Source organism: Lampris incognitus, chromosome 1 (assembly GCF_029633865.1).
Source record: "Lampris incognitus isolate fLamInc1 chromosome 1, fLamInc1.hap2, whole genome shotgun sequence".
Classification (NCBI taxonomy): Eukaryota; Metazoa; Chordata; class Actinopteri; order Lampriformes; family Lampridae; genus Lampris; species Lampris incognitus.
In genome coordinates this window covers 111934154-112005748 of record NC_079211.1, presented here as the reverse complement: position 1 = coordinate 112005748, position 71595 = coordinate 111934154, and the positions used below count along the sequence as shown (strand labels likewise).

General features: G+C 47.4%; 3 protein-coding genes across 4 annotated transcripts; all 3 read right to left on the bottom strand.

Annotated features, from left to right (window-relative positions):
- Window positions 1-7305: 7305 nt before the first annotated feature.
- ccn1l2 (cellular communication network factor 1, like 2) lies at window positions 7306-10925 on the bottom strand. Of its 2 annotated transcripts, none has more exons than XM_056285552.1 (5): window positions 10494-10925; window positions 9796-10009; window positions 9170-9532; window positions 8864-9066; window positions 7306-8767 (listed from the first exon to the last, which is right to left on the bottom strand). In XM_056285552.1, the coding sequence occupies exons 1-5, from the start codon at window positions 10560-10562 to the stop codon at window positions 8465-8467; spliced, it is 1152 nt and encodes a 383-aa protein (XP_056141527.1). In that variant the 5' UTR covers window positions 10563-10925; the 3' UTR covers window positions 7306-8464. The 2 variants fall into 2 exon arrangements, with proteins under 2 accessions (XP_056141527.1, XP_056141529.1); XM_056285554.1 differs by having other exon boundaries at window positions 9796-10005; window positions 10399-10529.
- A 28517-nt stretch (window positions 10926-39442) lies between these two features.
- fkbp15b (FKBP prolyl isomerase family member 15b) lies at window positions 39443-64308 on the bottom strand. Its single transcript, XM_056280178.1, has 29 exons — window positions 64145-64308; window positions 62155-62258; window positions 61995-62073; window positions 61536-61605; window positions 61374-61448; window positions 59425-59523; window positions 58447-58596; window positions 58261-58329; window positions 57992-58135; window positions 57580-57734; window positions 57441-57489; window positions 57228-57344; window positions 56623-56707; window positions 56429-56532; window positions 55030-55117; window positions 54733-54842; window positions 53933-54031; window positions 53641-53735; window positions 52983-53085; window positions 51900-52071; window positions 50106-50242; window positions 49282-49437; window positions 48637-48789; window positions 47765-47857; window positions 47376-47486; window positions 46058-46165; window positions 43750-44441; window positions 43157-43265; window positions 39443-40094 (listed from the first exon to the last, which is right to left on the bottom strand). The coding sequence occupies exons 1-29, from the start codon at window positions 64192-64194 to the stop codon at window positions 40014-40016; spliced, it is 3657 nt and encodes a 1218-aa protein (XP_056136153.1). The 5' UTR covers window positions 64195-64308; the 3' UTR covers window positions 39443-40013.
- Window positions 64309-65573: 1265 nt separating this feature from the next.
- Window positions 65574-69762, bottom strand: fgf17 (fibroblast growth factor 17). Its single transcript, XM_056280292.1, has 5 exons — window positions 69638-69762; window positions 69475-69511; window positions 67996-68173; window positions 67064-67170; window positions 65574-65993 (listed from the first exon to the last, which is right to left on the bottom strand). Exons 1-5 carry the CDS (start codon window positions 69667-69669, stop codon window positions 65703-65705), a joined length of 645 nt encoding a protein of 214 aa, XP_056136267.1. The 5' UTR covers window positions 69670-69762; the 3' UTR covers window positions 65574-65702.
- Between the last annotated feature and the right edge of the window lie 1833 nt (window positions 69763-71595).

The window sequence follows — 71595 nt, the reverse complement described above, 5'->3', positions numbered from 1 at the left end:
TGGCACGTGGGTTTTGCACAGTGGTCCCAGCTGCTCTCCGTGCACGTGTTTTGAATACGGCGCATGAAGGCCACCTGGGCATTGTGAAACTGAAACAGTGCTGCCGAGACCTGGTGTGGTGGCCGGGGATAGACAGAGATATTGAGGCTCTGGTGAAGGACTGTTCTGCCTGCCTTGTGAGTGGCAAGACTGGCCACCAGGCTCCCCCACCCCTGCAACCTCTCGCCTGGCCCTCTCAGCCCTGGGAACACCTGCAGTTGGACATTTGTGGTGAGATCCATGGAGTTCCCCACCACCAACGCTTCATGGTGGTCGCCTACGATCTACACTCAAAATGGCCTGAACTCACCACTTCCGGCACTGTGACCTCACAGATCATCATCGACTTCCTGGACTCTCTTTTCTCTCGCTGGGGCCTCCCAAAGGCCATCACCACTGACAACGGCCCTCAGCTGGTCTCTGCTGAGTTCACTGCTTATCTCGAAAGCAAGGGCATCCGTCATATACGCACTGCGTACTACCATCCCCAGGCCAATGGCGGCGTTGAACGTTTTCACCAGTCACTGAAGAACGGCCTCAGAGCACACATGGCCCAAGGGTGCTCTTTCACGCAGGCCATCCGTCACACTCTGCTGCACTATCGGGCCACACAGCACTCGACCACAGGCGTCTCCCCAGCCTCTCTCATGCTAGGCCGGGAACTGTGCATGCCCCTTGACAGGCTCCGCCCCTCCACACCTCAGGCACCTCCCTCTGGGGTCAGAGCCTCAGTCACTCGTCAGCAGACGCGGATGAAGCAACGGTTTGACCAGTCAAAACGAACCAGGGTGCCAGACATCAATGTGTCAGACTGGGTCAGGGTCCGCAGGCCCCACAGGGACAATAAAATGGCTTCATACTGGTCCTCTCCTCTCCAAGTCACCCGTCAGCTGGGCCCAGCCACTTACCTCCTCAGCGATGGCACTCGGTGGCACTCCAGTCGTCTACGGAAGGTGTCAGCTCCGCCACACACAGCTGGTGACACAACCATAGCCATTCCCTCAGCATGGCGAGACGCCCCGGGGCTTCATGCAGCTCCTACACGGGCCCCAGACATTTCTGGGCCTCAGCTTCCCCTGCCATCTCCCTCCCCACCTCGGCCTGCCCAGCCTCAGGCCGCCCCGCGACCTGTTCGCACACGTTTACGCCCTGGCCACCTAGAGGACTTTGTGTCAACCTTTCATGTTTGAAATCCTGCCGGGGGGGGGGGGGATGTTATGTCTGCACACATCGACAGTGCTGCATTTGATTTGGTGCTGTTCTATTGTGCTGGGATCGATTGGTGATGCCTGCGGGCTCTGGGTTGTTTGATCGGGTCTCCCTTTGATGCTGTGTCAGTCTAAATAAAGAATGCCACGGAGAGGTTGTGTCGAGCGACAGCGCTGTGTCCTGACGTGATTTAAAAATACAATAGTGCTACCGTTTCCTCCCACAGCGCAAAGACGTAGTCCGTGACTCTAAATCGTCCATTGCTAAAGTTTTTGTTTTTCATGAACTGGCAACTCATGTGATGGCCTGGCGGCCTGTCCAGGGTGTCTCCCCGCCTGCTGCCGGGATGGGCTCCAGCATCCCCGCCACCCTGAGGGCAGGATAAGTGGTTTGGATAATGGATGGATGGCAACTCGTGTTCAGCGTTTCCTTCCTTCAACCAAGTGCATGCTGCCATGAGCTCCAGCCACTCTTGGCTGTGACTTTGACATGCAAGAGTTAGCCCTCAATAAATAGTGAAGCAGAGCAAAATTTAAAAAACAACAACTGTAAAAACATTGTCCTTGGTGGAAATTGTGCCATATGTTCATCGATACATTTCACTTACCAGTTTAGGCACGATACATATGTCACCCAAGACGAATGTGCTTTGTCTTTACATTTTCTATTCTTTTGTAGCAGGGGAATCGCACACATCTAATTCTGCATGAGGCACAAACCAGGAAGAAGAGCCAAGGCCCCGGTGGTCTCGCCTTGGCCGTGGTCTTACTGCAGATGGAGGAAGTGAGGGGGACTACATTTGATCTCGATATAATGACAGGCAGTTCTACAGTGGGTGCAAGGCATGAAAGAGAGACAGTCAATAAAAATGCAAACAATGTCGGCTGAAATTCACTTAAACAGTAAGCCGTGAACACCGGGGTGGGCAGGACTCTGGTGGAGAGCAGTTAACAGCACATAAATCTAGATCTAGGGGGGAAAAATCTAGGGGTTTGAGTTGCATCTTTGAGTCCCAATAACGTCAACCAAGCTTTAACATTACAATGTTCATATGGTTTACCAGTTGACGCTGGTCTGCTCTGAATATCGGCCAGCATGGGGGCGAGTCAGGGCCAGTGTGCTGATTTAGGCAGGCACCCTGCTCTGCAGCTGGGTCACATGGAAGATACACTGGATGAGACAAATTCACATGCAGGTTGCCATACAAATGTACAGTACACAAACAAAATGATTACGCTGACAGTTGTAATAACAGGTTTTTACAGGTTTTTATTTATTTCATTTTATTTATTTATATTTACATATTATACAGCATATATTATTTGTATATTTATTTATTTGCTTGCTTATTTTATCGTTGTAATAACAGGTATTTATTCATTCATTCTTACTATTTGTTTTTATTTTATTTATTTTCTATTTATTTTATTTATTTATATGTTTATATATTTATTTCTATTTTACTTTATCTATTTTTATTTATTTATATATTACTTATTTATTTCTGTTTTATTTATTTTTATTCATTAATCTTATTTTGTTATGTATTTATCATTTTAGTTTTCTCCTTGAGCGTCCAGTGCCAGACTCTATCAGCGCTTCCTCAGGCCTTGTTTCCCACGCCAGGTCCGCATGCGGACACGTCATGTGTTATTACCAACACATGTTGTGTTGTGAGGACACCGTTTGGGCGGTAGATGTGTTGGGGTTGGGGCACATCCTTTTATGAAGAGCGCACACTTCCTATGCAGCCGCCGCAGAGTTACACACGCCAGGCCTCCCTCCGGTCGCCAGGCTCTGAGGCCTGCTGCTTTCCCACACACTTCCTGTTCCTCTGTCAAGGCCGCGCTGAAAGTCGCAGCTCTCCGCGAGGCCGGACGAAAACTGTAACTTCCGGTCCGTGTTCCTCTGCCAGTACACAGTATAGCGCTCTGCAGCGCCACCGTGTGGCGGGTAGCAGAAACACATTTCATCACTGTGGTGTGCGGGGGTGCTACACATGACGCTCCTCTTGGTCTTTCTTATAAGTAGATTCTTTTAAGAAACCCTTTAAGTCTTGGAGCTTGATGACAAATTCACATGATGACCAACCTGGCTGTCTGTTACTGGGCCGTAGCTGTCAAACCTTTAAAAGCAGCAGGTCTATGACTGCAAAGTAGCAGCTTCAGATACCTGATAGTAAAATCAAGGCCTTGAGGTGTGGACTCGAGTCACATGGGACTCAAGTCACAAATCTGATGACCTTAGACTTGACCAAATGGAAAAATGCTTGCAAACTGACTTTGACTTTAACACCATTGACCCATGACTTCACTCAGACTTGGGCCTTTTGACCTGAAAGACTTGATAACCTTCTCCAAGCCCGAAGATAAAATGCTTTTAAAAAGGGTGCAGCCAATCAGCTCTTCATCTCCATAATTACAGATCCACTTTGAAGCAAGCAGTAATAAATGCATATTTTAAAAAGCATCCATCTATCCATCCATTGTCCTAACCGCTTGTCCTGCTCTCAGGGTCGCGGGAATGCTGGAGCCTATTCCAGCAGTGTTTGGGTGGCAGGCGGGGAGACACCCTGGACAGGCCGCGTATCGTTTTGAAATTGTTCTGACTCAAGCGGATGGCAGAGTCCACACCACAACTATGATGACAGCGTAAACTGAGTATATCAACCCTCACTCTGCTGTTGAAACGGCTTTAAACCTGATAAAGAACGCTTAATGACTTAAGACTTGAAACAAAGTTTGGGTTTTGGGACTTGAGTGCCGAGACTCGAGACTTGCTTGTGACTTGGAAAACAGTGACTTGCTCTAATATTGGACTACACAACCAAAACTGACTTGGCTTGACTTGACCTCTGGCACTTAGTAGACGTCCATCGAAGCGCAGCGGCCAACAACACTACATGGTAGTGGGGATGTTGGGCAGCTCCTGGCTGTGAGTTATTGTGAATAAATAAGCCTAGAGTCGAATGTAGCTTAAAAAGAGCTTGAAAGTCTCTTGGTAAACAAAGACTGAAAACAAATGAGGGGGAACTCACCTCATCTTAAACCTGCACCTGCAACCAGCGGACGCTTTGTGGCTGTAGGCTGAATGTGTGCCAGAAGGCCTCGATCATAACTCAGGCAAGTGAAACAGAACTGTAAAGCCCCTGATATATCTGCACCTCCTGCTCTCATTTTGCCAGTGGCTTTCACTGACATTCCTGGAGGCGTCTTACACAGACGGGTGTCACACGTTGTCACGGGACACCGGCTTCAGCGTACAATAACTCTGGAGGAATCACTCGCCCTTAATTTACACCACAACAGCCCAAACAGACAAACACCGTCACTTCGGGTAAAGCCCAGCAGTTTTGGGTCAGATGAGAACCAGTGGCGCCTTCGGTGACGACGATGGCAGGCCGTAGGGACGTCTCCATGGAGAAGATGGCATGTCGTGTGTGCTTTTGGCTCTCGTCCGTCAGTCGGCAGGGGGAAAGAATTCAGTCACGTTGAAAGGGGCACGCAAGGATTTGTACTAGTATTTGTCCTGTGGCCAGTTTTATTTACAACATAAATCTCAATTTGCCCTTCGCTCCAAACTACGCTAACCTCTTACCCATACCCGTCCAAGAGGCCTTAAACGTATTTCACACCTGGGTGCAACATTACGCGGAAATAAGACCTGGAATTTATTTTACCATGTTTGAGGTACCAAACCGATCACATCAATACAACCAATGCACTGATGCAACGCAGTGATTGTGGAAACTTTCTGGCTCTCGTGTGTTGTCTGTATGTGGCAAAATCCACCGCCATTATGGCCCTCGATGCAAATCACTAGCCAGCAAGAGCTGAATTAAATGTGATCTCACTGCATTTCGCTTGAACCCTGATGTCTTTACATCCCCTCCAACTGTAAATGAAGAGTGGGGAGTGGGCTCAGATGAAGCCCGGCTCAGTCGTTCTTCCTGGGACATCTCTAGTATTTCCGTCTCAACTCCACAAGTAGCGCTAGGCTGAGAGGAGTGGGGGCCAAGGGCGAGGGTGAGGAATTTAAGAGTCACTCGTAATGTTTGTGCTCCAGAGACGGCCTGCGTCGTCGTGTACGGCCACGAGGAGGACGTCAGCCTGCAGCTATGGCTCCTCAGCCTGGAGGACGTGGCTCTGGGTGAGCCATGCCGGCCCCTGGTTGGCATAGCTGAGGTGGAAGACGGAGTTTGGACGTAGAGACGTTTTGGGTGTGTTGGTGGCTCGGGAACAAATTGTAACACCCGAGGCTTTGAATCTGGCTGGACCTGCTGTGTTGCATGTCAGCATAAACCTGTCACGCTTCCCTCAAACCTCTAATTAAAATGCAAGACTTGAGCAAAAAGAAAAAAAATGAGAAAAGCTTTTTAACAAAGGGATGTGCTGAAAAGAGTTGCCCTGTGTATAACCGTTTAAATGCTGGGCTTCCTTCCCAATTAATGAAGCAATTCATGGGGGCAGTAAGTTTTGAGGGTTCACAATGTCAACCGTCTTGCCTTCGACAAGCCACATAATAATAATTAATAATAATGTATAATAATAATAATAAGAAGACAAAGAAGAAGAAGAAGAAGAAGAAGAAGGAGGAGGAGGAGGAGGAGGAGGAGGAGGGTGGTGGTGCAAATTCACGTTTGCAGCAGCCTCACCTAGTACCGTCCATGCAGTGTCTTCGGCCATACCTGCATCTGGATTTGTCTTCGTTTGATGGCCGGGAGAGCTTGGTCTGCTGCATCCTGTGGGCCCAAAGACCACGGCCCTGACTGGAGCTGTGCCCGAAGAGGAAACACCGAGGGCGGTCAGACAGGATGTGGAAGCGCGGCAGGCTGAGCTAACTGCTAGCCCATGCAGACCGGCAGTTCCGACAGTCATCCTGGCTGGCCTTTGATCTCCTGGACAGAGATTTTTTTTTCTTGTTCAAATATATGTGTGTGTTAGATTGGGAAATTGTGTTAGCTTGGATATATGTGTTAGTTTGGATATATGTGTTAGTTTGGATGTGTGCGTTAGTTTGGATGTGTGTGTTAGTTTGGATGTGTGTGTTAGTTTAGATATATGTGTTAGTTTGGATGTGTGTGTTAGTTTGGATGTGTGTGTTAGTTTGGGAAATTGTGTTAGTTTGGATATACGCGTTAGTTTGGATATATGTGTTAGTTTGGATGTGTGTGTTAGTTTGGATGTGTGCGTTAGTTTGGGAAATTGTTTTAGCTTGGATATATGTGTTAGTTTGGATATATGCGTTAGTTTGGATATATGCGTTAATTTGGATGTGTGCGTTAGTTTGGATTTTTGTGTTAGTTTGGATGTATGTGTTAGTTTGGATATATGTGTTAGTTTGGATATATGCGTTAGTTTGGATGTGTGCGTTAGTTTGGATGCGTGCGTTAGTTTGGGAAATTGTGTTAGCTTGGATATATGTGTTAGTTTGGATATATGCGTTAGTTTGGATATATGCGTTAGTTTGGATGTGTGTGTTAGGTTGGATGTGTTTGTTAGTTTGGATATATGTGTTAGTTTGGATGTGTGCGTTAGTTTGGATGTGTGTGTCAGTTTGGATGTGTGTGTTAGATTGGATATATGTGTTAGTTTGGATGTGTTTGTTAGTTTGGATATATGTGTTAGTTTGGATATATGTGTTAGTTTGGATGTGTGTGTTAGTTTGGATATATGTGTTAGTTTGGATATATGTGTTAGTTTGGATGTGTGTGTTAGTTTGGATGTGTGCGTTAGTTTGGATATACGTATGTGGTCTTGTAGTTCTCGTAGTTGTGTTTCTGTCTTTGTGTGTCCCTGCTGTGGGCTGGGAAACGATGTCTTGTTTGACGTGCGCAAGTGCATGAACTGAAACGACAAATGAAGCGCTTCTGATTCTAATGACAGCTGACACTTGGAGCGCCCGAAGCCCAAATCGCCCCCGTGGCGCTACTACCTCACGTCTGATAAGAGTCCACGTGGTCGCACCGGAAGACTTAGGAGGGGTGACAGACTGACAGTAAGTCTGTGAAACGAGGTGCTGCTAAAATAAAGAGCATTCATGCGTAGCAAAGCTGCCCTGCATTGACAGTAGCGTCTGCAGTTTTATTTTGCTGAGACAGTAATAACATAACAATAACATAATAATAACATAATAATAATAATAATAATAATAATAATAATAATAATGAATCAAAACAACGTGCAGTATGAAATGCAACAAGACGAGCTGGTTATTTTATTTGGTGAAGACAGCGACTGAGAGTCAAAAACAAAGCAATCCACTGAAGGGGCGTCACACCGTCTCTCAAATATCAAGGGTTGAATCTTTCCTCCGTGTGAAAGCACACACCTACACTGTGAGGGATACGGACGGTCACACCCCGAAATACGAGGCAATCTCCAAAATTCACCACTCCACAGCCGAGAGTGAAGTCAAGACAACACACCATGCAGTAATGCAACGTACACACACACACACACACACACACACACACAGTCACAATGACTACCACCACTGATGGCTGACAGACAGCGTGTCCCTCGGTGTGTATTTTCCTCACAGTGTTTCAGTTCACCGGCCTCGCGCTCTCTCTGCGATGACAACGCGCCATCTCTCCGCTATATTAAACGAATAAACCCCCTCGCTTCCTTCCCTTCAGTGTCTGAGGAGACGAGCAGAAGAAACCAATAAATAGAATAAGAGTCAGTAAAAAACAATAACTCCTGCCGACTGTCCAGGGCCTCCGCACACCGAAGTGTGCCGTCCTCGGTGACGTCCTCCCGCAGAAAAGGTAACGGTTTGCCGTTGAATGGAGTGACGCACACACACGCACACACACACACACACACACACACACACACACACACACACACACACACACACACACACACACACACACACACACACACACACACACACACACACACACACACCCGTGTGTGGGTAAACTGATGTCATTGTGGCAGGAAACGTAAAGTGCAAGCGGGTGTATTGCCTGTTTTCTTGTTTTTCTTTAGGTGGGTGGGGGTATGGGGGCGGGGGTATGGGGGGGCGGCAGAGCTTCTTTGTGCTGTAAAGTCTGAGGCATGAATGAGTAGCACCCCCCACCTCCACTGACAGGCAGGGCTGTCCCTGTCACATCAGTGATGGGGGGGGAGGGGTGGAGGTTTGACGGGCGGAGGTGGGTAGAGGGTCCTTTGCCCGCCGCACCGGGTCAAACGCCGCCGGTTGGGCCTCAGCGCCTGAAGGTGTGGATGTCGTTGTAGAGGCTCACCGAGGGGCCGGAGGCCGGCACGCGACTGCGGCAGCTGTTGGTGCAGCTGCAGCGCTGAATCCACATGAGGTCCCGGGCGAAGCTCTCCCCATCCAGGCAGTGAAAGCGCAGGCGGACGGTGCGTGACAGCGAGGGCGTGCAGCAGCGACCGTCGCCGCAGGCGCCGCAGGTACGTGGGCGGTACCGCTGAGCCGTGGAGCAACCGGCGAAGGTGATCCTGATGGATTCCCTGGGGCGAACTGTTCTCTGGCACCTCTTACCCCTCTGAAGAACATAAACAGGGACAGCGTTAAAAAAACACCAACCAAACCTTGTGAAGACCTCCCATCTGGGACCACTACTGAGGGTGTGGTACTGCACCTTGCTGGGTGGAGGACGCTGCAGGTCACACCGCTGGACCTCGCACAGCCTAGTTTCTCTGATCAAATGACAGCCTGGATTGTTATTGGTCACGCGGCTCGAAATGCCCATCCCACATGTGCTGGAACATTGGGTCCAGTTGGTGGTCTGGGGAAAACAGCCGGCGTCCAGCAGCACCTCAGACCTGGGGAGCGACACCGCCTCTGGTGGGAGGGAAAGCACAAAAAAAACAAATTGTTGAGGCTCCATCAACAGATCGCAGAGCCAGGGGGGGGGGGTCGTATGGGAGACAGACTTGACCCTCACCTCTGAAGCTGACCACCGTGCTGGCCTGGGTGCGGGACTGCGTGTGCTGGGTCTGCAGCTTGGTGCTGATGTGGTTGGGGAGGAGCTGTGCGTGCGGTATGGACGCGGGCGTAGGCTCTCCCGGCTCCTCGCTGATGCGGTTGTCGTCGTCGCACACCCACACCTCGCAGCAGTGACCCTGGGGCCTGGCCAGGCGGGGCCGGGAGCAGTGCCAGTCAGGCAGGGGCACCTGGTGGGGGCAGAGGGGCATACAGCCGATCACCCCATCGATGCAACTGCACTGGTGCTGGCAGCTGAGCTGGAAGTCCTCGCCGTGCTGGTACACGTGTCCACCAAACTCACAGGGTAAGCCCTGGGCTTTGGCTGTCACCCCCCCCCCACACACACACACACACACACACACACATGCACACACACACATATACAAAAGGACAGAAACAAACTGTGGACTTAAACTTAAAATCCATAGTAAACAGGATGTACAACATCTGAAAAACTGAACCCACAATGAAATTAACACACAAGTATTAATGAAACGTAACTCGGGGTGGGGGTGGGAGGATTCTTTTAGGAGGACTGATGTCCACATCAGGATATCAAAAAATAGGATGCTGTGTGGCTCTCACCTCGACACAGGCCTCTCAGAGGATCTCCTCCGGCCCCTAGATGGCAGTGTAGCCCCTTTATGTAGTCGCAGGGCTCGCCGTCGCTGCAGTCCTGGTTGAACTGCTTGGCACACACCTTGCAGCAGCCACACTTGTGTGTCACCAGGCTGACCCCAGGTGGGCACGCCGGGGAGGAGGAGGTGCAGGGACACTCAGCCGGGCAGTCTCGCTCTGCCTGGGGAGGAAGGTTCCAGATGAGGCCGCGATCTGAGTTATCATGCAAGACATCTCTAACAAGTTCTGATGTGGCTCCATTTGAAACCTTTTTTTGTTTTTATTTAATGCAATACTGGAATAAAGCCAAACATACCATATGTTGCAACATGATAAGTTAAATGCAACATTATGGGTTAAATGCAACATATAATCCATAATGTTGCATTTAACCCATTGTGTTGCATTGGGTTAAATGCAACATTATGGGTTACATGCAACATTTAATCCATAATGTTGCATTTAACCCAATGCAACACAATGGGTTAAATGCAACATTATGGGTTAAATGCAACATATACCCATATGTGTACTAGTTATAATAAAATGATGCTGATTTTCACATTTCACTTGCCATTTTGCTAAAACAGTCGACAGGGCATGCACGAGAGCAGGATGATGGAAAACAGCGTCAGTGCAGGAGGGCACCCATCATAGCAACTCACCATCGCCGCTGCACACAGGAGCATGAACAGGGTGGACACTATCTGCCACAAGCCGGTGAGGTAAAACATCCCCTACGAAAATGGACTATGATAGATAGACAGAAAGGGCTAAAAAGGTCAAAATCATCGACGAGCTCGGGGACTGGACGAGGAAGGAGGCGTGGGGGGCCCTTCGAGACGCTGCACCCAGCATCCAGTCTCCTCTGTCAGTCGTGGGATGAAGAGGTATTCACACTCGGTGTTTTCCGCGTAACCCAGAGGCACACCAGTCTGGTCTCCTTTGCTCTCGCTCGCTCTCTCTCTCTCTCTCTCTCTCTCTCTCTCTCTCTCTCTCTCTCTCTCTCTCTCTCTCTCTCTCTCTCTCTCTCTCTCTCTCTCTCTCTCTCTCTCTCTCTCTCGGTGTGCGGGAGTGAGTGCAGGTCAGCACAGCTCCACGGCGCTGCACAGAAAGGTTCCCCTCTCCTGACAGCGGCCTGTACTTATAGACACACATGGTCCGCCCCCCCCACCCCTCCACCCCTCCACCAGTTACACCATCAGCTCTCTCCTTAAGAGGGCAGGGAAGTGTGCGGGACGTTTGCTGGTGTGAAGTACAGACTCCTGTGAGAAACAAAACTAAAATAACAGCACAATCCCTCGAGCGTTGTGACGGAGAATTGTTACGGCGGGGCGTGAAGCAGATCCCAAAATGCACCATTCTCACCCAGTCCACAGTCCTCAGTGTGTCAGGTCTTTTACGGTGGTAATGAATGGACCGGAATATTCCTGAATCCTCATCATAGGAAAATAATGTTTTTAGATCAGCGCAGCAGAATCTAAGTGCGGGGTACGAGGTAGAGACTGGTGCTGGGATCTCACGGGCTTTGGACCGTCCATGTCTCAGGCAAAGACAGGGTAGCTCACATTAAACAGATGTTTTCAAAAGACAGAGAGAGAGAGAGACAGACAGAAAGAGAGAGAGAAGACAGACAGAGAGAGAGAGAGAAAAACAAAAACAAGTTCAGGACAGGTGTAATGGAAAACGTGAGTGGGGGAAGGCCGCTCCATCATGGCGGAGGGGAGGTTGCTCCCGCCAGCGGGCCGGAGAGCCCCGCTCCAGCTTGCTCCGGGACACAGTGCTCAGGACATCCTGTGTTTCATCCATCTCTTTTTTTTTCCTAATGGGCTGCTTTCCAGGAAATAAAGGCCTGTCCACAGGTTCCCATGACTGGCTGGAAAACCTCCCCCCCCTCCCCCATTGTCATCCCAGGGGCAGGTCAGCATGTTTTGCTGGGGAGCAGGAAGGTGCTCGCATCAGGCTTTGGCTCTTGCACCGCTATGAAACATGGGAAATGTAATTCAGCTGACTGGGTAAGGTCTGATGGGAGCCGGACGGCGGTGCAAATGTGGTTACAGAATAAATAAAAAACTGGACGAGGCAACGAATCCGGACTTACAGCAACGTGAACCCGGAATCAAAGAGACCGCCGACTTAAAGCAGAGCTACGTTTCACTCCCGGGCTCCGACATGTGACTTTTCTCCAGGGTGGCAAACAATGAGCGAGCACGGCAGGGGTGGGGTGTGTTTTTTTGGGATTAAACGTGGCGAGCTGGTCTCCACCAGCACCATCACGGGTCCCCTGAAGCCACCGAAAAGCAGGTGCCGCAGATCCAGACCAGTGATGTGGGAGAGACAAGCACTTTGGCAGAGGAGCCGCTGTTTACATCCAGGGGGAGAGAGAGAGAGAGAGAGAGAGAGAGAGAGAGAGAGAGAGAGAGAGAGAGAGAGAGAGAGAGAGAGAGAGAGAGAGAGAGAGAGAGAGAGACCTCAAACCACAGTGCTGAGACTTAGACACCCGGGCCGTAAAAGCCACCGGGACGCTGGGAGGATGTTTGAGAGCACCTTGTTGGCCAGGAGCGGGAGGAGGAGGGCAGCCGTCTAGATTCCTGGCATTCCTGGCCCACAAAGGCAGGATGTGTGTGTGTGTGTGTGTGTGTGTGTGTGTGTGAGAGTGTTTGAGTGTGTGTGCGTGTGTGTGCTGGCTATGGTGCATCGGAGACTGATGGAAAGGGAGCAGAGAGAAGAGGGGACGGGGGGTGGGGTATAGCCTGTTTGGCAGTCTCCTTCCGGGCTCGGTGCCAGCCATTGTTTGTCAGCCAAACATTTCCAAAACAATATGGAGGTCACAAGTGCTCAGCGATTCATCAAAGCATCGCCCCCCGCCCCCCGCCCCCCCGGCATTTGCTCTGCTCGCGCTATAGATCTCCAACAACACACACCGCCAGCGCTCTTCCCACACCCACCCACACACACACACACACACACACACACACACTTTAACCCACCAGACGCCTAACCTACGCCTTATTAATTGCAGGCCCAACTCGATCTCCACCGCCAGTGGGACGTAACACGCCAGGCCTCCATTTCCCTTTCCCACGTTTACAGGGATGGGTCGAGTCGCCCGGGCGGGAAACAGGCACAGAAACCCGGGCGGCTCGGCACGCTCCGGCACCGCGGCCCGCTGGAGGATCAGCAGGAGAGGTGAGCCGCAGACGGAGGGAGGCGCCGTAATGTGGCTGTGTCAACCGCGCGGCTATATAAGAAGACACAACGGGAACCCGGACGGGCCCAAACAGCTGTGAGGGAATGTGAGGAGGCCAACGCTGGGCACGACCCACAGCTTGTTGTGTAACACGCCAGCCGGCTCTGACAAGCTAACACGCGGCAAGCGCCAGACCCTACTCCCGGGGGGGGATGTCGGCACTGGGTGAGCCCAACAGGGATGTCTCCAAACTCGACTGGAACATCAAGTCATAACTTAGTGGCTGGTAACATTTAAGCTAACCCCCCCCCCAAAAAAAGGGTATTTGTGTACACATGTGTGTCCTGTGTGGAGTCAGCGACGCTCGGGGTCCAGACGCCGGCCTCCGCAGGTTAGGGCTCCACAACATTCCTCATAGCGGTGTCCTTAAAAATCTCCTGGAACACCACCGTCATCAGTCACTCCAAGAACAAGTCCAACCCCCCCGTCCCCCGTCCACACACTGTCCAGGAATGTGAAGACTCCTGCAGTTGTGATGAACTGCAGGTTCTGATAACTGGCTGTCTGCTGTATTTAGTGGATTAATGTGAGCGTTTGTGTGTGATGGTGAGGAGACGGACGTGAGGAGACGGACGTGAGGAGACTGATGGGAGAAGACTGATGGGAGCCGTTACGCATCTGGATCTGCATACTGACGTCGGGCAGCAGGCAGTGATGCATGATGGGGTACAGAAGTCTTTACTGAGTGACGGGGACGACTAGCCGGGGCTGTGCTGACCCCGGGGGTGTGCTGACCCCGGGGCTGGGCTGACCCCGGGTGTGTGTAAAACTTCATGATACTGTCAAAAATGACTTTATAAGACAAAACACGAAGGAATGAAACAACAAAAATGTCTTAATGTCACAGGATTAAGAACGTTTTTACAGGGACAGGGGTGTCCGGGTGGCGTGGTGGTCTACTCTGTTGCCTACCAACACGGGGATCGCCGGCTCGAATCCCTGTGTTGCCTCCGGCTTGGTCGGGCATCCCCACAGACACAATCGGCTGTGGTGCGGGTGGAAAGCCAGATGTGGGTATGTGTCCTGGTCGCTGCACCAGCGCCTCCTCTGGTCGGTCGGGGCGCCTGTTCAGGGGGGAGGGGGAACTGTGGGGGTGAGATAGCATGATCCTCCCACACGCTACGTCCCTGTGGCAACACTCCTCACTGTCAGGTGAAAAGAAGCGGCTGGCGACTCCACATGTATGGGAGGAGGCGTGTGGTAGTCTGCAGCCCTCCCCGGGTCGGCAGAGGGGGTGGAGCAGCGACCGGGACGGCTCAGAAGAGTGGGGTAATTGGCCACGTGCAACTGAGGAGAAAAAGGGGGGGACATTTTCCAAAAAAGAAAGTTTTTAGACGTCTTCGTTAGTGTTCAGTGTTCAGAGTGACAGCCGCAGGGCGATGTGACGTAAATTAGCCGCATCACTGTTCTCCGGTCAGGGATTCTTCTTCTCAACAGATCACATGACATCTCAGTGGATCGCCCCCAAAATTTCATGTGGGTTTGGGGACTGGGTATCAATATTTCAAATAATTTTCTTTTTTTTTTCTTGCCATTTTCCGCCTTTATTTGATAGCGCTAGACAAGAGGGTGACAGGAAAGGCAGGGGAGGGAGAGGGAACGACATGCGGCAAAGGGCCCGGGCCAGACTCAAGCCCGGGCTGCTGGCGGTAAGGACTCCGGCCTTATGTGGTACCACACTACCAGGTGAGCCACCGGCACGCCCCCTTCAAATAATTTTGTATTTCTAAACAATATCTAATCTTAAAACATGGTGTAACGACCACAGATGACCAGACTCGCTAGCCCTTGGCTAACAGGTCGGACCCTTTAGTCGACTGGTTAGCGCAGTCGCCCGTGGTGCAGGCGATCCGGGTTCGAGTCCCGGCTGCCCCCTGAACTCGCTTCAAGTGGAATGAGTGAAGACATTTTCCAGCATTCCATCTAATCTTATTGGACATTAACAGGAACACTGATGGAAATAAAGTGAGCTCACGGGTAGAAGGGACTATTTGTTCGGGTGCCCAGGCTCAACAACAGCCTGTCTGATGGGAGAGAGGACAGCAGGGGTCATTGAACAGACTCCATCCGCTAGTGTTAAGCCATAATACCTGGCAACAAGCTGGCCCCTGTGAGGCCGGGCGTGAGCAGGTGTAACACAGGTTGTTCTCTAGACGCTCCCCACTGAGAGACGGAGGTGTGCACGGCAAAGACAACCTCAGCGACGTGACCACGTGTCGCATGTCTCCCACGCGAGCCAGAACCTCTGCTGAATCACCTTCACATCTGACCAATACCCGGCCCAGCCCGTGTCACGGCACGGGGATTCTCACGTGGCCCCGGACGTCACAACACAAAGGAGAGGGAGGCAAACTCCAGTCATAATTCGGATAACCAGACGGTGAGTCGTCAACGCCGAGTCATCGCACAAAGTGCTGAGGACAATATTGGCAAAAGACAGAGGCGCTCCTGTTCTCGCTCGCTCAGACCCACGGCTCTCAGCCATCACACAGATGTTGCCTTTCCCTGCAGCCAATCTGAGTTTTCTTAGGCTGCACGCTGCATATTAAGTACACTAGAATAAACAAACTGGCATTTCAAAGGGACTTTAGTGTGGGAGCTGCCGGTGCAGCCTGCTGACAGAGTGGGTCCTGTTAGCGGGCCGGGGACGGGGGGCCGGGCCCGGCGGCACCACTACACAGCCCCGCCTGTGATCCGAAGGGGAAAATGTTATCACAGCGAGCCGTAAACAGAAAACCTTCCAGGGCTCCTCTGTGGGAGCGGGGACACAAACACATAAAGCTCACTGTGCCGGGGGCCGCAGGAGAACCACACTATAGAGAGAAATTAGGTTACGACTCATCAAGAAACGAAGGCCCCTCGATTATCTTATGTGTAAGTCAGCGAGAGTGCCACGGACGCTAACAAGCATGGCATGGCTAATGGAGCTCAAGTTCTTCAGCGAGGTTTGCTCAGGAGCCGGCAGCGTGGACTAATGCCCCGTGACAAATATTCAGTGTTGCACCGTCTAAATTAGTCCAGCTTGTTTGCCTGGATATTAAACTGGCTTGAAGTCGTTTATTCAAAGGCCTCTTTGAAGCCGGACTGAGGTTTGAGGCGGGAAGCTTCCCGGCAGAACCCGAAAGGTATGAACGTTAAAGTAATGGACGGTCCTACTGGATGGGAGTTGGGGTTTTTTTCAGGCCCCCACCGGTTGACAAACTCAGGGCCAGAGTGAAGTTCTGAGAAGCAGCTGGTGGAGAAGCAGGAAACCTCCCCTGGCTGGCCGCCGACTCTGGAGACGGGCACTGAAGGCAGCACCTCACCGCTCAGATCCCGACAAGTGTCTTCACCCTTTCTCTTACACGACCGTCAGACGTGTCCTGGAGACAGCATGGGGACAGAGCAGAGGTATAGAACTACATATATATGTATATATATATGTGTGTATATATATATATATCGAGTGTCGAGGGTGTCTCCCCGCCTGCTGCCCAATTACTGCTGGGATAGCCTCCAGCATATATATATATATATATATATATATATATATATATATATATATATATATATATATATATATATATATATATATATATATATATATATATATGCTGGAGGCTATCCCAGCAGTAATTGGGCAGCAGGCGGGGAGACACCCTCGACAGGCCATCATGGGGCCGACACACACACACATTCACACCTAGGGACAATTTAGTACGGCTGAGTCACCTGACCTACATGTCTTTGGACTGTGGGAGGAAACCGCAGCACCCGGAGGAAACCCACACAGACACGGGGAGAGCATGCAAACGCCACACAGAGGACGACCTGGGCTCGAACCCAGGACCTTCTGGCTGTGAGGCGACCACGCTAACCACTGCACCACTGCGCTGCCGCCCCCTTTCAATTCAACAGTGACTTAATATTTGTTTAAAATTTCAACAATCATTTATTAACAATACTATACTCACAGTTTTAGTTCCCAGTTGATATACTTTTATACTTCATATACTTAAAGTCCCTAGTGTACTGTGGGGGTTTAGTCAAGGCATTCAGTAATGAACTGCCCCCCCCCCCCACACACACACACACGTCTGACCAGACTGGTACACCTTCTCTTTCTCTTGAGTTTAAAAGAACAAGCTCGCGGTGGTGATGCTGATGAAAGGAAATTGTGATATGACGGGAAATCCGGCCAGGATTCCCACGCCGCTCTTCTCAGGGAATGGTTATGAGGACTTTTCATGGACATTTTCCAGAACTTTCTGCTTTGATAAAGTTGCCAGGCGTCGATCGCAGCAGGTCATATTATTATTATTATACAGCGTTAACTATAAGAGGAAACCTCCCAGTCTCGGGATGGACCGCGTGACTTATACCCAGTCACTACACACACACTGCCCCGACACACACTGCCCCGACACACACTACCCAGACACACAATGCCCACACACACTGCCCAGACACACACACTGCCCCGACACACACTGCCCACACACACACTGCCCAGACACACACTGCCCAGACACACACTGCCCAAACACGTACTGCCCAGACACACACTGCCCACACACACACTGCCCAGACACACACTGCCCACACACACACTGCCCGAACACACTGCCCAAACACAAACTGCCCATACACACACTACCCAAACACACACTGCCCAGACACACAATGCCCACACACACACTGCCCACACACACACTGCCCAAACACACACTGCCCGAACACACTGCCCGAACACACTGCCCACACACACACTGCCCAAACACGCACTGCCCAGACACAAACTGCCCGAACACACTGCCCGAACACACACTGCCCACACACACACTGCCCAAACACGCACTGCCCACACACACACTGCCCAAACACGCACTGCCCAGACACAAACTGCCCGAACACACTGCCCGAACACACTGCCCACACACACACTGCCCAAACACGCACTGCCCAGACACAAACTGCCCATACACACACTACCCAAACACACACTGCCCAAACACACTGCCCAGACACACTGCCCAAACACACACTGCCCAGACACACACTGCCCACACACACACTGCCCACACACACACTGCCCAGACACACACTGCCCAGACACACACTGCCCAAACACACACTGCCCAGACACACACTGCCTAGACACACACTGCCCAAACACACACTGCCCAGACACACACTGCCCAGACACACACTGCTCTGACACACACTGCCCAGACACACACACTGCCCAGACACACACTGCCCGAACACACTGCCCAAACACGCACTGCCCACACACACACTGCCCGAACACACTGCCCAAACACACACTGCCCAAACACAAACTGCCCATACACACACTACCCAAACACACACTGCCCAAACACACACTGCCCAGACATACACTGCCCAAACACACACTGCCCAGACACACACTGCCCAGACACACACTGCCCAAACACACACTGCCCAGACACACACACTGCCCACACACACACACTGCCCAAACACACACTGCCCAAACACACACTGCCCGAACACACTGCCCAAACACGCACTGCCCAGACACACACAGCCCACACACACACTGCCCGAACACACTGCCCAAACACACACTCCCCATACACACACTACCCAAACACACACTGCCCAGACACACACTGCCCAGATACACACTGCCCAGACACACACTGCCCAAACACACACTGCCCAGACACACACTGCCCAAACACACACTGCCCACACACACACTGCCCAAACACACACTGCCCACACACACACTGCCCAAACACACACTGCCCAGACACAAACTGCCCATACACACACTGCCCAGACACACACTGCCCAGACACACAATGCCCACACACACTGCCCAGACACACACTGCCCAGACACACTGCCCAAACACACACTGCCCAGACACACACTGCCCACACAAACACTGCCCAAACACACACTGCCCAAACACACAATGCCCACACACACACTGCCCACACAGACACTGCCCAAACACACACTGCCCAGACACACACTGCCCAAATACACACTGCCCAAATACACACTGCCCAGACACACACACTGCCCAAACACACACTGCCCAAACACACACTGCCCAGACACACACTGCCCACACACACACTGCCCACACACACACACACACTGCCCACACACACTGCCCAAACACACACTGCCCAGACACACACTGCCCAAACACACACTGCCCACACACACACTGCCCGAACACACTGCCCAAACACACTGCCCAGACACACACTGCCCAAACACACACTGCCCAGACACACACTGCCCAAACACACACTGCCCACACACACACTGCCCAGACACACACTGCCCACACACACTGCCCAGACACACACTGCCCAGACACACACACTGCCCAGACACACACTGCCCAGACACACACACTGCCCGAACACACTGCCCAAACACACACTGCCCAAACACACACTGCCCAGACACACACTGCCCAAACACACTGCCCAGACACACACTGCCCAAACACACTGCCCAGACACACACTGCCCAAACACACTGCCCAGACACACACTGCCCGAACACACTGCCCAAACACACACTGCCCGAACACACTGCCCAGACACACACTGCCCAAATACACACTGCCCAGACACACACACTGCCCAGACACACACACTGCCCAGACACACACTGCCCAGACACACACTGCCCAAACACACACTGCCCAGACACACACACTGCCCAAACACACACTGCCCAGACACACACTGCCCAAACACACACTGCCCAGACACACACTGCCCACACACACACTGCCCACACACACACTGCCCAGACACACACTGCCCACACACACACTGCCCAAACACACACTGCCCGAACACACTGCCCAGACACACACTGGCCAAATACACACTGCCCAGACACACACACTGCCCAGACACAGACACTGCCCAGACACACACGCTGCCCGAACACACTGCCCAAACACACACTGCCCAGACACACACTGCCCAAACACATACTGCCCAAACACACTGCCCAGACACACACTGCCCGAACACACTGCCCAAACACACTGCCCAGACACACACTGCCCAAATACACACTGCCCAGACACACACACTGCCCAGACACACACTGCCCAAATACACACTGCCCAAATACACACTGCCCAAACACACACTGCCCAGACACACACTGCCCACACACACACTGCCCGAACATACTGCCCAAACACACTGCCCAGACACACACTGCCCAAACACACTGCCCAGACACACACTGCCCGAACACACTGCCCAGACACACACACTGCCCAGACACACACACTGCCCAGACACACACTGCCCAGACATATACTGCCCAGACACACACTGCCCCGACACATACTGCCCAGACACACACTGCCCAAATACACACTGCCCAAACACACACTGCCCAGACACACACTGCCCAGACACACACTGCCCAGACACACACTGCCCGAACACCACACCGATGTACAGCAGCAGCTAGAGATGTGGGTAAAAATACACAATTTCATCTGAAAAATCACACAAACAATATGCCAACTCGGTGGGCAAAAGCACAATTTTATAACCTAACTTTACAATTTTCAGTGATCTCAATGTTATTTGTAGGGCGTGTGATAAAAAAAGATTATTTTTATTTTTTCAGGTGTTTTCCATGACTGGAAAACTAGTCTATGAATTTCCAGGTTTTCCATAATATCCAGGATGCATGGGAGCGCTGTCTGCTTGTGTACAAAATAGCAGTCACAACAGGAATGACAAAAATCGTTTAAATTTATAAATCACTTTTCAGAACAAATATAAAAAAAAACCCTCAAATTTGTCAAAATCAAGGCCCATTTCAATGGTTTTAGTCCGGATTCATTGTGGTGGAAAAGCCATCTGGGATTGATCACACGATAGTACAAATACACGGCGGACTCCCGTCTCAGAGACGGTAAGCTCTTATTAAACTTAAGGCTCAGGTGGCGCCCCCGCTGGAGTACTTGATAACTGTTGTTGTTGTTGTTTTGGTGAACGGTGGCCTTTCTCGGTTTCAAATGGTGGCGATGTCTCGTGTCTCGTCTGACAGCAACGCTTCACTTCCCCTCACGTGCTCCTAAATGACTCTACAGTGACACCTGCTGCTCTAAAGGAAAACAACATTCAATCACAACGCCTGAAACCGAAGCACTAGCTGATGATGAAGAACCACCGCGGGAGCCACTTCATCATTTCCCCAATTTTTTTTTCTTTCATCAAAACAAACGTACCGCACTGCATGATGAAAAATGCTTGCCTACTAAACACCGCCCCTCTTCTTCATAGATGGCAGCAGTGAGGTTAGGATGAGCAGAGAGGGAGGTCTGTCCCCACCTCTAACGAGCCTCTCAGGTGTGGCCGGCCTCACACCGCTCTCACCTGTCCCTGCTGTGAGATGGAATCACAGTGATATTCCCTCCATCCATCCATCCATCCATTACCCATCATCCATCCATCCATTATCCAAACCGCTTATCCTGCTCTCAGGGTCACAGGGATGCTGGAGCCTATCCCAGCAGCCACTGGGCGGCAGGCGCGGAGACACCCTGGACAGGCCGCCAGGTCATCACAGGGCAATAATAAAATAAATAAATAAAATAACATAATAATAAAAGAACTAGTTTTTATTGAATTGTTACAAGTAAAAGACAATAGTGACTAGTCATAATTACTAACTAGTGCTTATTCTAATAGAGCTAGAGTCTAATTTTTAGCAACTAGAGGTCCTACTTAATTTAGCTGATTAAGCTGATTTATTAACTATTATAACCGAACATATTTCCGCCCTCTGCGGGATTCGATCATGGGTGATATTCTGCACTGTAAATGGATGGATGGATGACCGATCCAAGGAAATCCAGAAACAACTACATCATCTCACAGGATGCATGTGCTGCAGTATTTAATATGGTGGTGTAATTCATGTGCACTGCAGAACATATTTATAATGTTTTCGGGCTGTGTACTGAACTTATCCATAACCTTATATGTAAATGAAACCTGCCTTCAATGATTTTATCAAAAATAGTCAACGTTAGTTCACAGGAGCTTAGGTTTGGATTTGGGTGGAGCTCTATACACGATAGCCATCAAATGTATCATGTGACAGATCACGAGAGATTGAATTCCCCTCCGGACTCTCAAAAGTAATGAATTTGGACTTAGCTTTGAGGCATAAGTTACACAGGGTCTGCTGATGGTGGTCCACTCTGCAGACTGTGAAGAAATACTTCCTAAAAGAAGTTAGAAGTCAGACATGGCCACGGCTCAGTAACATCCATCGTTCATTCAACACATACAACGTGTACAGGAACATTATGTGAAAACTAATGTGCTGGCTTATGCCTCTCGCTTTTGGATATACTGCAATTGCTTTGATTTTTTTTAAATCAAATAAAATTAATAAAAAGATTGATATATATCTCAAAGCTAACCCAATATGTTGTGTTTTACTCTAGCCCAGTGTGGGGGCACTCTGGAGTTTTAAGCACACCCCACATTTCCCTAAGGATAGAAGACTTTTGGGTTGCGTGTGGGGTTGCCTTTGGGATGAGCTGGAAGATGAGGGCAGCGGCCTGTGCTTCCTCCTCAAGTGTGTCTGTCTCTTCAGGTCGCCCCAGTCAATCCCATCTTCTCCGCTCTGTGTCCAGACTCTCGACATTAATGGCAACATGGATTTTTGTGCAAGCTTTGTCATGGACTTAAAATCTGATAAACCCAGATAGCAAAATTGCTGTAGCCCGGACCTGCCCCACATATCACGTGGAATGATGGCACTTGGCGGTCTGCTCCTGTTTGCCAAATCTGGGCCAGAACCAAGCCATAGCAATGCCACATGTGCCATATATTTGCCAAAGGTGGCCCATATTTGTTTTGTGATATTTGGGCCATTTCACCATTTACCACACGAGCCACTTCAGGGTCACATCCAGACTACATGTTGCCGAGAGCACCGCATCTTTGCCAAAAAAGGCCCACATTTGATTTGGCATATTTGGGCCATATTTGCTATAATACACTTCAGGTTCACATCCATTTTGCCAGGGCCAGAAGAAGGCCATCAGTGCCGCATCATTGCCTGAAGTGGCCCACATCCGGATACTATCTGGGAAGAGTCATAACATTCCTTTCACTTAACTCTGATGGTTGGACAATAGTAGTTTATGAAACCACAGCCTACAACGCGCTGAAAGAACTCTCAGCGTACAGTATCATGAAATGAACGGCTGAGATGAAATTCACTATTCTTCCTGTGACGAGGAATCAGGCGAGTGAGTAAGTGACAAGTTACTGGGCTCGACCTGAGATGTTGAAAGCAGTGAATGAACAAAGGAGCTGTGAACCCTGCAGGAAACTTGTGTAAAGCAGCTGTCAAGACTAGCATCTTCCAAAACAAATGCCCATTCTCATTTCTTACGGGTGTTTAGTTGGCCAAAGGGTTTTCCCGTATAAACTCGAAAACAGTCTGCAGTTACCTTAAGCAACAGTAACATGAGCTTGTGGGAGAGACAGTTTCTTAGAGTTAATTTTATTCCAAGTGTCCTCCACGTCACTGAGCAGATTCAGATTAACTGGGCTCTGGGCTATTCTAACAGAGGTATTGTTACATAAGCCTCAAGAGTCATTCTTCATGGAGGATGATGATAACGCATGGCTGTATTGCTAAAACATGCACCAAGGCGCAGCTCATTGAGTTTTTTGGATCGTGCTGGTTAGTGTTTTGGACCATTTAAACCAAGGGTGGGCAATCTTATCATGGATTTGTGGGAGAGAAAGGTTCAGTATGGGTGAAGGTTTTTGTTTCAACCAAGCAGTTACACACCTGATCCCACTAATCAACCAGTAGAGTCTTTGCTGAGGAACTTGATAAGGGGACACAGGTGTGTAATTGCTTGGTTGGAACAAAACCCTTCACCCACATTGGCCCTTTCTGGGTAGGATTGCCCACTCCTGACACTTTTTTGGAGGTGAGCCCCCCCCCCCCAGTTTCTGTCTTAGACATGTGGAAAAAGTACACCGTAAGTTTTATAAAGATTAATTACCCTTGTGTCCAAAATGTGAGTGTAGGCAGGGTGGTCCTTCTGTTCCTTATCCTCTCCCTTGTAGTGTGGACGGCAATGCCAGCTGTTTCCGGTTTACGCCTTTGTGAGATTCGGCTTCGTGAGATCGATAACTGCTGTCTATTTAAAAAAAACCTGCTGTCTTTTCTCTTATCCTCCTCTATAGTCTGCCCCAACCTCTTCATTTGCCTTACTGATTTCGCTATTTTCTATGCTTAGTTCACTTCGGCTAGATTCTCCAGTGTTCTTTCTCAGACTACTCTTGTGTTAATGGGCAGGCAGTCTTTCGGTTCCTAGTAACCGAGCATATTTTCCGCTCGGTGCGGGATTCGATCAGCTGTGAACTGCAACACAAGGCGACATCGTTAGTCGCTCGATTAAGGGGGCTGACCCCCTGGCGAACGGCCAGTGAGTTAAACCCGCGCTCCGAAATATGAGGATCTGCATGCTTCCGGATCCCACCGACGCCGCCAATGTAACCGAGCATATTTTTTTCCGCCCGGTGCAGGATTCGGCCCAAGGTACACTGCACCACAAGGCGACGTCGCTAACCACTCGACTAAGAGGGGCCGACCCCCTAGCATTCGGTCAGTGAGTCTTTTTGTAGGTTACATTAGTTTTTTTGTTAGCTTCGAGCTTAGTCTAGCTCAGCAGGTAGTCCTATTGCATTTGCAGTCGAAGCAGCCTCGTTAAAACGATGGTGTGTGGTGGCTGTTCCGCAGATAAGATAGGTTTTCTCTATCAGAGAGGCGCCTGCGTGAGTTAGAGCAGCTTCTTTCGGCCAGGATTACGTTAGATATGACCAGGGGTGTAGCACAAATTTATGGGCCCTACACATAAACAGTCTCTGAGGGCCCCCTTCCTCTTTTGTCTCTCACGCGTCACTTTTTTTTAGTTCTAGCATACTGTATGTTATTTACAATCACAGTACATTAATCTATTTTAACCTAACTTTACTATGTTGACATGACTCTGCTTGTATCAGCAGTCACTCGCGACAGGACTAGATGAGCCGCATTGAGAGACGCTCGTGAGGAGCGAACTAAACCATTTTGCACCTTTTGTAAGGGGTAAGAGGGGCCTCAGAGCCTCCATTATTTTCTTTAATCCAAAGGAGTTGAATCAAGTGCAACTGGACTTGGTATATATCCGTGAAGACGTTTCGCCTCTCGAAACGTCTTCACGGATATATACCAAGTCCAGTTGCACTTGATTCAACTCCTTTGGATAACCATGACCTGGATGAATGAGAACATTCACACACATATTTTCTATAAGTTTTCTATAATGTATTGAGCCAATTAAAGTGAAGTTATGACACTAATCAGTTAGAAATAAAAATTTGCAAACCATAACAAACTTAATTCCTGGCTTCCCGAGGGCCTCCCTCCCTTCTGCCCCCCCCCCCCATTACGACGCCGTTGGATATGACGGGCACTCCAGATAGCCTTAGCTCCGGACCTGGCAGCAGACCTGCTGTTGTTAGCGCTAGCTCAGGCTCGTTGGCGGATGCGGCGGAGTTTGTCTCTGTTTACCGGCGTGGGAAGGCTCGCAAGAGCAAGCCAAACCAGTTTTCGCCCATCGCCAGCCCTGTTGGTAGTCCTACCGGCCAGTGTGCCTCTCCCGCTCCTGTCGGTGTGACAAGTTAAAACAGTGATACACTAATGGTCTGCTAAGGTTAAAAAGATCGTACAGCCATGGGAAACATTTTATAGGATGTGCTTAAAAAGGGTTTAAAATCCAGTAAGAACTCATTCTGTTTTTTTAAAAAGTAGTTAATATGCTTAAAAAGCCTTTAATTCATTCACTGTTTATTCCATTCTCCATTGTTAAACGTCGTTGTTAAAAGACAAACTATAATTACACCATTAGTGATCTGCAACGTAACCATAATCAGCTAACCTGAGATCGATTACTCACGCCTGCCTTTGTGCACTAGGGGGGGCGCTCGCGCCATTTTCGCCACCCGTGATAAAGCATTCATTGGAGAACCACTACGCCGGGTCGTTGTCTTTCTCTTCCCCCCTTCAGGTATGTTTTGCCGTTAATGAGGTTCTAAAAATAGTTGCAGACCTTTTGTGTGCATGTTGTCATCAAATAGGGGTAACTTGAGTGTTTTTATGGTGCTTCTGTCGAGTTGTTGACCTTTGTAAACGGAGAGAGAAAGCTACTGCTTCTGCGCTTTGTTAACGCAGTAAGGTTAGACAGGTGAGGCACGCAACCTGCTAGCTTACAATGGCGCTTTATATTTATGGTTATTGCTTCCAAACTGAAACAAAATGTAAACATATTAGGAATGGAATATGTCTCCAAGATATTGAAAATATGGAAAAATGTATTGTTTATTAATATATGACTCGTGAGCATTCAGTGGAGAAACACTACGCCGAGTCACGGTCCTTCTCTTCCCCCTCTCTTCAGGGGTACATCGACAGAATAAAGCAACGCACGCTGGTGATGGGAGACTCCATTACCCGCAGTATCAAATTAGCTTCACCGGCCTTGGTTCACTGTTCACCCGGGGCCAGAGTCTCCGACATCTTAGGGTGCTGGCATCACGAAGGGAGAGTCAGTGAACCCAGGTACACAGCACCACTACTTTCAGCAAACATTGTTATTCATGTCGGCACCAATAATGCTAAGATGAAGCAATCAGAGATCACAAAAGCCAGCCTAGTCAGGACGCTTGAGTTAGCCAGAAAGATGTGTTGGCATTGATTAATTGTCTCTGGTCCCTTACCCGTTAGGAGTAATGATGAGATGTGCAATAGACTCACTTCAATGAACCGCTTGCTGGTTCGTTACTGTTATGAGCAGGGATTCAGCTTTGTTGATAACTGGCCTTCTTTTTAAGGCCGCCCTTACCTGCTGAAAGTGGACAGCATTCACCCTACTGGGGACATTGCCGCTCTGTTGTCTAGCAATATAGATAGTTGCTTACGTTTAGTTTGACACTAGGGACTTATCATTCAGCAGGTTGCAGGTGATTAGAGAGCCTGCTAGGTTTAAAACTAGTCTGAATGAGGAGTCAACTAGTTTAGTCAATATGTTTAGTAAGGTAAGTTTTTTTTTTTAAAGTTTGCGGATGACATTGTGATCTGTGGTGAGAGTAGGGTGCAGGTTGAGCGCCTGGAGAGGTGAAGGTATGCACTGGTGAGAAGAGGAATGAAAGTCAGTAGGCACAAGACGGAATACATATGCATGAATGAGAGGGAGGGCAGTGGAACGGTGAGGATGCAAGGAGTAGAGGTGAAGAAGGCATATGAGTTTAAATACTTGGGGTCAACTGTCCAAAGTAACAGGGAATGCAGAAGAGAGGTGAAGAAGAGAGTGCAGGCAGGGTGGAGCAGGTGGAGAAGAGAGTCAGGAGTGATTTGTGACAGAAGGGTACCAGCAAGAGTTAGAGAAGGTTTACAAGATGGTTGTGAGACCAGCTATGTTATATGGTTTGGAGACAGTGGCACTGATGAAAAGACAGGAGGTGGAGCTGGAGGTGGCAGAGTTGAAGATGCTAAGATTTTCATTGGGCGTGATGAAGAAGGACAGAATTAGGAACGAGTATATTAGAACTACAAAAACACCTTGTTCCAACCCCCCACCCATCCCAAATTCTCAGAAAACAAGAAGGAAGAAAAAAATAATGCACATAGAGAACTGAATAAGTAAATAAGACACGCCTGTACACACACACACACACACACACACACACACACACACACACACACACACACACATACAGAGAGTTGATAAAAGTAAAATAAAATAGGGAGGTCAGTGCAATAAACAGGGTGCTCAGGTTGCTCACCCCAAGGAATGGATTTATTGATAATCAGTTGGGGTCCAGAGAGGTAAGAGAATTTATATATGAGATAATAGGCTGCCATTTTTTGTAGAACTTAGCAGTTGAGCCTCTTAAGGAATACTGCAGCTTCTCTAATGGGAGAAATTACATTAAATCCTTTAACTAGGAGGTAGTGGAAAGTGGATTTGGGCTTTTCCACTGTAACAGAATGTGTCTATGGGCAATGAGTAAGGTGAAGGCAACAACATCAGAATTTTTCTTGGTAAGACCGGCTGGTATAGAGGGTACCCCAACGATGGCTATCAAGGGGCAGGGATCTAGTGTAATTTTGAGGGCTTCTCCTATCATCTCAAAGAAACAGGGCCAGAACTCAGCTAATTTTGGACAGGAGAAAGACATATGACCACGATCCGCCGGTGATGAGCCACATCTATCGCAGGTATCACCCATGCCTGGAAACAGCCTACAAAGCTTAGCTTTTGTAAAATGAACCCTATGCAAGACCTTAAACTGAATTAAACTTCGACGGGAACATGAGGATGTAGAGTTTACCCTGGCTAGTGCCTTGTCCCACCATTCGTCTGTCACATCAGGTTCAAGCTCCTTTTCCCAACTATCCCTAACCCCCACAACAGAAGTCAAACCCGAGGATGATATAAGGCAGTGGTGGCTAACCATGTGCCGTAGAGAGCCTTGTGTATGCAGGTTTTCATTTTAACCCGACGCCACACCAGGTGATTTCATTGATACCTTCTTCCTCTTTGGTTGAAGCGTTGCTCATCAGTGAAATCACCTGATGTGGAGTCCGGCTGGAATGAAAACCTGCATACACATGACTCTCAATGGCACTTGGTTAGTCATATAGTCATATAAAACTGAGATCCTGCCATATGCCCTGGGGAGAGAAAGACCTTAGAGACAAGAGAGACTACTGGAAGCTGAGGGAAAGATGTGAAATGTGTGCAAGCATAATTACGAACTTGAAAATGCCAGAACAAGTGAGATTGAGGTAAATTGTACTTTAAACAGATCAGTAAACGTGTTGAATGAGCCCTTTAATTATAAATCTGAGAAATGGGCCAGGCCTCCCTCTCTCAACACGTTGAAAGCTGTATCTAAATTGGAGAGAGGAAACAGGTGGTTATTACAAATGGGGCTGCATGAAGTGGGGGCAGAAAGTTTGAAATGTTGCCTAAATTGTTTCCAAATTTTCAAAGTAGAGAGTATAATTGGATTTCTAATGTATTTAGGATAGCAAGAAGCCATAGGGGCACAGACGAAAGCCCTCAGAGATGAAGGATGCGAGGAGTTATCCTCCATTATGCAGCAATCAAGGTTGGGAGAGTTACACCAGGCATGCATTTTTTGAAGGTTGGCCACCCAATAATAAAATAAAAGGTTAGGCAGTGCTTATTTGCTATTTTTTGTTTGCAGTGATCTGATTTTGTAGGGTAGTTGGCATTCAAACTGGCAGCATGCATAGTGTTGAATCGCCGTTTGAAATTCTGTTTTGCAGATGGCTACGGTCTTCATGCGTACCAAGCATGTCGGTTTGGCATTGGCGTGGTCAGTAAAATAAAACAAAACTGATCAGTCCAGTCAGATTTGAACTGACGGTTTTCCTGGTCAACTTTCCACTTTTCGCGCAGGCCATGTTCTTGGTTAAGGATAGTTATTGATTATCTGTGACTTAGCTGGTGAGTGGCTCTGTCTAGTCAAGGACCGTAGAGAGCGTGGAGTACATCTTACATCTACGCGCGCTCTACGGCATAGGTCAAGTGGAGAGTGTTGGGTGAGGTCAAAATAAAGTAGAGCAGCACGCACTTTATTTCACACGTTGCGCACTTTATTTCACATGTTATCGCAGGTGCATTAGTGCCAATGGGTCAGTGCGGGCCAGATATTTGGCTTTCGCGGGCTGGACCTGGCCCGCTGGCCGCTTATTGGGTTTCAGGGCTCCAGACCTTTAAAACACTAGACAGTATTATTGGGCAGCTCAGGTTCTCCACCTGCTGCTTGGATCTTCTCCCTAGCACATTTTTAAAAAAACGTTTTTAATTGCTTAGCACCTGAGCTATTAGAAAATATTAACTGCTCTCTTCAGTCAGGTATATTATTAAACCACTTCAGAAGAGCAACCTTGATGTGACAGTTATTACCAACCATGGGCCCATCTCCAATTTACCATTCCTCAGCAAAATACTTGAAAAAACAGTATATTCTCAGCTTAATTAACTATTTAACATCAAACGACCTTCTAGCCATTTATCAGTCAGGTTTTCCATCTCCCCATTGCACAGAAACAGCACTTATCAAAGTTGTGAACGATATGCATATGAACACAGATTCTATCTATTCTTGTGGTCCTGGATCTCAGTGCTGTCTTTGACACTGTTAACCATAATATTTTACTAGAGAGATTAGAAAAATGGGTCGGCCTATCTCGCCCAGTTCTGAACTGGTTTAGAACCTACCTACAGGACAGGCAGTTCTTTGTGTCTATTGGGGACTTTGCCTCAGACAAAGTGGGTATTATGTGTGGGGTACCACAAGGTTCAATTCTTGGACAATTACTATTTAATCTCTATATGCTTCCACTCACACATGTTCTACAGAAACACAACATAAATTACCATAATTCTGCAGATGATTCACAACTGTACATATCCCTATCTCCTGATGACCTAGATCCATACATTACCTAACAGTGTATTGATGACAATCTATGGATGTCAAAAACGTTTTACAACTGAACAAAGACAAGACAGAAATACTAATTTTTGGTGCAAAGACTCAGACAGAGAATTGCAGAAATCTGGGTGTAATCACAGACAGCGATCTAAATTTTAAGAGCCATATCAATCATCTCACAAGATCAGCCTTTTACCATCTTGAAAACATTTCAAAACTAAGGCGCTTTCAATCAAATTCAGACAGAAATTAATTTATAACAAGTAGACTAGACCACTGTAATGGACCATTCACCGGCCTCCCAAAATCAGTTGTGTGGCAACTACAGTTAATTCACAATGCGGCAGCTCGTGTACTCACTGGAATTAAAAAGTATGAACACATTACACCTGTTCTTAGACCTCTGCATTGGCTCCCCGTCAAAACTAGAATCGATTTTAAAATTCTGTTGCTTGTATACAAAGTTCTAAATGGCCTTGTACCTCAGTATGTAAAAGACATGCTAATTGGATACAAACTAGCAAAAACTCTCAGGTCCAAAGGCATTGGTCTTTTAACCATCCCTCATACTAACACGAACGCAGGGGAAGCTAGCTGCCCTTTCTACTTACGCCCCAGGTAGATGGAACGCCCTCCCTGAGGACCTGAGAGAGGCCTCCACACTCAACACTTTTAAAAGCAGATTAAAAACCTTACTTTTCACAACTGCCTATGGCTAAGTTCTTAGTGTGTATGTGTATAAGATTGTGTTTTGTATATTTTAATATTTGTATATTCTGCTCCAATAGTCCATGGGCCAGAGCCCAAAATTTCCTATTTCGGTACACTCAAGGTGGCAAAACTTACTTATAATTTTTGAAAGGATCCATGTCTGTAGATGATATTTTGGTATGATAACCATTCCTGAGTGGCAGCTGTATCACAGTTATCAGCTCATGAAGTTAACCACCCGCTAAACTAAATTGCATTTTAGACGCTGGTGCATATCCTGGTTTAGCCTCATGGTCAGGACATTTTTCAATGTTCTATAATATTGTCTTTGGTATCATTTTAAAGGGGACCTTCTTAGCTTTCAATCAAGCCCTGTTGTGGATATTTCTCACAAATATAGAGGTCACTTGAGCTCTTCAACCCGTCAATAACACACATCTTTCTGCAATGTTCGCCTAAACTATATACTTTCTTTTAGCCCTGTGGCATCTAGGAATATCAGGGACACAAAACACAAAAACTGGAATACTCAGAGGACTGTAAAGATTCAGGAAATGTATAATATACCCATACTATTTCATTGTGTGAGGTGATTGTGAACCTTAAATTAGAAGGGCATTATTACTAAGAAACTAACTAGACCAAAGCCAGTTAGTCCATGGGTCAGACCAGATATCGATATCACCCAAGGTGACACAACTTCACTGGTGCCATTTTATTTGGTACACTAACAGAAGTAAAATAATACATGATAACCTTTCCAAATGAGCAGCTATTTCATTATTCTTTCAGGAAACCTGTTTCTGTGCCTCTCACGATTGTGTATTTGCCCAGATTTTTACAAATATAGCATTTCGACACCCCTGGTACTGATTAGCCTAGCTTAAACTCTGGGACAGTTCTTAGTTGGCCAACAACCAAGGATAACCAGTACTGTGTACTTCCATTCATTGTGCTAAGCTAGGCTAACGTGCAGCCAGATAGCTTTCTACTAAACACATATAGAGGAAACTGGTATCTATCTTCTTGTCTCACTCTGGAGAAGATTGTAAGCTAATTTCCCATAATGTTAGCATGTTCTTTTAATGTATATGTTAATATGATTAGTTAAAGTGGCTACGAGGAACTTTCATCTTGTGTTGATTTTAGCGGCCTCATGTGGACAAAATACAGCTGTTGCATAGCAACTAGGTAATGTATCTATTTGTGGCTATGTAAGATAAATAATGGTAATATGACGCTGGTGAAGCAAAGTAAACTTTGTTTTAGTAGTGTTCATACACCTAAGTTACATGTATTTGTTTGTATGTGGCAGGTGAAAACTGACTGAATATGGCCACTGGTGAACAAGCAAGTTTTTACCCAATACCAAAGCGCCCACGGGTGGAGTGCATTATCCATTGTTCTGATGATACAGATAAGCTGGTTTCACTACAAAGTGTCGACTCATGGAGAACTCTGCTCAGGGCAGCTCAGATACGAAATAATGCACCAGTTTTGAAACTGGCAAAAGACATTCCTGAGGGACAGATTCCCGCAATCTACTACCACAGAAAGTGTCGCAGTATCTTCACTATGAAGCAAATTCTTGATGGCCTCCTTGCAAAAGAAAAGAAAAGTTGTGTCTCTGCTGAAGAGAAACAATCTAAGAGAGTAGCTCGACATGCTCCAAGTACATCTAGGACTTATGATGCAGAGTGCATATTTTGTCAGAAAAACAGCAAATATTCCAAGAGACAGAATACGAGAGAAGTACTGGTGCAGTGTCGAGAACTGCGAGCTGATGCAAAGATCAGGAGTGCAGCCACAAAGAAAAGGGACAGCAGAATCCTTGCCATTGTGAGTAGAGACCTTGTAGCAGCTGAAGGGCACTACCACAGGTCATGCTATAGACTTTACACCAAAGAAGAGGTTTCCAAAGGAGAGGTTGCCAGCAATGAAGATGATGATGCTGCAGCCCAGTATGAAGCTGCTGTGAACAAGGCATACAATGAGCTGTTCCTCTTCATCAGGATGGAGCTTTTTGGCAATCCTCAAGTGATGACAATGACTGATCTCTCTTCTAGACTGGTAGCTTCAATGAACTCCCAAGGCATTGCCCAAGTCAAGGAATCAACCAAGAATCACATAAGGCGAAACCTGGAGAGTGAGTTTGCTGGAGCCTTGCAGATATTCCCTGATGAGAAAGGAAAATTCCTCCTCTATCCCGATAACTTGTCCATGAGGGAACTTGCCAAAGAAAATCAGTCTCTCAAAAGGGAGCTGCAGACCCTGAAAAGTGTCAGTGCACAAGATGTTATAGCCAAAGCAGCCATCAAATTGAGAGCAGACATTAAAAGTCAAGATGTTCCTCAAACCTGGCCGCCTGAAGTCAAACCAGAAGCAGAATGTCCTACCATTCCAGAGTCGCTCATTATCTTCCTGTACTCTCTACTCACAGGCTCAAATGATCCTGATCATGCATCCCAGAGAGTGCAGTGCCTTCTGCAGTCATTTGGCCATGACATAGTATATGCAGTGACATGTGGAAATACCAAGCCTTCCAAGCACATTGTTCTGCCATTCAGTGTCAAATCGTTGACAGGAACTGTAGAGTTGATAAACATCCTCAACCGACTTGGTCACAGTGTGTCCTATTCACAGATGGAAGAGATCAACACTGCCCTGTGTCTCCAGAAACTCTCATCATCAGGGAGTGGCATTGCCCTTCCAGCTAACATCCATCCTGGCATATTCACAACTTTAGCCTGGGACAATATCGACCGTCTTGAAGAAACTGTCAGTGGTGAGGGAACATCTCACAGAGTCAATGGGATTGCTGTGCAAGCAAAGCCAGTTAACCCACTTCCTGTCCAACCCATGCCCACTGTTCCCAAAACAAAGAAGAGAAGCATTGATGGACCCCCACCAATGTTACCAACTTACAATGCTGGACAACGGGTAGGGCCACCACAAAGCAAAAAGTCAGATGCCAATACTGCAGCCAATACTAAGCTTGCCAGAGAGAAAAACCTTCTTTGGGTCCTAGGACGCATGTCACAACAAGAAGAACAGTCAGTCAGCAGCTGGACAGGCTTCAACATCCTGACTCGAGGAGAGATGACGGTCATCCCCGACAATATAGGCTATCTGCCTACCATCAATGCTCCAGCGACACAAATGTCTACTGTCAACGAGGTGCTTAACCAGTCACTGAGCATCATGCAGTGCTTAGGCCTGAGGAAGATTGTCTGTGTCTTTGACCAAGCCCTGTATGCGAAGGCTGTCGAGATCACATGGAAACACCATGACAAGTTCCATGATATCATCGTTAGGCTTGGGGTATTCCACACCATCTGCACACTGCTGGCAATAATAGGAAAGCGTTTCCAAGATGCTGGACTCAAAGACCTCTGCATTGAGTCTGGCATGATTGCAGAAGGCTCAATTGCTGGTGTTATGGATGGCCGCAAGTACAACAGGGCAGTGCGACTACACAAGCTCCTGTATGAGGCTCTCATGCGACTGACCTTGAATGGTTTCCTGTCCTGGTTGGAAGAAACTCACAGGAATGACATGGTTCACCTGAATGAGACACTGAAGACCATTGACAGCCTTGGGAAAGAAGTCTCACAACATGCTTTGAAGGAGGTCCTCGAGAACAGCTCTTGTACACGCATCATGGATCTATTTGAAGTCTACCGTGAGTTCCTCAGAGGTGGAAACGGCAGCCTCTCGAACTTCTGGATGTCCTATTTGGACATGGTTGAAATCTTGTTGGGGCTCATCCGAGCATCCAGAGAGGGAGACTGGATGCTACACTTGGCTAGCATTCGAGCAATGATCCCATGGTGCTTTGCTTATGACAGGATGAATTATGCACGCTACCTCCCCTACTACTACGCCCAGATGTCTGAGCTGCCCATCACACACCCAGATGTGTACACAGAATTCATGGAAGGAGGCTTCTCAGTCCAACTGGGCTCCACCAATCCCTTTGGCCGAATCCCTGTTGACCAAACTATAGAAGAAACGGTGAACAAAGACACCCAAACAGCTGGAGGGACAAAGGGATTCAGCTTGAAGCCAGGAGCTGTGACCAAATATTATCTCACAGCTGAGTATAGAAGCATGTACCTCAGACAGCTGAGAGACCTGACAGGTCAAGGCAGGTGCAAATGGTCTCATCCAGATCTACAGAGTCCAAGGATCAAGAGAGATGAAGCAGATGTCCAGTCTCTCATGGACCTTATGGAGAATAACTGGCTCAATCCTATGTCCCCTGATGAGATTGATTTGGTTAGCCTCTCCACTGGCAACATGACTCCACCTGATGTGACCATAGATCTCTTGAGAGCTCTTGAGAAAGGAGAAGAGGCCTACCAAGCATTCCAGCAAACAAGGTTAGATGCAGACCCACCACCTGTGAAATTCCACGACAAGATGACCAAGCAAAGTCTGAAAACATTCTCCAATGTCAGCACAAAACAAGCTCATGGAAAGAAAGCACAGGATGTGGTTCTGAAGGCAGATAGAAACCTTTTCAGTCACATGATCCTGGTGGCTGAAAGCAGGAAGGTGAATCTGAAGGATGTCCTTGCCTACCCATTGGGCCCACTACCATGGGCACTGGCAAATGCTGATGGGTCCTTACGAAAAACAAACAAGGCTGCACTTGCCAGAGAGCTTGAAAAGAATGTATCTCCTGCAGAAGACATCCCAATCCCATCTACTTCCATCACTGATGGGATGAGCCTGGTCCAAAAAATGAATGGCAACAACAAAACCTTTGCACAGGTGGCAGAGTCAGCCTTGACCCAGGTCCTCCATGAGGGAGCACAGAGTGGGAGGATTGATGTTGTTTTTGATGTCTATCACCAGACTTCGATCAAAGATGCTGAACGACTGAACCGGGGTGGAGACATCACTCTCCAGTACAAGAATCTTGCAGGGGGACACCACGTCCAGCAGTGGAGAAAATTTCTGTGCAGTTCCTCCAACAAGACCAGTCTCATCAAGTTTCTGGTGGAAGAGTGGAAACTCCCACGATACAGAGCTATGCTGCATGGCAAGGTGTTGTACATGACCTGTGAGGAAACCTGCTACAAGTTGACAGAAGATGGGTGTGAGGAAGCAGCAGAACTGCACTCCACACATGAAGAAGCTGACACCCGTCTGCTCCTGCATGCATTGCATGCAGCAAATGCGGGCTCAAAGTCAGTTATCATCACAGCTGAGGACACTGATGTCATGGTGCTTTGTCTTGGCTTCCAGAAGGACATCACCTGTCCCATCTACCAGAAGTGTGGGACTCAGAACCGCACACGGTTTGTCGACATCACCAAACTGGCAAGTTCACTTGGAGACAGCATCTGTGACAGCCTAATTGGCTTACATGCCTTCACAGGCCGCGACACTGTCAGTGCATTCGCTGGTCGAGGGAAGCTGAATGCCCTGAAGATAGTGAGAAAGCACACTTCCTGCCAAGAGACTTTTAGTCAACTGGGACAGACATGGAATGTGAGTGATGAGCTGTTCCAGAAAATTGAGCAGTTCACCTGTCGGATGTATGTTGCTAATAGCAGCACTGCTGAGGTGAACAAACTGCGTTACAAGCTCTTCTGCACCAAAAGGGGAGAGGTTGAGTCCAGCCAGCTGCGACCATGTAGAGACTGTCTCTTTATGCATGTTCAACGAGCCAACTATCAGGCAGCAATATGGAAGTGCTGTCTGCAGGCTAACCCTGTGGTGCCAAGCCCTACTGAGTATGGATGGACAGACGATGAAGGCAAGCTGGCCATTTACTGGATGCGCTCCCCACCTGCACCAGATGTGGTCTTGGAAATGCTAACATGCAAGTGTGTGCATTCATGCAAAATGCCAAGCTGCATGTGCCTGTCAAATGGACTTCCATGCACAGACATGTGCAGGTTACAGACCTGCAGTAACCAAAAACAGCAGGATGGTCCAGAACTGGACTTTGAACTTGGGAAGTCAGATGATGAGAGAACCGAGCAGTTTGATGAATGACAGTGTGATGATTCTGATGGTATTACTGTGGTAGTAGTCTATTGATGCACAGGATGTTGATTCTGGACTTGGTTACCCAGAGCTTGATAATAATGTAACCATATTCACATATACCCATTACCCTACCCATTACCATTACATATACCCACTAATGATATGGGATTACATGTATCATTGACTAAGTATATGTAAATGTCAATGTTGTTTAAAATATTAAAATAGTTCATTACCTCACTATGGTATTCCTTTTTATTATGTATTTTGATTGTGTATTTAAACAAATGTATAGAGACCAGTTTGTGACCTAACTGACTTTGGTCTAGTTCTCATTTAAGGCTCACAATCACCTCACACAATGAAATAGTATGGGTATATTATACATTTTCTGAATCTTTACAGTCCTGTGAGTATTCCAGTTTTTGTGTTTTGTGTCCCTGATATTCCTAGATGCCACAGGGCTAAAAGAAAGTATATAGTTTAGGCGAAAATTGCAGAAAGATGTGTGTTATTGACGGGTTGAAGAGCTCAAGTGACCTCTATATTTGTGAGAAATATCCACAACAGGGCTTGAATGAAAGCTAAGAAGGTCCCCTTTAAAATGATACCAAAGACAATATTATAGAACATTGAAAAATGTCCTGACCATGAGGCTAAACCAGGATATGCACCAGCGTCTAAAATGCAATTTAGTTTAGCGGGTGGTTAACTTCATGAGCTGATAACTGTGATACAGCTGCCACTCAGGAATGGTTATCATACCAAAATATCATCTACAGACATTGATCCTTTCAAAAATTATAAGTAAGTTTTGCCACCTTGAGTGTACCGAAATATCGTCTGGCCCATGGACTACAATTCCTGCACCGCACTAACAACTGTTGATGTACACATTTATTTTCTACATTTGTACTTTTAAATTTATTATGATCTATTGTTATTTTATGTAAACCATACTGTGTTGCCCATGTATGAAATGTGCTATATAAATGTCATCATCGTTGTTGTTCAAGGTGGAGGTGGGATTACATCAAGGATCGGCTCTGAGCCCTTTCTTGTTTGCAATGGTGATGGACAGGTTGACTGATGAGATCAGGCAGGAGTCTCCGTGGACGATGATGTTTGCGGATGACATTGTGATCTGTAGCAAGAGTAGGGTGCAGGTTGAGGAGAGCCTGGAGAGGTGGAGGTATGCACTGGAGAGAAGAGGAATGAAAGTCAGTAGGAGCAAGATGGAATACATATGTATGAATGAGAAGGAGGACAGTGGAATGGTGAGGATGCAAGGAGTAGAGTTGATGAAGGCATATGAGTTTAAATACTTGGAGTCAACAGTCCAAAGTAACGTGGAGTACAGAAGAGAGGTGAAGAAGAGAGTGCAGGCAGGGTGCAGAAGAGTGTCAGGAGTGATTTGTGAAAGAAGGGCACCAGTAAGAGTCAAAGGGAAGGTTTACAAGATGGTTGTGAGACCAGCTATGTTGCATGGTCTGGAGACAGTGGCGCTGATGAAAAGACAGGAGGTGGAGCTGGAGGTGGCAGAGTTGAAGATGCTAAGACTTTCACTGGGAGGGACAAAGAAGGACAGGATTAGGAACGAGTATATTAGAGGGACAGCTCAGGTTGGACGGTTTGGAGACAAAGCAAGAGAGACAAGATTGGGATGGCTTGGACATGTGTGGAGAAGAGATGCTGGGCATATTGGGAGAAGGATGTTGAATATGAAGCTGCCAGGGAAGAGGAAAAGCGGAAGGCCAAAGAGGAGGTTTATGGATGTGGTGAGGGAGGACATGCAGGTGGCTGGTGTGACAGAGGAAGATGCAGAGGACAGGAAGAGATGGAAACGGATGATCCACTGTGGCGACCCCTAACGGGAGCAGCCGAAAAACGAGAAGAAGAAAAAACATCTACAGCACTCCAACAGGGGGCAACATCACACCGCTGACGTCCTCACATGATTATCAAAATTCCCAGGTAAAAGGTTTACTAGAATGAAAACAGATTCGTGAGCTGATGCTTCAAGTTGTATAAAGATGAACTAAAATAACTTGTGATCAGCAACATAGTCTAAGGATAAAAGTCATTTATTTTCCAGAATGAGACGCAATTAGCAAAATTGTGTAAAAGTCATGTTTTCTAAGCAGCAAGCTAAACATTAGCAACACAAAAAAAACACTTTATTTTTACCCTAATGGCAAAAAAGGGAGGGCATGTGAATCAATAGGCTAAACATAATCTGGTACAGTATTGTTTGAAAACCGGTATGATAAATTCAGATTTTGTGAGGCCAGGAAAAAAAATCACAAAATTAAAAGTTGAAAAAATGCAGGATTTTGATACCACTGGGGGCAACAGGTTTACTGTGGCCAATTTCATTTTGTGATTTCGAAGGTCCTCCTCCACACAGTGGTACTTTTAGGTCAGAATGTCAATTGAGTGTGCACAGCTAGGGTCTGTGACTGCCTGTCAGACGCAGTCCATCAGGAAAGCCTTGTCGTGGGTCTTGAGTAGGGAAAAGACAGCGACGCCACAGACTGCTAGTATACGCTACGCCATACACCCTTTCTGTCTCATCTTGGAAGAGGGGCTCCGCCTTGCTGAAAATTAAGACTTTAGCTTTTTATCATTGTCGTTGCTTCTCAGCTCAGCCAGTCCAGGTCATCTTCATCATCATCATCTTCACCGAACAGAGGGGCAGGGGGAGGATGCCCCTTCAAGCTCTGGACACAAAACAAAAGTGACAGGTGTTATTAACTACAAAATTACACCAGTCAGTTCCTAGAGTAGTCAACCCAAATCTCAGCAATCCCAAAAAAGATGGAGTGCTTTCATTCCTTCTGTGTTCAATGTCATATGTAGTATGTACACTGCTCAAAAAAATAAAGGGAACACATAAGCAATGCATTGTAGCTCCAAGTCAATCACACTTTTGAGATATCAACCTGTCCAGTTAGGAAGCAACACTGATTTATGAATCAATTTCACCTGTTGGTGAATTTGCAAGACAACCCCTATAAAAGGAATGGATTTGCAGGTGGTGGCCACAGACCATTTGCCTGTCCTCATCTTTTCTGGCCGATCTTTGGTTAGTTTTTCATTTTGCTAGTGCCCTCACCACTAGGGGTGGCATGAGGCGGTATCTGCAACCTACAGAAGTTGCTCAGGTAGTGCAGCTCATCCAGGATGGCACATCAATGCGTGCTGTGGCAAGAAGATTTGATGTGTCTCCCAGCACAGTGTCCAGAGCATGGAGGAGGTACCAGGAGACAGGCCAGTACACCAGGAGACATGGAGGGGGCCGCAGGAGGACAACAACCCCACAGCAGGACCGCTATCTGGTCCTTTGTGCAAGGAGGAACAGGAGGAGCACTGCCGGAGCCCTACAAAACGACCTTCAACAGGCCACTAATGTGCAGGTTTCTGCTCAAACAGTGAGAAACCGAATGCATGAGGATGGTATGAGGGCCCGACATCCACAATTGGGGCTTGTGCTCACAGCCCAACACCGTGCAGCCCAATTGACCTTTGCCAGAGAACATCTTGGTTGGCAGATTCGCCATTGGCGCCCTGTGCTCTTCACAGATGGGAGCAGGTTCACACTGAACACATGTGACAGACGTGAGAGCGTCTGGAGACGCTGTGGAGAACGTTCTGCTGACTGCAACATCCTCCAGCATGACCGGTTTGGCGGTGGGTCAGTGATGGTCTGGGGAGGCATATCCTTGGAGGGCCGCACAGACCTCTACGTGCTAGCCAGAGGTACCATGACGGCCATTAGGTACCGGGATGAGATCCTCAGACCCACTGTCAGACCATATGCTGGTGCAGTGGGCCCTGGGTTCCTGCTCATGCATGACAATGCTCGTCCTCATATGGCCAGAGTGTGTCAGCAGTTCCTGTATGTCGAGGGCATTGATGCTATGGACTGGCCTGCACGTTCCCCAGACCTGAATCCAATCGAGCACCTCTGGGACATCATGTCTCGTACCATCCGCCAACGCGATGTCGCACCACAGACTGTCCAGGAGTTGACCGATGCCCTGATCCAGGTCTGGGAGGAGATCCCTCAGGAGACCATCCGTCGTCTCATCAGGAGCATGCCCAGACGTTGTAGGGAGTGCATACAGGCACGTGGAGGCCACACACACTACTGAGCCTCATTTTGAATCGTCTTGAAGAATTTCCACAGAAGTTGGATCAGCCTATGTTCTCATTTTCCACTTTGATTTTGAGTATGATTCTGAATCCAGACCTTAATGGGCTAATGATTTTGATTTCCATTGATCATTCTTAGGTTATTTTGCTCTAAACACATTCCTCTGTCTAATAAATAAAGATTTTCAGCTGAAATATTTCATTCATCGAGGTCTATATTGTGTTTTTAGGTGTTCCCTTTATTTTTTTGAGCAGTGTAGTTATACTTGTGCACTTATGTAGAATAGTATGGCTATATGTATGGGACGCGAACCCGAGTCGCGACTGCGCTAACCAGTCAACTAAAGGGTCCGACCTGTTAGCTAAGGGCTAGTGAGTCTGGTCATCCGTGGTCGTTTTACTATATGAGGATGAGGTGACCTTGTATTTTATAGTACAGGTTGTGGCAGCAAATTTGTGTCAGAGTGAACAGTTTGTGGCTAGGGTGGTTGTGGTCCCCAACTATCCGCTGGGCTTTCCTCCTGCACCTCTGGGTGTAGCGATCCGGCATGGAACACAGTACATCACCAGGACTGAGCTATCAACCATGCCAGACCGCAGGAGGAAAGCCCAGCGGATAGTTGGGGACCACAGCCAACCCAGCCACAAACTGTTCACTATGTTAACGTCTGGCAAACAGTACCAGAGCATCTGGGCCTGAACCAACAGGCTTTCAGGACAGTGTTTACCTACAAGCCATAAGACTCGGGATCACATTATTCAAGACTTTATTCTGGACTGTTCCCTTTATTGTGCTACCATTCCTGCATTACGTACATATACATGTTTATTACATATCATCTACTGGTTTAAATACTGTTCCATTTCAACTCTCACTTGTTAATTGAGATTTTAGTTTTATTTTAAGTTTTGGGGTTTTTTTGGGGGGCTTTTTCTCCCCATGGTATTTTGCCAATTACCCCACTCTTCCGAGCCGTCCCGGTCGCTGCTCCACCCCCTCTGCCAATCCAGGGAGGGCTGCAGACTACCACATGCCTCCTCCGATATATGTGGAGTCGCCAGGCGCCCCGACCGACCAGAGGAGGCGCTAGCGCAGCGACCATGACACTGCCCGCATCCAGCTTCCTAGCCGCAGACACAGCCAATTGTGTCTGTAGGGATGCCCGAGCAAGCCGGAAGTAACACGGGGATTCGAACCGCCAATCCCCATGTTGCTAGGCAACGGAATAGACCGTTGCACTACCCGGATGCCAATTTTAAGTTTTTGTCTGCTTAATTTTATACGGTTCATTTTTAGATTGCAGGGTTTTTTTTAGATTTTAACTTTAAATTTTAGTGTCATATTTTTTAGGTTTTTGAGGTGGGCCTGATGGCTCAGCAGTTCATAGCATGTCTGCTATGCTGTATTGTTGTGCATTTGATCAATAAAAGTTTAACTTAAATTTCCTCAAGAAAGACGATAAAGAACCTATCTAATGGTGAAGAAAAGAATTTCATCTGATGCTAGCTTCATCTTACTTGCAGTGCTGCTAACAAATTTGGCACAACACATCACTAACAAAACAAAACAAAACGGGGATGAAGCAGCGTCTTTAAACCTGACAGAATTCCACAGATTCTTCCTTACCAGCTCATCCTCCTCCTCCTCCTCAGTAGGCAGTGGTGGAGCTTTGGTCAGAGTTGTGCTCTGGAAAAATGGCTCCTCTCCATTTTCCTCAACTACCCCCTCAGTCACACTGACAGAACGGCACAACACATGGGCAAAGATGACAAAGAGAAACCGTTTGAGGGAAGAAAAGGAGGAAAGAAAAGATAGAGGATAGACAGAGAGAAAGCAAGAGAGGGAAAAGACACGAAGATGAGAAGAAAGGGTGAGAGAAAAACAGAGTAGACAAGAAATAAGATATTCATCACAAATATTGAGAAAAGAACGAAAGAAACAAAATCACGAGGAAGAGATGGTATGCGAGGGGGAAAGGAAAATAGATTTTAAGAAAGAAAGCTTGAAAGATGCAGAGAGAGAATGAAAGAAAAGGAAAAGAAAGAAACGTTTTTAAGAAAGAAAATAAGGAAGACAACGAGAGGGATATTGAAAGAATAGAGGAAAGTGAGAAAGAAAGAACAATAGTTAGTCTGTGGGACTGCATGCTAGCAGGTGCTGGACATGCTTCACTGTTAGCCTGAGGTTAGCTTGCGTGTTAACTGTCATGCAGGACTCACCATGTGACTTCGCCTGTGCTATGTGGCAGTGAGTTTGGTGGGGGTGGGGGGTTGGTCGGGGGCCCAGTGAATTCACGAGTTTTCATGTTCGTCTCATCCAAGGGTTCCTTGGTGTCCTTGCTCTCCTTGTCTACCACTGAGCTAGCTGCAGTGTTAGCCTCTGACTGGATTTCCTGTCCTGCCGCCAAGGACGAACTCTCCTCTGGCTGACCGTTAGCCGGCTCTGAGGACTCAGAGCTGTGTTCCCCCTGCTGCTGTCCAGACGTTTCCGTAACAGAACACGCTTTCTGTTCCTGTTCCCCCTTCAAGTCTGTTCCTGCTAAGCCCTGTGGTTCTGACTGCGTGGTGGGAAGTGGACGGGACTGTGTAGTGGATTCTGACTGACTGTGTGTCATTGACTCCACTATGAGTGGCTTCTCTTTTACCGTGGCCACTTCCTGTTTGGCTTTGTCCTGCACATCTTTGCAATGTACATCTGTCCAGGCATCTCTTGGTTTACAAGGCTCTGATCCTGCTGGCTGTTCCTCCACTTCCTCTTTCTTCTCTCCATTCACATGCACAGTCGGTGTCGGTCTCTCCTCTCTCTCTTTTACATCACTTTCTTCATCCTCCTCCTCCTCCTCCTGCTCCTCTGTCTTGCTCTGCTGCACTGAGGGTCTTTCTCGGCCTTTCAGCAGCTGAAGAGTGACATTCTAAGAAAAAAGAAATCAAACACATACACATTTTCCAAATGATAGAAGATCTATATCATGAAGATACCAGGATGTGGGTTTCATTGAGTGTTTCCATTACTTTTTTCCTGGCTATATGATATGGTTTAGAGTTTGAAGTTCAGTATGATGTAGACTGGTAATGGTCAGGCGGCACAGCGGTTAGCACGGTCACCTCACAGCAAAGAAGGTCCTGGGTTCGAGCCCCGGGGTAGTTAAACCTTGGGGGGGGGGGGTCGTCCCGGGTCGTCCTCTGTGTGGAGTTTGCATGTTCTCCCCATGTCTGCATGGGTTTCCTCTGGGTCCTCCGGTTTCCTCCCACAGTCCAAAGACATGTAGGTCAGGTGAACCGGCCATTCTAAATTGTACCTAGGTAGGTGTGTGTGTGTGTGTGTGTGTGTGTGTGTGTGTGTGTGTGTGTGTGGGGGCCTGGTGGCCTGTCCAGGGTATCTCCCCGCCTGCCACCCAATGACTGCTGGGATAGGCTCCCGCGACCCTGAGAGCAGGCTAAGCAGTTCAGATAATGGATGGATGGATGTTGATGGTTAAGCAGTATGACTAGCAAGTCATGCTGATGATACTTTATAGCTGAACAATGTTTTTTTTCACAATAGCATACATCCCAACGACAGTGGGTCTGGAACAGAATAAAACATATGATCTAGATTTAAACATCCATCCATCCATTGTCTGAACTGCTTATCCTGCTCTCAGGGTCGCAAGGGTGCTGGAGCCTATTCCAGCAGTCATTGGGCGGCAGGCGGGGAGACACCCTGGACAGGCCGCCAGGCCGTCACACACACCTACACATTCATACCTGGGGACAATTTAGTACGGCCGATTCACCTGACCTACATGTCTTTGGACTGTGGGAGGAAACCGGAGCCCCTGGAGGAAACCCAAGCAGGCACGGGGAGAACATGCGAACTCCACACAGAGGACGACCCGGGATGATCCAACAAGGTTGGATTACCCCGGGCCTCGAACCCAGGACCTTCTTGCTGTGAGACGACCGCGCTAACCACTGCGCCACCGTGCCACCCTGGTGTCAGAAGTGGGATAGATTTAAACAATAAATAAATAAACCTTTTTTGTCCATTTTCAAAATTTGTTAAGACTTCCATCCATCCATTATCCAAACCGCTTATCCTGCTCTCGGGGTCATGGGGATGCTGGAGCCTATCCCAGCAGTCATTGGGTGGCAGACAGGAAGACACCCTGGACAGGCCACCTGGCCATCACAGGGCACACACACACACCAAGTGACAATTTAGTACGGCCGATTCACCTGACTTACATGTTTTTGGACTGTGGTAGGAAAGCGGAGCACCTGGAGGCAATCCACTTGGACATGAGGAGAACATGCAAACTCCACACAGAGGACGACCCAGGACGACCCCCCAAGGTTGGACAACCCCGGGGCTTGAACCCAGGACCTTCTTGCTGTGAGGCGACCGCACTAACCACTGCACCACTGTGCTGCCCTTTGTTAAGACTTAGATATTTTCAAATGCATTTGCTATAGAGTTTGTTTCCTGACTTTTCAGACTTGCATTGCCAGTCTTTGCTGGCCTTACCAGTACATAGACTCCATTTACCTTAATGGTGCTGACAATCGCCCCCAGTACAGCCTGGCCAGTATAGTACTCATTAAGGTCAAACTCCCCTCGCAGAGAATGGAAGACCCCATTCATCACACGCTTCACCTGGTAATGCAGAAACCGTCAGTGTGACCTTCATTTGTTATCACCAGTTAGTCGTTATATGACATGTATAGCATTACTGAGATTTATCCACATGATAATGCTATATAAACTTTAACGTTGATAACACATCTTATACACAGACATTTCTAAATAGACAGATCCAGGGGCACTAAGAGTCCATATATCACTCTGCATTCAGTCTAACTGATTTGTAACTCATATATCATAAAAACGGGGGGGGGGGGGCAGCCGGGTAGCGTAGTGGTCTATTCCATTGCCTACTAACACGGGGATTGCCGGTTCGAATCCCCATGTTACATCCGGCTTAGTCAGGTGTCCCTACAGACACAATTGGCCGTGTCTGCAGGTGGGAAGCCGGATGTGGGTGTGTACTGGTTGCTGCACTAGCGCCTCCTCTGGTCGGTCGGGGCGCCTGTTCGGGGGTGGGGACTGGGGGGAATAGCGTGATCCTCCCTATGTCCCCCCGGTGAAACTCCTCACTGTCAGGTGAAAAAGAAGCAGCTGGTGACTCCACATGTATCGGAGGAGACACGTGGTAGTCTGCAGCCCTCCCCGGATTGGCAGACAGGGTGGAGTAGCGTCCGGGACGGCTCGGAAGAGTAGAGTTGATTGGCCGAATAAAATTGGGGGGGAAAAGGAGAGGGAATCATAAAAACAGTAAATTGCTGTAACATTTAAAAACCATCTAACTTGAGAATTCAACGAAAACTTGTTTCATCATATAGAGGATAAAACATGAAATGAAAAAGAGAAGAAGGGGGCTTCTGGGTAGCGTGGCGGTCTATTCCATTGCCTGCCAACAGGGGATCGCCAATTTGAATCCCCGTGTTACCTCCGGCCTGGTCGGGTGTCCTACAGTCACAATTGGCTGCGCCTGCGGGCGGGAAGCTGGATGTGGGTATGTGTCCTGGTCGCTGCACTAGTGCCTCCTCTGGTTGATCGGGGCACCTGTTCAGGGGGGAGGGGGAACTGAGGGGAATAGTGTGATACTCCCACGCACTATGTCCCCCTGGCAAAACTCCTCAGTGTCAGGTGAAAAGAAGCTGCTGGCGACTCCACATGTATCGGAGGAGGCAAGTGGTAATCTGCAGCCCTCCCCAGATTGGCAGAGGGGGTGGAGCGGAAACCGGGACGGCTCAGAAAATAGGGCAATTGGCCAAGTACAATTGGGGGGGGGGGGGCAAGTCACCTCTCCTGCAATGTCTCCTGGGCACTGCTCTGCCAGATTCCGTTCCAGTTCGGACACTTGACCTTCCAGCTTCTCTTTCACAGCTGCCGACTGCTTCTCCAAGGCTGCGTACTGACAGGAAACAAGACTGGTGACTGGGTGTGTATGTGTAGGGTTAAAACCAGACATAATATGTAGGAATGTTCTCATGCCAAAATGTACAAATTGGGGATGAGACCAAGAACACAAACGCAGCAAGCAGTAATGTCTCATTACAAGTGAATAGGCAGTGTATCTCTCAAGAAAAACGTCTGGGGATAAACAGCATCCCTGCAAATTCCTTGGCAATGGCGCACCAACAAAGTGGATTAGGAGAGCAGGAGAGGGAGAATTCAAAATCAATTGTCTACCTTTTCCTGTAGGACAGACAGTTCCTGATTCTGTTCTTGCTGTTGCAAAGAAGCTTGTTCCTCCGACTCTCTTGACTGCTTCAATGCCGTGAACTGTTCGAGGGACACAAAGTGACACAACAGTACTTTGTTTGACTTGTGGACTTCTGTCATACAGTAATAATGCAAGAAAAGTTCTCCCGGTAACTGGAAGAAGAAAAAAAAGTCCCAAATTTGCCACCTAACTTTCACTAATTCTTTTTTTTTTAATGGATTTCTCCCCAATTGTATGTTGGCCAATTATCCTATTTTCCAGTCTCCGCTCCACCCCCTCTGCCGATTTGGGGAGGGCTGCAGACTACCACATGCCTCCTGCAATACATGTGGAGTCGCCAGCCGCTTCTTTTCACCTGACAGTGTGGAGTTTTACCGGGAAGACATAGCGTGTGGGAGGATCACGCTATTCCCCCCAGTTCCCCCTCCCCCCGAACAGGCGCCCCAACTGACCAGAGGAGGCGCTAGTTCAGCGACCAGGACACATACCCACATCCGGCTTCCCACCCACAGACACAGCCAATTGTGTCTGTAAGGACACCTGACCAAACCGGAGGTAACATGGGGATTCGAACTGGCAATCCCCATGTTGGTAGGCGACAGAATAGACCGCCACGCCACCTGGATGCTTCTAACTTTCAATAATTTTACCAGCCAGCTCAATTACTACCCTTGGAACAAATATGCAAATAGTTGTATTATCGTTAAAGAGAAACACTGTGGTCTCCTCAGTTCAGCCGGACAGAAAGGTGATGATACTGTGCATTAAACGACATGAGCCCTGAGGTCCAGGCTGACCGTTGTGGGTGTCAGTATTTAATTTGGGCCAGGCTGATTACCTTTTCTTGTAGCACGGTCAGCTTGTGCTCCAGAGTGTCCTTCTGTTCCAGCAGCTCAGCCATCTGTCGGCTGTGCTGTTCCTTGGCCATGGTCAGCGCCTGCTCACACTTCCCCTTCCACTCCTCCTCCAGTTCCACCTGCAGCTGAGAAAGCTGGAATCGCATTCATTCATACAAGCGCACGCACACACACAGTAGCATTAACTGTGTGATGAAGTGCACGAGCGCACCTTTATAGCGTCAACAGTCATGAATGAACAAGGGTCAGCGGTACTGTTACAATAATCTAATTCCTGCAACCACAGTGTCAAGAAATGTGCTTTGCAGAATAGTGCGAACCAAATGGCTTGTGTTCCTGGATTCAGCTGATTTCAAATGTTTGGTTTAACAGGCTCAACTCACACACAGCCTGAGCAGATTATGCAGACCACTCGTTGCTTTTATTTGACAAATATGAAAAAGCACACAACCTGCTTGCACAAACAGAAAAACAAAATGTCAAGTCCAACACAACTATCCCTGGAATCCACTTTAATCATCCATGTTTTGTTGGAGGGTGACGAACGTGTGGAAAGCAAGACGATGGACTATTCATTTTTCATTGTTTACAATGCAGATTGTTTTGAAAATAGCCCCCGGTGTTACCTGTTCAGATGCAACATTGCCAGTGATGGTTCTGGCCTTGCGAAGCTGAGCTCGGACATTGTCCAGTTCCTGCTGGCTGCTCCTGCGCAGCTCCTCCACCTCCTCGTCTCGACTCTGACGCTCTGCCTGCCATTTCCTCTTCCTGTCCTGCACGGTCTAAAAGAGAGATAACAAGTCGTCATCCGGATTTCCAGGGCCCCAACACTTTCCAAAATCACACACTATTATTATTATTTCATACTGATACAATTATCACACATTCATACATGTTCAACAAGAAGTTGTGCTGGTTATGGCTGGGTAATTCCATCTAACACCATACCAACACCATCACCACCATACCAACAACATACCATAACATCGCCATACCATACTAACACATGCCATCACCATACCAACACCATACCATCGCCATACCATACTAACACATGCCATCACCATACCATGCCATACCATACCAACACCACCATACCAACACCATGCCATACCATACCATCACCAGACCAACACACCATCACCATACCATCTAGGCCAAATCTATCAACAGGCACAAAAAAATTCTTCAATGCAACAAATACCAATATTTATGAAAAGACAGTGAATAATGAAGCCATGTTAAGTAATAACTAATGTCTTGAGAATAGACAATATTCTACGCTTAAAGACACTTTGTTTTGGAAATTTGCAAACCTCTGAAGAAGTTACATAATTTTTTCACGATTTTCTACCCTTGGATTTGATTCTCTGCAAATACGTGAGTGTACAAGACATAAAGGAGTGTCCTGATTCACAGATGGGAGGATGTGCATATTAGTAAAACTTACTCTTTCCAGACTTTCTTTATCTGTCTTCAGGTCCTGCACTTCCTCCTCCATAGTGTTGGCTCGGAGCTCCATCTCTTTGCGCTTCTGTTTCTCGATGCGGTACTGGCTGTGGGCATACTCCGCTGTCTGCTTCAGCTCTGAACCGACAAACAGGAGTGCACATGCTCAAATAAACATTGCATAGTTAAGTAAATCCCTGGCAACATTTTCTGTTCCAGCCTTTTCCATGAACATTAACACCGACTAAACAGGACTTAAGTGTGAATGTTGTCAGTCTGTCAGTGTGGCTTTAATGGAGCCATCGTGTACGATGTGGAGTCTGTTTTCTGTACTGGCCTGAATACACTGACTACCACTCAGCACCAGTTGTTTGCCTCATATCCCTGTCATGTAGAAGGTCTTGTACATAAGACTCAGGTTCCTACATCTGTTGCATTTTGAAGAATGTTGTTGGCTGTATTTCTAACTGGGAACATGAGGTATGCAGATAGCTGCTCAACGGCATCGCGTAACAGGAGATTTTCCATCCTCTTTCAGTCATAATATGATTTACTCTTGTTCCTGTTGTTCTTGAAACAACTTCTTTGATGATATTATATGATGATAAATGGAATGAGCCGACCGACTTTAGTGTCATTAGTTATGACGGCTCTAATGTCACAGATCTGGGACTTCTGTGTCCAATTTGAACCAAAATAAAACCCTATGAATATAATTGGTTTTTAGAGACACTTGAACCTACCATTCAGAGAAAATAAAAAAGTGCATTCATCGGCCATTTGTAATCACCGCGGTAATTAAATCCTAATAACAACCACCAAGTTGTATGCTATAGCATACATTCGAAACAGGCTGTCGAGGCCTCGTGATGTCCATTCATCCATCCATCCCAACCGGGGTCGCGGGGATGCTGGAGCCTATCCCAGCAGTCATTGGGTGGCAGGCGGGGAGACATCCTAGACAGGCTGCCAGGCCATCACAGGGCCGACACACACACATTCACACCAAGGGACAATTTAGTACGGCCGATTCACCTGACCTACATGTCTTTGGACTGTGGGAGGAAACCGGAGCACGTGGAGGAAACCCACGCAGACATGGGGAGAACATGTAAACCCCACACAGAGGACGACCCGGGACGACCCCCAAAGTTGGACGACCCAGGGGCTCAAACCCAGGGCCTTCTTGCTGTGAGGCGACCGTGCTCACCACTGTGCCGCTGTACCACCTGGCCTCGTGTTGTCCCAAAACCATAATCTGACCTAACTGGTTGGAGGTAAAATGTCTGTCCTGGAATAGCAATATTGATTCCCCCCCCCTTTTCTCCCCAATTGTATCCGGCCAATTACCCCACTCTTCCAAGTCCCGGTCGCTGCTCCACCCCCTCTGCTGATCCGGGGAGGGCTGCAGACTACCACACGCCTCCTCCGATACATGTTAAGTCACCAGCCCCTTTTCACCTGACAGTGAGGAGTTTCACCAGGGGGACGTAGCGCGTGGGAGGCTCACGCTATTCCCCCCAGTTCCCCCTCCCCCCCGAACAGGTGCCCCCGACCGACCAGAGGAGGCACTAGTGCAGCGACCGGGACACATACCCACATCTGGCTTCCGACCCGCAGACACGGCCAATTGTGTCTGTAGGGACACCCAACCAAGCCGGAGGTAACATGGGGATTCGATCCAGTGATTTTGTCCCAGGAATAAAAGCGACAGAGAAAAATCGCAAAGCCCTCTCTCTCTCAAGCATTCTGAGAACTTGAAATGATCGAATTGATCAGTGGCATCAACACAGACCTTCCAGTTGCACTTCAAGGGTAGTGATGCGTGTGCCCTGGGTCTCGCCGTCTTGCAGTGCCGAGGCCAGTTTACTCTGTAGCTCCAAGGCCCTCTGCTGGTGGGAGGTGGCCTCCAGCTGCAGCTGAGACACCCGCGCAGTGGACGAAGCCAGCTCATCCGCCAGGTGCACCTGATAAAGGGGGGTGGGGGGTGGAGGAGAGCTACTGATGATCGTCTACAGTAAAAACAAGCCTAACATAGGCAGTGGAACAGAATGTCGACAGTCTGGATGAGTGATGAGTGAAAACAGTACAACCGGCTAAACCAGCATGAACCTGTAGAAAGAAAATGGCAGTTAAGCTAGGATGGGGAGAGGGAGGAAAGGTGGCAGGAGGAAAACGAAAAGAGGAAAAAAGAATTAGTTAACACAAGCGGTTGGTGGGATGTGATTTGAGCATGATGGCACTGGTGATGGTGATCAGATCTGGGTGAAATAGAAGTCTAGAATATTTCTTAGCATTTATTTAACCTGCTTGGAGGTGCATGCTCACAACACAGAGATGGCTCAGTTAGTGTTAGGTTAACTCATCTCATCAGTTGTGTATTAGTGTGCAACATTGACTTTCCTCTAATTATTATTAGATTATCCTGTAATTGTCTAACATTTCTGGTGATTATTAGTTTCCCATGTCACCCCCAGTTTATGTAAATACTATTTAACCCAGACCTGGCAGTTGTAGAGAGAGAAAACAGGCTCACCTGGCCCAAGTCAAGGTCTTGAGGCTGTGCATGCTGAGAAGACATAGCAGTCAATGCTAGATTTCCTCAGACCAACACAGCAGTGCAAACAACAAGGAAGAGCATAGTTGGTAAAGATTGGAACAGTTAGTACTGGCATAAGGGTTGCATAAGATCACACAGAAACTACCCACAGGCTTGGTTAAACAGAGCCCATACAGCTGTGAAAAGCGCAACCATCTCCTTCTCAGTTCAAATCTCGAGAAATTAGCAGCAGTCGAAATAGGAAACCGTAACATGGGCCATCTTTAGTCAGAAATGCAAGTGTGGCGCCGTTATATCCCATTAAGAAAAACTACTCACCTTATCTTGCTCAGCCTTCAGCAGCCGTGTCTGAATCTGCTCGCTGGAGGACTTCAGAGAGTCGCTCCTCTGCTCCAGCCGCAGGTTGCTCTGCTCCATGTACCTGCACAATGATCCCATCAGAAGGGCCTCCAACAGACTTTTAGTTATTTTTATAAGATTTTTCTTCCAATTGTATCCAGCCAATTACCCCACTCTTCCGAGCCATCCTGGTCACTGCTCCAACCCCTCTGCCGATCTGGGGAGGGCTGCAGACTACTGCATGCCTCCTCCGATACATGTGGAGTCACCAGCCACTTCTTTTCACCTGACAGTGAGGAGTTTCACCAGGGGGACGTAGCGCGTGGGAGGAGCACGCTATTCCCCCCAGTTCCCCCTCCCCCCTGAACAGGCGCCCCGACCGACCAGAGGAGGTGCTAGTGCAGCGACCAGGACACATACCCACATCCGGCTTCCCACCCACAGACACAGCCAATTGTGTCTGTAGGGACGCCCGACCAAGCTGGAGGTAACACGGGGATTCGAACTGGTGAGCCCTGTGTCGGTAGGCAACAGAATAGACTGTCATGCTACCCGGACGCCCGAAACATTTTTGACAGCGGACCACTAACCCATACATGATTTGGTTTTCTTCTCTCCATCTCTACATGGGACTTACCTCTGGTTCTGTGCAATGAGCTCCCCGATCTTACGGTTTTGCTCCTCGATACGAGAGCTCTTCTCAAAGACTTCGTTCTTCAAACACTCATTTTCCTGTAAAAAAAAAAATTAACACGCTACAAGTGTTGCATAAACATTCACTCACTATTACTGTGACAGGTCCGAGAGTATTAACTCCTCTTATAAAAGCAACATCCCTGGGAAAATGAAAATAAAATAAAACATTGTGAAGAAAAACCTGTAACGATCAGTCCAAAATGGGCTCAAAACCATCATTTTCTGGATCATACCTGTACGATTCTTTGAATGTTGTGCATGATCATGGAAGTTTCCATTGACATACTCGTCAGGCCCATCGAGACACTCCCCTGCCGTTGGAGGTCGTCAACCTGTTGGAGAAAAGGAGGCTGAAACTGATGTAACCCTTGTTGTGAGGGATTTCACTTGATTAACCAGCTGATTAAAGTGACATTAGGTAATTTAAAAAAAAAAATTTATTGGTTCATTAAGATCTGGAGCGTCTACACAACAGATTGGGATCGCTGGTGCTTCAATACATCACTTCATAACCACCTGCATCTCCTCAAATGTCTTCCAACACAGAGGACGAGGTTGGACAACTCCGGGGTTCGAACCATGGACCTTCTTGCTGTGGATGCGACAGCGCTAATCATTGGTGGCACAGCGGCCCAGTGGTTAGCACTGTCGCCTCACAGCAAGAAGGTCCTAGGTTCGAACCCTAGAGTCATTCAACCTTGGGGGTCATTCCAGGTCATCCTCTGTGTGGAGTTTGCTTGTTCTCCCCGTGTCTGCGGTGGGTTTTCCCCAGGTGCTCCGGTTTCCCCCACCATCAAAAAGACATGCATGTTAGGGTTTATACTCCTGTCTGTGCCCCTGACCGAGGCATGGCAAGAAGAACCGGAGTTCTTCTTGCCATCGTATTTTCATCATGCCTTGCAGCAAGTGTAATTTCCTGAGTGCAAAAAAACAAAACAAAAAAAAGATTATGTCTCATTTGCTAAATTAATGGAAAAAATTACAAAATGTCACTTTAAGTAATCAGACTATCGATCGTATTTCTTTAGGAAACCTTTGAGGCCAACTGGTCCACTTTATCTGCGACTTTTCCAACGGCCAATCTGATTTCCGTGTTGTGCTGCCGGGCCTCTGTCATCAAGAAGGAAGTGACATCACCTGAGCCTGGGTAAAACGACATCGACGACAATGACAACATAGTCAAGAGTCAGAATGTGTGCCGTTGAAATTACAAACTAGGATTTTGTGTGATTTCCTTCCCTCGAACAGACTTTGTCTGTAAGCAAGCCACAGGGCACTGACCAGGATGAGAAAAGTAGCTATCCTTCTGATTCTGTGAGCAAAGCCTTACCCATGTATGGTACCGTCTGTGCGGAGTACACCTGGCCCACAGACTGCAGCTGAGGGGGAGCCATGGATGTCTGCGTGTAGGGGTAAGGCTGCGAAACCACACAACAGGTGGATATGAATATCTAACACCAGATGCAGACTGTTCTAATGCTAATACATAGATTAATAGATGACCAAGACTCAGCGTTTTTGGTTTTTATTTTTCAAAGCCATCCAGCATGCTGAATTTTGCCACAAGAGGACACTGTTACATAACCTCACACGAACAGGAACAACTTTTGGATCCATGGAAACATAAAATCCGGGTGAAAATCAGTTTAAACCGATCTGCTCCTTTTAAAAAATCTGGGTATTTTTCGGTGAAAATCGGTAAAAAACGAAAACGCTGAGCCTTGTAGATGACTGATGCAAACTCCACCCTCTGAGAAGAGACTCCCAACGATCAAACCAAAGAACAGCCAGACATAAGGATGGTTTCTTCCTGTGGGTAGTGGTCCAAATCAATCAGAAACTGAAAGTACCTACTACCATTCTGCATCCCACTTCTGCACTCTACAGCTGATGCAGAGGGGCCCACGTCAACAGGTCATTTGTATGTCAAGCTGCTTCACCAGATGTTGGGAGTTATATAGCAAGTCCTCATTATTGTATTTATCTACTATCATCTGTATCACAAGGTTTTTTTGGGGGGGGGGCCCTCCCCCTCCCTTTTTCTCTCCAATTCTATCTGGCCAATTACCCCACTCTTCCGAGCTGTGCCAGTCACTGCTCCACCCCCTCTGCCGATCCGGGGAGGGCTGCAGACTACCACATGCCTCCTCCGATACATGTGGAGTCGCCAGCTGCTTCTTTTCACCTGACGATGAGAAGTTTCGCCAGGTGGACGTAGCGTGTGGGAGTATCACGCTATTCTCCCCAGTTCCCCCTCCCTCCTAAACAGGCGCCCGACCGACCAGAGGAGGCGCTAGTACAGCAACCAGGACACATACCCACATCCGGCTTCCCACCCACAGACACGGCCAATTGTGTCGGTAGGGATGCCCGACCAAGCTGGAGGTAACACTGGGATTCGATCTGGCGATCCCTGTGTTAGTAGGCAACGGAATAGACCGCCACGCTACCCGGACGCCGCATCACAAGGATATTTAAGTGCAATATTCTCAATACATAACTGTGAGTGAAATTATCTTAGTGCAATACTATTATTATTGTGCAACCTCCTTTACCCCCAACTTTTTGTTCCTGCTATATTTGTACATTGTGTGTATTATATATGGTCGATTGTATATTGTCTATCGTCTTTGTATTGTAAATTGTGTTGTATACTGTCTGGTGTGGTCTATATGAGCCAAACCAAGGTGTGTGATTCTGCAGGGGGAAAAAATATGGAGAGCTCTCACCTGAAAGGCGTGGTTGGTTCCTGGCAGCCCGGGTTGTGTCGCAATGGTGGTCATAGCAACAGGTAGTAAGGCAGAGGGCGGCACCGTGTGAGCATGAGAAAGCACTGCAGGGGAAACGAAAGTCGTAAGCAATCGGTGGAGGGAGGCAGGGCTACTTTATGAACAGGTCCACCAGTAGTTACAGAAGAGCTCACCTTGTGCTGGGCCCGGGGCAGCAGTGGAGGGCTGCACAGGAGATGGAGCAGCAGGTCTCTCCTTTGCTCTGGATAGGCTGGTGTCCTGGATAGATAAATACAGAATAATAATAATAACAATAATAAACAAAACCGTAAAAAACATTAGTGCAATCAATAATAAAACAAAAAAAGATGAGTTTGGTGCCGTTTAATGCTGTTAAAGTGATCCAAAGGAGTTGAATCAAGTGCAACTGGACTTGGTATATATCCGTGAAGACGTTTCGCCTCTCATCCAAGAGGCTTCATTCATCCAGGTCATGGTTATCCATGACCTGGATGAATGAGAACATTCACAGACATGCTGTTAAAGTGAGTATGCTAGTTTCAAAAGGTGGGTTTTAAGAGCAGTTTTGAATTCTGTACTGGAGTCAGATGTGACGGGGATGTGACGGGGAATCCAGTTCCAGAGTTTGGGTGCAGCACAGGTGGAAGCCCTGGCACCCATCATGCTGACCTGTCCAGAAGCGCTTAATCGTCTCAACAAGAATATTAAATGTCCACACAGAGCCATTTGAAAGGAAATACAAGGCAGAATGCCCTTTTACAACGCCTTTCCATTTTACCTCCAATTCAGAGTCACTCGAGTCTGGCTGATTGGCCACCCCTGTGAGGAAAGGCAGCATGGGTTGACCCATCTTTGCCATGCGGGAAATCAGCTTTGCTTTGGTGGCGTCTGGATTCTGGAGGTAGGGAAAAGAAGGACTGGCTTCCATGATTGCAGCCCACGAGTTTCTAAAGAAAACTACTGATATGACATCCAAGTGCTGTGTGCTTACTGCTAACTGTTCGTTGAGAGAGTTTGACTTTCCACGAAGCGGTGGTTCCCTGAAACAAAACCAGCCAGAGCTAATCAGATTCAGCGACAAAAGGATTAGGAAAATGCTGCTAACTGTTTCACTGGGATTTACATCTCACCCTGGTCTGCCTGGGCCCGAGGCAATTATTTGAGCTGGAGGCTCTGGGGCCAGATTCTCCATGCTTGGGGCAGGGGAGGGAGCTGGGGAAGGGGCGGCAGAGTCCCTGGAGCTGCTGCTGGCTTTATCAGAACCGCTGTCCCGAGCGAACTTCACCTGAAACCGAAAAACAGACAAGTGACTGAAGAACATCCCATCTGCAAAAATGAACTCCAAAACAATCCTTCAGACCCTCTGTTGTTTGAGCTTCTTTTGATTATGACCATGAATGAACTTTGATTATGAATATATTTCACTTCATTCCTCACTGACATGACTGCATATGTAGGGAAGCGATAGATACAGAAATGAGAGCTGGGGAGAAAAATGGCAGAAACAGTTTTCTTTACCAAGGTGAATATTAAGGAACTAACCCTTCGAAGCTCCACCTCAAAGACCAGCGTGCTGTTTGGTGGAATATGGTTGGCCACTCCCTTGGAGCTGTAGGCCAGGCTCGGTGGGATTACCATGAGACGGCGGCCTGCCTTCTTCATCCCCTGCATCCCCTCCTCCCAGCCCTGTTCACGTTCAGGGGCAGAGGGGACAAAAAGGAAACAAGGGTACTGGTTTCCCTTAAGTTGTTAACCAGAGTCTGTGATCCTTCCTCAGAAATCACATCTGACTTAAAACAAGAGACACTTACCTTTATGACTTTTCCAGCCCCGAGTTTCAGCCGCAGCAGCTTGTCTTTGTTCAGGTTGGAGTCAAACAACTGAAACAAGATTTCAAGTTCAGACAGCGTCTCGTCCTATGAGATGCAGTAGATGCACTTGAAAACACATGATGTAAAAAAACAGAAAAAAATGTATGTCCATGGCTCGTGCCTAACCTGTCCAATTGCATGGTTCTGCAGGAGCCAGCCTGTGTATGCCACCTCCAGGGAGTCTCCGCTCTCCACTGCTTGTCCCTCCCCCAGACCCAGTTCTTGAACCACCACAGACTCTAAGGAGGGGGCACTGTTCGCTTTTGCCAAACACACCTAATGCACGCCAAAGAAAAGAAGTCATTGCATAGTGTCCACACTTGTCATTTGATGGAAGCCCTTTACCTAAAGTGCATTAACACAACAAGTCATTAAAGAGTCCGCTCCCCTTCCGCTTCCAGTGTGGGAAGATGGCTGCGCAAATTTGCGTTTGCAGCAACCTCACCCAGTGAAGATGGTGGCACGAATTCACATTTGCAGCGGTCTTACCCAGTACCGTCCATGCAGTGTCTTTGTCCATGTCTAAGTTTTGTCTTCATTTGATGGCTGGGAGAGCTGGCACTGGATCGGCTGAGAGAGCGGGTCAGGCTAAGCTAACTGCTAACCCATGCAGACCGGCAGTTCCAATAACACCGAGGGCGGTCTGGTGGCGGCCTCACCTGGCGTTGACTGTGGTGTTTTCGAGGTCGTCGTGTGGAGTGCGGGGAGGTGTGTCAAGGGTGTCCGGCTGCAGGAGCTGGCACTGGATTGGCTGGGAGAGCATGGTCTGCTTCGTCTGGGACCACGGCCCCTGCCAGGAGCTGCGCCCAAGGAGGAAACGCCGAGGGCGGTCTGACGGGACGCGGAAGTGGGGCAGGCTAAGCTAACTGCTAACCCATGCAGACCGGCGGTTCCGACAGTCGTCCTGGCTGGTGTTCGTTCCCTTGGACAGTGATTTTTTGTTTAGTTTGGCTATAGTTTGAGTATGTCTGTTCTTGTAGTTTTTGGATGTGTTTTTGTCTTTGTGTTGCACTGCTGTGGGCTGGGGGAAACGGCATTTCGTTTCATTTCATGTACGCAAGCGCATGAAGTGGAACGACAAACCACGTGTTCCTGATTCCTTACCTCTTTGCAGAAGCTGACCGCACCTTTCTCTGTTTCAAACATAAGGGACCAGTTCTGACGCTGGTCATCATAAAAAGTGCAGTAGTTGTTGAGCTGTACCTATGGGAAAGACAGAGAGGGGACATAATTGGGAACAAGGGACAGTTAGAAGAATTCATTGAGAAAGATGTTTTGCAATAAAACTAAACTAAAAAGTAGCATACCTAAATCTGGTAGGTTGCTATTTGCTTTCTATTTGAAAATGTCCAATTCCAAGCGGATCTTGATTTCTTCAATAGTATGGTAGGTTTTCCATTTGACGTACGCTCATACAGACCAAGCAGTAAGACTGTACCAAGGCTATATTACTCTGTAGGTGAACACTATTCTTCACAACAGAAAATATCATATCACAACATGCAAAATAGTTCAAAACTTTGAGGCCTTTTACACTTTCGGGCTTTCCAGACTGCCATAACAAGGTTGACTTTTCATGAAGATGACATTTCCTCTTGAACAGTCAACACACTGAGGGTCAATCGTCACTGTGAAAGAGTCAGCCCTGCATCACAATCCCATTTGAGATCAGGGATAAAATCAGGCTGAAACTCCACTTTAAAACCCGTTTTCCCTTAATTTGAAGCCTTGGTGTTCAACGTAAATTGAGGGGCAATACTTAGTTGGCCATATCACAGAAAGGTGAATCAGTTTCATGTGGACACAATGTTTATTGAGAGAAACGTTTCATCACCCATCTAATGCCCCTTTTCCACTACATGGTACCAGCTCAACTCCACTCGACTCGACCTTTTTTGGTTTTCCGTTACTGGAAAGTATCAGCATTTTGGTAACAGTTACCAGTTTTCTGTTACCACCTTTGTCGAGGTTCCAAAAAACCTGGAGCAGGTACCAAAATCAATGCAGACCTCTGATTGGTCAGAGAAACGCATCACTGCGTCATTTTGCGTCACTGCGTCATCAGTGCGCACATGGGATATCACCTGGCACTTTTAAATACCGAAGCGGTCGAAGCAGAGTTATCTTAAAAGTACATTTTGAAATTGAAAAAAATGGAGAGCCAAAAATCCACGCTGTGGTCTGTTGAGGAGGCACGGTAATGGAAAACGACACAGAAGTACCATGTAGTGGGAAAGGGGCATAGGTGACCTCTTCAGCCTCGACTAACTGCAGGTATCCCCACCCTTATAAACAATATAGTGGCATAACCATCGGTGAATAGAATGGTTTTCAGGGTTTTTGACACTTTACATATATTGTTTATGTATATATATGAACAATAATGGTCCCAACACTGAGCCCTGGGGCACTCCACACCTAACCTTCAGTAATTGTGATTTGAAGTTTTGAATTTGTATTATTTGTAAAGCGCTTTGCGTGGCTGTTGCAGCTAGAAAAGCGCTATATAAAATGCATCTTGACTGACTCATTGATAAAGGCCGAAAATAACTGTATTGTTTATAAGAATGGGGATACCTGCAGTCAGTTGAGACTGAAGAGATCACTTAGATGAGTGATGAAATGTTTCTCTCAATAAATGTTGTGTCCAGATGAACTGATTCACCTTTCTGTGATTTTCTTACCTGGATTATTGAGCATGCATCAAGACTAGTTGGCTATTGTTTCACAATTGTGCCAGTTTATAGAATAACATCTGGAGTATTCTATCATCTGGGCATACTAGACACATCGTCTCTGATGATTGTGTTTTGTTTTTGTTTTTTGGTTACAACTAAAAAAAAAAAGGAAGCGCAATTGGGGACACGGATCTGTCACTGGTCTGGTGTGAGAAGTAGTAACAACAGACACATCTGTGTGTGAGGCTCTGTGTAAACTGCTAACACATGTGATTGACCCAGATTAGCAACAACTGATGAACCCTTATTGAAAGTGAAAAAGTGGCTCTAATGAAACAGAATTTCAATCTCTCCACATGCTCTTTACTTGCTCACCGTGAAAACAAAGCCCAGATTAATCCTGGCAGTGGTGACTTGTTTCTGCTGGCCCATGTACAGCAACATCTTATACTGTACAACGAGAGGAGGGGTGTTACTCACACGAATCAAAAGTCGGCCCAAATATCTCAATGACTGGCCCATTAGCAAAGCTCAAACCTCTTTTGTTGTGTGGTTGCCCAAGACTGCTGCTCCCAGCTTTCCTTGCTTCACATACTGTCCATTAATACTGTGCAACAAAAATCAATATCAAATAAAAAGTACAGGCATCTCGGAGCTCTTTAGTCATTTAACTTTAAGGCTTAGGTTCTCACCATTGGGTCATAACACACACAAATGGTTGCAATGTGATTTGGGGGAACAGGGAAATGGTTTAAGACTTTCTTTATGTCTTGTCATTTTTGTTTTTTGTAAAATCTGAAACTATTTTCTCAAATTATCAATCAAGACACATAGCCTGAAAAACAAAATTAATACTAAATTATTTCTTGCTTTCAATTTACAAGTTTCTGTCAATAAAACTTCATTGTTGGGGGGGTTTGAAAAAGTCTGAGAACCTCTTTTGAGTACCACTGCAAGTATTTTAAGAGAAAAGAACTTTTAAAGTCAGCTACTCACTATCTGAAAGCCTGGACTGCTGAGGCATTTAACACTGTGGGAGCTCCGGGGGCTGGTGCTGGTTTCTGGGCAGGCGCTACTACAAATGGGGCAACATATTCAAATATAACATAACTGCAGTACGTTTACAAACTTGGATTTGCAATCCGTTCAGTTGTACCTGGATTGGAGCTCTTTCTGGGCTGTTTAGGTGCTGTGTACTGAAACGACTCGTTACCCTGGCTGGTTGCTTGGTCCAGTCCGAACAAGGAGGCCAGGTTGGCACTGGAACAAGAAAGTGAAAAATTCTTTCAAACTTTAGAAACCTAAAAATATGCAGTTGAGCACTATCTATTTGACACAACCTGCCTTCAAGGAGAACTGTTTTAGTTCCTGAAACAGTGACTGACTGTTCACCAAGCCTGTTCCAATACACAAGGTTCACTTGGTACAAGCCTTTCATCTTTATTTAGAGTTTTGCTTCTTAGTTACTATAGCTGCCGACCACACATTTCCTAGCACCACTTTAATCCACTTTCACATTTAAAAGTCAAAGCAGACAATGGGCTACAGAAAGCACTTTCCAATGGAACAATAGAATACCAAATAACAGCCGCCAAAGCACCATTTGGACGAACTCTGAGAAAAGATAACAATGTCAGTCATATCAGTCACAGCCACTGATCTCATCGTTACTGAAGTGAAAAGTTCAGGTTCAAAACAGCAAAAATACGGCCATGTTTCATGCTTCAACAATAGGGCAGATATAAAACAAGCAAAACTGCTGCCAACGCCACAACAACAACAAAAAAGAAGACACCTTTGCACTGAAGACTAGAAAAAAATTGACAGCCAAGGTGTACTGACCCCTGGAACTCTCGCCATAGATAATCATTGGTCTCTCCTAGAACAGACATGGTGAAAGCTGTGAGGCCTTCTTCTCCGATGGCAAAGAACTGGGATGAGGAGGAGCAGCCTCGTCGCATGTGTGACAGAGGCACCTAACAACCTTGTTCCTATGAAGCCCCTCTATATAATCTCAGTTTTCTTGTCCTTTTGTGCAGTCACACCTCTGTGGCAGATTCAACAGCATAGCAGCAGAAGAAGCAGTCGGGGAGCCAAGGTCCAGTGTTCAGCCACCGCTGAGCAGAGATAGGATGTGGCAGAAGCCCTCTCCTTGCTCCGCGAAACAAGGAGCATGTGAGAGGAATTAGCAGCCACAACACTCCTCCCTCCTTTCATTGCATAGCCCTCTTTGCCTGAAATCCTACACAGGCTTTTTTATTATTCCAGCAGCTCGCATTGTTATTACACACTGGTCATACAGTGCAGATGGCGGTCTGAGAATGTGGTAAAGCCGTAACTCAATTCTCTACAACTGAGACACGAGACGATTTTAATCCATCTATTAATTGAAAAAGGTCACGACGGGGGTTGCTGCAAAATGTAATTCATCTATTACTTTTTCATCTACTACCATGAATCCATTAATAGTGTCCTTAAACAAGGCGCCAGACAATAGCATACAGTACATTTCTCTTGGTGACTCTCAATAACATGATCAGCAAACTAACCCTAAATGTAAATTGGAACTGGCGCAAGAGGAGCAAAACTGATGTCCGTGAAAACACACTGACCAGAATGACCACTGAGGTCTGAAAGACCCCTTTCTTCACCTTGCCAGAGCTATAAATAGTCTGGGTATGACGGAAGAAATAAATAAAAAAAGGGGGGGCATGTGACAATAATCAAACAAGGCCAGAGCCAGGCCCCAGAGGAATAAGCGACGTTATAAATGCTTTCATAACGTGTTCATAACGTAACAAGATTAAAACCCATTAAAATAATGCATGTGGCATTCAGTTACACGTTGCTTCATCCTCAACTTCCTGGTATAGTGTGGCATGTGACATCTGTGCCCCCCACGAGCTGTTATTAAAACAGCCTGGACAAACTTGGATTACTGTGCCACATACATGTTACCTTAGGAACTGACGTTTTTCTGCCTTCCTCCATGACCCCAAAGGCCTTAAAGTTGCTGGAGAGACCTACGGCCGCTGGCGGCGTCTGTCTCGAACAGAGAACCCTTGACCATCTAACGACACTGTAGCTAGGCTGTGTTAGCTCGTCGGCTAGCAACGTTAGTTTAGCTAGCTGAAAAATCAACTCACCCTCCAGTGGGAGACAAAAAATCCCCGTCCTCGTCTTCACCGCCGAACATGACTGTTTCGGACTTACGTCGTTATCCTCCTTTGCTTTTAGGATTTCAAAGAAAAAGGAGATCAAGGACTCAGTTATAACACTATGCCTTGTTGGGTTTCTCTGACAATAACTGCACAGCTCTTCCTGTTTGTGTAGTAGTCAGCTGACTGGCCACCTGATTAATCTACCGGATTTACACATATACCACCACTAGAGGGCGCCACAGTATTTGTTACGGCAAAAGACTCCAAAATAATAACGATAAAATAATAAAGCGCCTGGTTACGTCACAAAAATAATATGCCATGTAGTCATCCATAAACCCAAATATATTTGAAGGCCTGTCTCAATAATGACAAGTAGGGGGGCCTACTGTCATCACGTGGGGGCGCTACGGTCCCACAGTGAGTCCCAACAACTAATCTTCATTCATTTTAAGTAAACTTTGGGTGGAATCCTGGACACAGCATGTATGACTTCGCAGGCTTTCTAGAATGAAATGGGCTGCTGAGTACACAAAGACATTTTATTTTTCATGGTGTAGTTTAAGAATTAAGGTCAGAAGATACCGAGAACTGCAGTAACGAGTTTGCAGTGTAAATGTATTCTTTGAATCGGTGAGAAAATGGCAGACTGCGGCGGTAAAGGGGAACCCCATAATGGTTAGCTAGCTTGTAGCCTTCGAAGCAACAGTGCTTCTCTCCAAATGTGTCTCGCGTCTTGTCAAAAATAGACCTCTTCAGATAAACATGATCACATTACCTAAAAAAAATCGACGTTAATTCAAACTAATACCCAAATCTCACTTCTTTGCCAAGTTCATTAAAACATTTAATTTCACAGCTCTATTCCTGGATTAACTGGCTGGAGTACCAGGATCATTTTGATCCGTCACAACATTGCCTCAGTGTTTGTGATGCACGGACCTAATGAAAGACCATATGACACATGACATATGACATGTGACGTATGCATCACGTTTTGGCAACAGCAGGATTGTTGTCCAGGCACTGATGCAGGATTTAGACAGTGTGACAATCGATGGTAAGTTGTTCAGGTGTGCAGCTGAGCAGAGGGTGTGATCTCAGTCCATGACTGAAGATTTAGGCCTCAACAATACATGTTGTGTTGTCGGTGTGTCTATGATTGGACGGAGACGTGCACTTCTGTGACATGTAAAATAATCAAGTGTTTTAGCTGTACCTTGGCAAACTGTTGATTCGATATGTTGTGGTTTCTTGATACGGACATGTGTTTTGGCTTTGGTACCATGGGAGCAGACTTCACATTTGCCCTAAGAAGCAGGTTGAATGTGTGATGACTGTGTTTTTACCTGTAGCTCGTCAACACAAACACGCAGAACTATTAAATATAATCAATCTCGTTTACTCTCTCAGAATTTACATATGATCATTGTACAGCATTATTACTTTTTTTAACTTTCTTTTAGCTATAAAAAATATACAAAAATAAAATTGCATCTATTTCTTTCTAATTCACAACAGTGTCAGTACCGGTCGGTACACGTTAGCCAGAAGTCGGTGATTTCCTGTTCCGTTTTGCTCGACGGGCGGGTGGAAAACGAATGAATTCAAAGTGTTTGGTTTGGTCCATGTTGGGGAAAGGAGGCGGGCCTTTGTGCAGCCTCTTAATGAAATGGACCTCTCTTTGGTTTTGCCTCGTCCTGGAGGCCTGGATGGGCCTGCCCTTCCTGGTGAAGGCCACATACCAGCCCTCATATTTGGCGTTTTGGAAGGCCGTGTAGTTGTTCTCCAGAACGATCTCTGTGAAGATGCAGTCCCTGCTCCGTCCGTTGGGCTGTGGAGACAACCAGACGTTAATGACACCTGCAAGTGCAGAACGCCACCGCCACATCAGCCAGCCAACACAACCAGCCTGCAGCCTGCAGCCTGGTCATGACCTCATCTTCAGGCCTGGACATCAACACATTAATATATTCAGAAACTAACAGGCACATATCTGGTGGGTTTCTATGGCTACGAATAATAAACGGATCATTAAACCAATGTATTTACAACATGTATCTTAAGAACTATATTAAGTTCACCACTGACATGTGTGCTAAGTGCTTTATCATGGAGCTGGATTTTCCATGTCCAACATACATCTGGTGTTGGACCGCTGGATGATGGGTTCACACAACTAGCTGTGCTTCGCTACTAGACATTTCCATTAAGAAAGTGAATTAATCTTAGTGATCAACAGCTCTGTGCATCTAGTCCACAAAATGCAACAACGTTTCTGCCTTTTTTATCTTTCATGATCTTCGGACATGGTTGAGGAATCAAGTTCAGCAGATCCAGATGAGAAATGGATCCATAGCTTCTCATGGCAGCCGGACAAACACTATGGCTCTTCTCCATCTCCACCGAGAAAGTGGATGCTTGACTTTTAACAGTGTGTGTCTACAGATAACTGTGTTGAGAATTCATTTTTTTCTGCAGATCATGTTCATGAATGAATGACAGCCAAATATTCAGGCTACCAATGACTGTAGACTTTGACAGCAACATGCATGAGGAAGGTGATGGAGAGGGAAAGAGAGGAGCCTCGGCAAAGGGTGCAACAATACTTACAAGCATCACCAGCTGCTTATAACCGGACTCTGGTTTTGTATGTAAATGTAGGATCACACACTGAATCCAATTTCCAGTTCTGTGGTCTGACAGCAAATTTCTATAGCAACTTCTGCAGACCAAGTCATCATCCAGCTCGTGTTGAGTTGGCCATATGGTGAGACGACGTCTGCTGCACCACCTCAGAGGGGTTCTGCCATCTTACCGCGGTAAAGGTTTAACTGAATATACACGAGTCACCTGTGGCCTGCCTGCTCACAAAGACAAGAATCCCGGGAATACGTCAAATACCTTTCCAACAAGTTTCCCCTTCCGGTTCATGCACAGGTAGCGGCCACTCTCTGCACCTTGTATCCGCACTCGGCTGCCGAAGGTGTCCGTCTCTACGAAGAGTCGAGCTATGAACACAGAAAAAACAAAATATTAAAAAGCTGCACAGCTGCAGCTTGCCTTTATCCAGATATAGTATCTGGGTACATATGAATATGCATTACATAAGCACACTGCTGTCTGTTTTAATGCACAAACTGTCAAAGAATAAACAGCAGACAACAGTTATGTGCTGTTAATTTTGCTGTGCATATTTTCACAGTTCAGAGGTGAGAAACGAAGCCCTGCTGCATGCATATTGGATAGTGCTTCTGTCTGGTTCAATGTTTGGCCTAAAAAGCCATTGGGAAAGTAACATGACTTAGAGGAAAGGAGTTGTAATAATGTCTGCAGAGGCCTTGTGTTGCACAACAGCCCCCTCCTCCCCGATAAAGAAGCACAAATGATGCATTTGTGTTTCTGTTATTAGTCGAACCATTTTGCAAAATTAATGCTTGCGCGACACTTACTTTTGGGATGTGGTGTGACTTGAATAAATGTTATCAGTGTTAAAGAAGTGTCATGTCGGTGGAATACACATTGTTATGGTGACTTTGTCCTGATGGGGCTCTCAGCTTAATCACGGTCGTTTCAGGCAAAATATTCGGGCAACTGCAACGTGTATTGGGGCGACGCAGACAAAAGACGGGCCCTAATCAGCCTCTAATTCGCCAGACGGCAGCTCGGAAACAATAGGTGAAGTAAATTAACATACAGGCCTGAAAAGCCCTCACAGAGGGCGGGGCTGTCTGCGGCAGGTGAAAAAGGGGGAGGGGCCTCCGCGGCAGGTAACACGTCCGCAGCGCGCAGAGGGCCCCAGTGCCTCGTGCGGGGCTGGCAGGGGCGGGACGTACCGTATCTGTTTCCGTCCTCCGCCGTGGCGGACACTCTCCGGCCCGGGATCTGCACGTGCTTGCCGCTCGTGCGGCTGTAGAGCTGGTAGACCCGGACCTGCCGCCGGCTGAGCTGGTCCGTCACCGAGCCCTGCGTCCTCACATACTGCTTAAAATTAGGAGACGGGTGATTCTCCCCCTTTTCGTGCGTAAAGGGAAAAATAAAATCACATATATCTTTTTTTCCTTCTAATACTGGTGTCAGGTTGTAACAGCAGAGCAGCAGAACTTCAGACCAGCCCACGTCCACTTTACACCACCCAGATGCCCGTTTACACTAACACCCTGTTTACACTTGGCTTTAAAATGCGTTCTGGGCGATCGGGTCACAAGTGGACAGCGAGACACGTCGCCGTTCACACCTGTGTCTGTCATGCGTCTCCAAATGCGTCCTGCTGACCACCTGTGATCAGATTTCGTTACTCCGAAGAAGATTTCGTTACTGTCTGCGTCACTTCCGCCACAAGGTCAAAGGGCCTCGGTCATGCGCCAGATTTGCCGACTAGCTGTGAAAACAATAGCTAATGTTTGAAGATGTTTCAAGCACTAATATACATGGATGGACTATTCCAACTATCGAGACTGACAGGACTGGTTCTTCTGCTCAAAAGGAGATTAGGCGTCTCGTTTCACTTGTACTCCAACCACCTACACTCTCCTCTCTCTCCATTTTTTCTAAAGTTGACGCGCGGTTACCAAAAGAACCACCATGTCCTGCATTGATGACGTAATTTCCTGTTACATCCTTGTCAGAGACGCATCAGGACGCATCAGCGTTTACGCTACAAAAGATATGTGGTCAAATGTGTCCCAGACCACCTCGGCAAGTGGTGTGAGTAATCAGTTCACAAAACGTTTTGGTGGTCGTTAACACTTGTATTTAGCGCTGTCCACTTGTGATCCGATCGCAAAACAAAAACAAAAACAAAACGCATTTTAAAACCAAGTGTCTGTCCGACACACAGGCATTACACTTGGTTTTAAAATGTGTTTTGGGCGATCGGATCACAAGTGGACAGCGAGACACATCACCGTTTACACCCATGTCTGTCATGCGTCTCCAAATGCGTCTTGCTGACCACCTGTGATCAGATTTCGTTACTCCGAAGAAGAAGAAGAAGAAGAAGAAGAAGAAGAAGAAGAAGAAGAAGAAGAAGAAGAAGAAGATTTCCGGTTACGTCCTTGTCGGGGACGCATCAGGACACGTTAGCGTTTACGCTACAAAAGAAAATGTGGTCAAATGCGTCCCGGACCACCTCGTCAAGTGGTATAAATACCCGGTTCACAAAACGTTTGGCGGTTGTTTACATCTGTGTTTAGCGCCGTCCACTTGTGATCCGATCGCAAAAAAAAAAACAAAACTCATTTCAAAACCAAGTGTAAACGGGGCTGTCTGACGCACACTGACACAAAGTGAAGCGGAGGTTCAACAAGGCTTACCTGAGCGTGACACCACAGCACGAAAAAATGAAACGATCTGCGAAAGAAAAGCAATAAATCAAATGATCGTGGGGGGGGGGCAATAAACGGCGCACCGTTCGGGCTGCACCGCCCGCACGACAGCAACGTGCGGCGCAACTGCGCCCGACCTCCGTTTCCTTACATGTAAATACAGCGCTGATTTATTCCATACATCCTCCCCTTTTTATTTCACCCGGTCATCCGGTGGTCTCCCAGAAGGACGCAGTAATCCAACGGACTTGCTATGTTTGGCATATGCGCCCCCGACCTGTCCATCCACGACCACCTTCAGCTTCTGGACCAAAAAGTCTCTGATGGAGGAGCTACAACAAGGCCCCTCACTTCTTTTTCCTCTTGTTTTTGTTTTGTTCCGTTCACAAAAACACACACACGCACGCACACGCACACGCACACACGCAGCACGGCGCGGTCTTGTGGAGCAAGCCGATCTGAGGAGTTCACAGCTGGACTGACTGTCTGTCGCCTTCTGCAAAACGTTCCCGTGGTTCAGCGTGGACAGACTGAGCAGCATCCATTTTTGGTGGTCCTTCACATCATCTGCTTTAATCCCACGGACCGCAGGTAGGGACGGGGGGTCTGCACAGCCTCTGTCTCCCCTCCCTCATGCTGCCGCCGGGTTAAATGGAAAGAGGGGGAAAAGTCCCTCCTCCTCCCTCCCGTGCGGGGCTGCAGACGCGCAGATTTCTGTGTGGTGGGTGGGTGGGCACACGAGCGCAGGCAGGACCCCAAAAGATGCTCATTAGCGCACGTAATGAGAACATAATGTTATATTAAGTGTTCTCCTACAAGTCAAAGGGGAAATGATGAACTTCATCATGTATTTGTACCGCTCATAACGCACGCGCGCACAGAAAGGTCACGTCTAAATTAGCCTCGCATGAATGCTCTATCATGTATATTCATGTACTATATCCCGGCTTCTCTCTCTCTCTCTCTCTCTCTCTCTCTCTCTCTCTCTCTCTCTCTCTCTCTCTCTCTCTCTCTCTCTCTCTCTCTCTCTCTCTCTCTCTCTCTCTCTCTCTCTCTCTCTCGCTCTCTCCCCCCCCTCTCCCCTCCTTCTCTCTCTCCCTCTCTCTTCCTCTCTCTCTTCCCCTCTCTCCCCCTCTCTTGCTCTCTCTCCCTCTCTCTCTCCCTCTCTCTCCCCCCTCTCTCATTCTCTCTCTGACGCTGTCTATCCTCCTCCCCCTCTCTCTTTCTCCCTCGCTGTCTCTCTCTCTCTCTCTGTGTGTGTCTCTCTCCCCCCCTCATTTTTCTTTTACAAACTGTAAAAGACAAATGTCCACTGATGAATTTCATCCTGGGACAAGCAAAAATAGCCATACTATATGTGAGCAGAAAGAGGGAAATGGACAACTCAGTAGACACTGATGTAAAGCTGCTGTTTCCTAGGATGGTAAAGGCCAGGATAACGATCCACTTCAATTATTACAGGGAAGTGAAAGATACCCAGCAGCTCAGTGTTATCTGGGCTTATAGAGACGTGTTGTGCTCGGCAAAAGACAACCAACTTGTTTTTTCTGGAGAATTGATGTGATTTACTTTTTATTTTCAAATATTTATTTATTTGCTTGTGGTTTGAATGTGGTTGTATTTTTGTAAAATAAAAGTCACATTTTTAAAAATAAAAAAAAATCCCCCCTCACTCTTGCTCTCGCTCTCGCTCTCTCTCTCCCTCTCCCTTGCTCTCTCGCCCTCTCTCTGTCTACCCCTCTCCCTCTCTCTCTCTCTTGCCCCCCCCTTTTTCCCTCGCTCTCTCTCTTATCATGCGTCCAGATGATCATGGTAACATTGTATTGAAAAAGAGAGGCTAATGGTGCCACGTGACGGGGGTAAATAGGTGTGAAGGGACTCCGTTGAATCCCCCTTTCAGCTTCCAGACAAGTTGACGGATCACACTTCCGGTTCACGTATTGGTCCTGAAACAAATCATTCAAATTGATGATGTTGTTTTCATCACGAGACAACAGGCAGCCAGCATCGCCACATCTCAGCCTGATGTAGTCTGTCCTCCGCCTTTACAGGAAGTTGATTTAGGACAGATCTGGTTTAAAGTGTTTTGTACTGACAAGTACAACAGCA

Excerpts from the sequence above, each read along its gene's own strand:
- ccn1l2 (XM_056285552.1), bottom strand. The coding sequence starts at position 10,562 with ATGTTTTACCTCACCGGCTTGTGGCAGATAGTGTCCACCCTGTTCATG. Across the intron at positions 9,533-9,795 it reads TCTGAGAGGCCTGTGTCGAG|CCAAAGCCCAGGGCTTACCC; the intron begins GTGAGAGCCACA and ends GGGGGGTGACAG. Across the intron at positions 8,768-8,863 it reads AGCGTCCTCCACCCAGCAAG|AGGGGTAAGAGGTGCCAGAG; the intron begins GTGCAGTACCAC and ends TATGTTCTTCAG.
- fgf17 (XM_056280292.1), bottom strand. The coding sequence starts at position 69,669 with ATGTATGGAATAAATCAGCGCTGTATTTACAT. Across the intron at positions 69,512-69,637 it reads AATCAGCGCTGTATTTACAT|ATCGTTTCATTTTTTCGTGC; the intron begins GTAAGGAAACGG and ends TTTCTTTCGCAG. Across the intron at positions 68,174-69,474 it reads TGCTGTGGTGTCACGCTCAG|GGGGAGAATCACCCGTCTCC; the intron begins GTAAGCCTTGTT and ends ACGCACGAAAAG.
- fkbp15b (XM_056280178.1), bottom strand. The coding sequence starts at position 64,194 with ATGTTCGGCGGTGAAGACGAGGACGGGGATTTTTTGTCTCCCACTGGA. Across the intron at positions 54,843-55,029 it reads ACAGACGGTACCATACATGG|GCTCAGGTGATGTCACTTCC; the intron begins GTAAGGCTTTGC and ends CGTTTTACCCAG. Across the intron at positions 46,166-47,375 it reads CAGGAGACATTGCAGGAGAG|GTGAAGCGTGTGATGAATGG; the intron begins GTGACTTGCCCC and ends CTGCATTACCAG.